Source organism: Dipteris shenzhenensis, chromosome 14 (assembly GCF_047967505.1).
Source record: "Dipteris shenzhenensis isolate YYH24624 ecotype China chromosome 14, Dip_SZ_1.0, whole genome shotgun sequence".
Taxonomy (NCBI): domain Eukaryota; kingdom Viridiplantae; phylum Streptophyta; class Polypodiopsida; order Gleicheniales; family Dipteridaceae; genus Dipteris; species Dipteris shenzhenensis.
The window spans coordinates 25,421,752-25,493,840 of NC_141609.1; the positions used below are offsets into that span (position 1 = coordinate 25,421,752).

Sequence of the window (72,089 nt, forward strand, 5' to 3'; positions counted from 1 at the left end):
GGCAAGGTCTTGAGCTTGCAGTTAGGCCCCACCTGCTAGACATTATCCACGACACACAAACAGGTTTTGTCTAGGAGTGCAATATCCTAGACAACCTTTTCACCTTTTGGGAGGTAGTGGATTAGGCCAGGGAGGAGGTGCAGCCCCTGGCTGTCCTTCTCTTGGACTTTGAGAAGGCATATGACAGAGGGAAGTAATCTTTCTTGCAAGGCACCATGTGGAGATTGGGTTTCTTGGAGCAAGGATCAAAGGGGTCTTAACCCTTTATGCAGAGAGTTCCAGTTAGGTGATCATTGGGGGGCACACAGGTGAGCCCTTCTCTCTTTTGCATTTGGTTTGAGAGGGTTGGTTTCCCTCTCACCGCTTTCCTCTTCCTCTTCATAGTGGAAGCACTGGGTTATTTTCTATGTGCTCAAGTGATCGGCCTCACTGGGATGAGACTACTCGATAGGAGGAGGAGCTTCTAGGATTAGAGTTTGCAGATGACACAACTTTGTATGTGGAGGGATCATCCACGAGCCTAGAGGTTGTTAGGGGGGACCTAGCTATTTATTTCGAGGCCTCTAAGACACAAATCAAGTGGACTAAATCTATTGGCTTCTTCATGAGCATAGGGGAGGTTTGTGACTAGGGGGCTACCTTCGGTTTTCAATGAATTCCACGTGGGCAGATAGCGAGATACCTTGGCTGCCAAGTCGGTATTAATATCTCAGCAGAGTAGCATATATTTTCCCAATTTTAGAGAGTGTGTGGCACAGGCTTTTGCACTGGAGATCTAGCAAACTCTCCCTACCTAGTAGGCCATTGGTAGTGAATCAAGTACTTCTTGACATGGTTTGGTACATCGCCTCTTATGGGTTCTTCCATTCGGGGTGCATGGGACAATTGAGACACATGGTGCATAACTTCCTTTGGGTTGGATAATATGGCACATGAAATACCATAGTCCAAGTGGCTTGGCAGATAGTGATTGTGCTTATATTATTACCTTGAATAAGAAAAGCTAGCTAAGTATATCCATGAAATGCAAGTTCAGCCCACCTTGAATGCAATGATTTTCATTGTGCACATTTTTCCATTTGTTATTTATTTCTACTTTTAGCTATAGGAATTATATTTCTTTTTCCCATTATACTATTTTGAATTATACAAATAAAACTCAATCAATTAATCTAACATATAGATGGTGTTATACCACATTGTTAGCTTAGTTCTTAAATTGGTATAAACCTAAGTTCATCATCAAGATTTTCGAAGTTATTGGCATGGCAATGAAAATAACACAATGTTAATAAGCTTCAAAGAAGTGTGCTAATTCTAATGCTTTTATCTAATGTCTTGGTTGTTTGTTTACTTACATACATTCATATTTTTCATGTCATTCAAAGTTTTTACTCGAAGAAATGAGCAGATGCTTGCACAAAGGAGTCAATAAAATGGAAAACTAGGATGACACCAAGGATATTTTCAAGACATTTGAATCCAAGCAAGTCACAGATCTGGCCACCAAATCTTTCAATACCAATTGGACTACAATTCAAGTTCAATGGACACATATGTACTCAGTACAAGACTCTAGTTCTAAGTGCAGGAAGAAGATTGCTTATCCAGTTAGAAGAAGTGCAATAGGGTGTGGTTTTGTTTCCATACCAAGGAACATGAATTGACATCTACATGGAAAGCTTTAGTGCAATGAAATCCATGAATGAAGAAGTACTGACTTTGTGAGGATCACTAAGTACAACTAGATATTGTAGGAAAATTTGAAATTTCTAATGTGTCTGGTAATATTAATAGCTCCAAAAGTTGTATTGAAGAGACAAAATGCACATTGTAACAACTACAACAAGAGATGTAGCTTTGAGAGAGTTCATTGAATATGATTTCTTGACATGTTTATGTCACTTCTATACTAATACGTCATTGCTTTGGGAGAGGATCTATTCATTGAATATGAATTCCACGTAAGTTTATGCCAATTCTATATCGTACATTATTGTTGTGTTCATTTACTTTGTTTTCTACTTTTTATTTCCATCGGATTTTTCTAGACTGCCTTGTCGACAATAAAAAAAGGAAAAAAGGACTCTATATGCATGTAGAATGAGCATGCTTACCCCCATTTTAACAATCATATGTTCTTTCATTTTTCCACCCCACTTTTTGGGGATGTTCTTGCTATCATTAGTTGCCTCTTGATCCCACTTCACTTGCAACATTTGTCTATGTCAATTTGCCTCCTCTGTCCATGTGAAGTATCTCAACTTCTTCCTGGTCTCATGTTCTACCTTTGCCATCCATTCCCTTAGTTTTTCAAAGGCTTGATATTTCTCAGACAGAGTATAGATGCACATCATCTAACTAAATTTGTCAACATGAGGAACTACACTGCTTTGATGTCTTGAAGTGGAACAGTTTTGATTACCGTGATAGGGAAACTTTGATTGTCTCCCAAAAATGCACAAGATATATAATTATACACTACTTGTATTATGAACATGATGATGCATATACCCACCATTGCCTCTTAGGGCTAGGGTTAGGTGGTGTTCCTATAACCTTATATTTCTCTTTGGAATAGTGCAATATACACTATTCTTAACACATCCCAACCAACCACCAAATTCTTTGTAACCTTATCGTACAACTTGTAGGGTTCTTCACTAGAGCTAATGAAGATGCACTTTTGGCGGCTCCTTGAAGTTCGTGTGTTGCAGGTCCAAGCATCAAAAACCAAATACTTAAAGATGCTTGATGATGGGCTTCTTCTCATTGTATGCATCTAGAGGTGTCTTTACATCGTTTGCCTTCATTGTAGTTTTACTCAAAATATGAATAGATGCATGGATTGCCTCTGCCTAGAACCAACACTAAAATCTGTTCCCACAGCATGCTTAGCCCCATCTCAACAATCATCTATTCTTTTGTTTTTCAAACCCCTTTTTTCGGGATGTTCTTGCCATCATTAGTTGTTTCTTGATCCCAATTCACTTTCAGCACTTGTCGTATTCGGCCGATATGTCAATATGCCTTTGTTCCCCCACATCACAACAATAACAAATCCTATCTATCCTCTTCTGCTCCAACCATGGTCCTATGGGTAGACCTCCATGGGCTACCACCCAGATGAGATATCAGATCTTCCTCAGGCGGAGGCTAGTTCAGAGGCAGGATCAAAACAGGTGAGTACCTCATGTGGCACCTGTTGCTTCAGCCTCTGCTGCTCTTGTGAGGGGCTCCAAACGGACACATCCAACTGAAGTCTACTACAAATGCAGAAGCTATAGAAGAAGAAAAGCACCTTTGCTACCTGCTTTGAGTGCTCCACCTGGATTGCCAATACCAATCACCTAGATCCCACTGCACCTCACTTAAGGGTCTGCCTCCCATAACCAAAGATGCCATCGAGAGTGATCCCGCCTATACCGGAGGTACTAAGGATCAATGGTTCAGCTCCATCCCAAACAGCCAACCACTCTTATCCTTTGTCACTCCACTCAGTCCAAGACCCTGTCATCCCCCGAGTACCTATCCCCTCACTCTGCCTCCAATTGGAGTAACACACTCAAACTTATGTTGAAGAAAACCCAGTAGGACATGTGGTGATGCTGCTGCAGGATAAAAACTCTCAGAGGAACCCCTCTTGGAGCACTAACAAAATTAGCGTGGAGCATCTGGGATCCTGCCAAGTCCCTCCCATCATACCTTTGCAATGGCCTTCTTAATCTCCTGAATTGTGCTACTAGCTCCTCTCAGGTCAGTGGGTGGTCGCTGCTGGGGGAGCTGACTCCAGGACCCCAAGGATCTCATCGAACTACTGTCCCACTCTGCTCAACCAATGTGAGTGCGCCGTCCCAGCATACAAGCCTCTTGGTTGCAGATATTCGGGTGCCACCAGTGGTGATGGGGCACCACTGGCAAATGTCAGCCTTCCCGCCCCCCTCCCCCCTTTCAAGATTAAGCAAATTCAGCCTCGGTATGTGTGGCCCCGAGTCGAAGATGGCCCAAAAACAGCTGCAACAGGCCCTATAAAGGGCTTTGCCAGGCCCAAAAACGGGCTGGAAGAGGCATTGGGAGGGAGGAGGAGAGGAGGGATCGTGGCCAGGGAGAATGCCACCATACTACTAATACACAGTAAACGGCCCATTCATTGGGTGACGTTTGTTTGATCATAGTCTTATTCCAGAAAAAATAATAATGATGGCTCACTGTCTCTATAATGGCCTGGCTTGAACACGACTCTTATCACCTATGTCCTAGTGAAAGGACAAGGAAGAAGAATTCACTACATCTGATCATCCACGAACATAATATGAGCTAGCTCACTGGATTCTCCCAAATACTACTCGTGATCAAAGTACCATCCAGATTTGTCTTAGCAGCTGTCCCATCCCAACATTGTCCCTGTAACTGTGAATAAGTTTTGCATCTCTGCAAATAGTATTTAATAATTCTCACTTTAATATAAGAGCCACAGCCCCTAAGATCTTTACATTGTACATGGGTGTCCCCAGGGGTGTAAGTTTCTTGCTGTGGCCACAATGCTGTTTCCCTTTCATCATCACAAAATATCTGTAAAACACAGTCCAAAAAGGCACAAACCCTCCCCCCGATTCAAACAAATGGGACAGATTCAAGCTTCCCATATAGTATTGGGAGTGTCTCCTATGCCCCCCACAAATGTATGCACCATGTACGTTAAGGCAGTCCAACTGCTGTGTCCTGAATGCTTCCAATCTTTCTCATTACCTGAACCTTATCATAGTCCTCCTGCATGTGAGTGTCTGCATATATGTTTGCCATCAAGACATAGGCTGAAGAAAGCTTTTCGTGTAATCTCAACACATTTTCAAAGGCATGCCGTCCAATCTCCACATTCTTCCACTTCTTACAAGCACTCAACACAGTCAACCATATATCGGTATTAGGTTCAAAAGGCATCTTGTCCACCATGACCACTGCTTCATCCACACGGCCTACACGACCAAGAAGATCAACCATGCAAGCATAGTGCTCAGCAGTTGGAATAATACCATACTGGTGGCTCATAGCCTGAAAATACTCCTGGGCCTTCTCCACTAAACCCACATGACTGCATGCAGTGAGAACACTAAGAAAGGTGACCCTGTTTGGCTGTATGCCTTCCCATCTCATCCGCTCAAACAAATCAAGCACTCGTTCACTTTGTCCGTGGCGGGCTTGTCCTGCAATCAATGCATTCCATGCTACCACATCCCTTATAAGCAACGCATCAAACAAGCGTTGAGCATCAATTATGCTCCCACATTTAGCATACATATTAATAAGACTGGTTGCCACAATAGCTGTAGTCTCAAAACCGACCCTTCTAATTTGAGAATGCAGTTCCTTTCCAGTTTCCAGGGTTGCAGTTTTGCCACACGCTTTCAGGGTGGCAACAAAGGTGACACTATTTGGATCCAGGCCTTCCTCTTGCATTTGTGCATAAAGCCTAAAACTCTCCTCACTTTCTCCTTGCTCACCATAGCCCAGGATCATTGTAGTCCATGTAACCACATTACGATGAGGCAATTCGTCAAAGACATGCCATGCATCTACCATGCTCCCACATTTGGCGTACATGTTCACCAAGGTGTTTCCCACAAATGCGTTTGACTCAAAGCCACTCTTCAGCAGTTGAGAGTGGATGGTTCTACCTTTTATAAGGGACCCTAGTTTTGTGGTTTTCCCTTCAACTCGCTTGCCCGCCTCCAGTACTGCAAGGCTACTGCAAGCCTCCAATGCACCAGTAAAGGTTCGATCATTGGGTTGGACACCTTCTTGGTGCATCTGTGCATACAGATTCAAAGCTACTGCACTATCTCCTTGCTCAACATATCCAAGGATCAAAGTGCTCCACGCGACCACATCCCGTCGAGGCAGTCCGTCACAGACATGCTGCGCATCCTCCATGTTCCCACATTTCACATACATATTCACCAGGTTGTTTCCCACAAATACATCTGCCTCAAAACCAGTCTTTACTGCTTGGGAATGGACGACTCTGCCTTTTGCCAAGCACCCAATTTCCACAAAGTTTTCTTCCACTTGCTTGCCATCTTCCAGAGCCGGTAAGCCACTGCAAGCCTTCAATACAGCATTAAACGTTCGATGATCAGGTTGGACACCTTCCTTGTGCATCCGTGCATATAACCCCAAAGCCATCGCACTATCTTCTTGCTCAGCATACCCAAGAATCAGGGTAGTCCATGTAACCACGTTACGATGGGGCAACTTTTCAAAAACACTACATGCATCCTGCATGCTCCCGCATTTTGCATACATATTCACCAAGGTGTTTCCCACAAATGTATCTAACTCAAAGCCACTCTTTAGTACTTGGGAATGGATGGATCTACCTTGTGCCAGGCATCCTATTTTCACGAATTCTCCTTCGACTTGGGTGCCCTCTTCCAGCGTTGCTAGACTGCTGCAAGCTTTCAATGCCGCAACAAACGTTCGATCATTTGGTCGGACACCTTCCTGGTGCATCCGTGAATACAATTCCAAAGCAAGTACATTCTCGCCCTGTTCAGTATAACCCAGGATCGTGGTAGTCCATGTGACCACATTACGTTGTGGCAACTCGTCAAAGACATGCCTTGCATCCTCCATGCTCCCACATTTTGCGTACATGTTTACCAAGGCGGCTCCCACAAATGCATCCAATTTAAAGACATATTTTACTACTTGGGAATGGATGGCTTTACCTATTGCCAGGCAGCCTATTTTCACGAGTTTCCCCTCTTCTTGCACTGCCAGGCTGCTGCAGGCCTTCAATGCTGCAAGAAAAGTCCGAACATTAGGTTGGACACCTGCCTGGTGCATTCGACCATATAACTCAAAACCCCAAGCACCTTGTGCCTGCTGGGCATATCCAAGGATCATAATATTCCATGATACGACGTCGTGTTTGGGCATGCTGTCAAACACATGGCGAGCATCTACCATGTTGCCAAGCTTTACATACATATGCATTAAATTGTTAGCCTTAAGCACTGGAAGCTCATGGAAATGTGCTTCGGTACGCATGCGGCTTTCCATAACCGTATGCAGCTGAGGCAGCCTCTTGGGGACAGGATCACCATCTCGACCTGCATAGAAGGAATGGCTGCAGAGGGACAGCCTAAGCTGTGAGGCCATAAGAAGTAAGCGGCATCGTCCATTGACGTCGAACAACAATTCCCTTTCACATGATGGTTCTAAACTATAGAAACTGGAACCTGCACCAAGAACTAGGTACAATCATGTTGTACAATTCAAAACATATTGTACAATCATCTTGTACAATTCAAAACTGGCCCGAGCAGCCGGGGCGGCAGGCGGGGGTGGGAGCTTGTTGGAAGGTGTACTCGAACGTGCAATGCACATGAGTTTGTTTAGCACTGCCTTCCAGTAGGCAGCGCTAAATTTTTAGCGCTGCCTGCAACGCCCTAGTTACATTTTTAGCACGTGTCCCACACCATTTTTCGCCACGTGGCCTCCTCTCTCTCTCACGGAGTTTGCAAAACATTCGATTTTTTCCCTATACACGGGCTTCCATCACAGGTGTTGCAAATTAATCATTCATTCATCTTGACAATTGTTTTCCTTTGACAGAACCAATTGAAGGGAGTGCTTTTGTTTTGAGAGCCGGCTTTGCTCTTTGCTGCGTTGGGCTTGCACCCACCTCATGGGAAACTCACGAGTACTTGTAGTCACTTGTTGTTAAAAAGTGTCCCACACACTTCGTTGCCAAGTGGCCCCCTTCTATTTTGGTTCTCTCTCTCTCTCTCTCTCACACACACACACACACACTCACTCACACTTTCGCTTTTAAGAACTCTCTCTCTCTCTCTCTCTCTCTCTCACACACACACACACACATTGCAAATCTCTTTGCATTTGCAAGCGATTGCATCGTCCATTCATCTTGATAATCATTTTCATCTGGCAGAACTTAAGGCAGTGCTCACGGGTACTTGTACTCACTTGTTGTTGTTGTTCAAGGTCTGTTGCTTCCAAGAACTAGGTACAATCATGTTGTAGAATTCAAAACTAGGCCGAAGCGGCACAGAGGAGTGGGAGCTTCTTGGACATGGTTTGTGGGGGACGCTCAAGAGCGTGCCACGTGGCAAGCCCTTTGTGCCACTTCTTGCATTGTTTCTCATTTTTTGGTAGAGAGAGAGCATCTAGTTCTAGAGAAAGAACAATGTCATTTATATACTGGCATTGTGTGCTTCAGAAACGTCCGGACATGTTTCAAATAAATAAATCAAACCTTTGGCCATTTTGGATTTTGATTGGCATGATTCTCAGTTCTAGCCCACCTTACTAGATGTCCAGACCTTGCGAGGCCTTTCTAGGCCCCTGAGGTTATTTCCCTACCAAGAACTAATTGCTCAATGAAAGACTAACATGTGGAGAAATGCCAATGTTTACGTAAACATCCGCCCATGTGTGAATCTTGCCTAAATCAGGTGAGAACAAAGAGAGGAAAATGAATGAAAAGGGAGGAGGAGAGAGATGAAATGGGGGAAAGAGCCAATAAATGTAGTGGGACCATGGAATGGAGCCTATTGTCATACAATAAAAAACCTTAACCGCTCTAAAAGCAACATTAAGTACTAAATGAATCTTAAGTAGAATTAAGGTAGTCTCAACTGCTTTTAATAGGGTCAGCTTGATCAAACACTCATGAAAAAGGGCCATCGGCCCTAATTTCCACAAAAGCCAACATGAATCCATAGTCCCTTACACGGAGGAAAAGTAGGATATCGAAATTTGACTCTCGAGCTTGAGATATGCAATATGATGTGTATTTTGAAGTCCCTATTGCCTCCTTGATCTTTTGCAAACTATATTTATTTCTGAAGAAGGGGCATTGATCACCTTGGAAAGAATAAAATTCTCGATTTATATAGGAACAAAAGGATATATTTTTCAAAAGATAAAGAAGTTTGTTTTAAATTGGAAAACCCGTCCATTAATCATAGGCCTAACGAGATGAAGGTATCATAGAGCATAAGCTCACAATAAAAGGGCATACATTAGCTCTAGTAATTTCCTAAAATGATAATTGCATTCACACAAGCATTTCAAATAGTACTCAAGGTGCTCTTGAAAATAAATTCTATCTACTAAAAAGAGAGGGATCGAGAGTGGATTGGTAGATTATCCAACTTTTGAATTCACTTTTTTGTTTTTAGTTAAAGGATTAGTATTGATTTCCCTATAGATGAACCACTCTTTGTTACAAGAGAGAGAGAGAGAGAGAGAGAGAGAGAGAGAGAGAGAGAGAGAGAGGAGTGAACACATGTTTAGGCTCAGTGCACACTAGTATTCAAATGAAGGAAAAAGCAATAGGTTAGCTTCCTTGAGCCATGTCGTCCACTTGGGACAATGCTCCATGATAGGACAATTTATCATATTCTAACACCCCCTTGTCAATTGCACTAGATAAGTAGAGGATGCTTTACAATATATTCTTAGATTTTTCAAAATAAAACAATTAATATTATGGCAATCAAGAAGATGAAGAAAAATCAAAATATGATGAGCATATATAATGGAAGAGTGGGACATGAATCACTTTTCTTAAATTACATAACGTCATCTTTCCTTTTAAGTTGTAGCTGATTTTAGCAAATGCCAAGTTGTTGTGAAAAAATATGTGAGTTTGTTAAGGAAAGTGGTTGGGCAAAGATCATTTGTTTTTATTGCTCTGGCATGAAGCATATTGTCTAAATAAAGTATTGTAGCATCTCTTGAAAGAATATCAATTTTTCTAAAGAATATTGATTGACATTTAGCATTTGGTAATCCTCTATAGTCTTCTTCTGTTGATTATACAACCATGATGGCTATTTCTTACTTTTTCTTGACAAGGCTTCTAAACTAAGGATGAATGAGTAACCAATGGTTCATCTTCAATCATCCACACTGCTTGCACAATTTGAATTATTGTAACCAACAAAGCTCAGGTTTGACATATTTCAAGCCATAACCCCATGTTCCTTTGAGATATATGAGAACCCTTCTAGGTACATTAAGATAATTCATTCTTGAGACTTTGCATAAATTACCAAAGGAAACTACTCGGATAAAAAGTGCTAGGCTTAATGGTTGTCAAGCACCAAGCTGACAATGAGCTATCTATTTTGTAGAAGATTTGTGTTAGGGGTTCCGACATAAGATGATAATTTGTTGTTGTTGGATTTTATGGGAGTTGGCAATGATTTGTAGTCACATGCTTCTGAAACTATTTCAAAGGCTTTTGGGTATTCTTTTCTTGTGTAATTAACATAACGCTACGTCGAGGTTCATTCCTTCATATTTTTATGCCAAGAAAATGGTGGAGATATGCCATGTCTTGCATATCAATCTTGGAAGTGAGCTATTCCTTGACTTACATAATAAGCTTGCCATTAGAATCCGTGGTAAACAAGATATTAACATAAATCACAATAAGAACAAAGGATTGTATAGAAAAAGTGGAAAATTTCACACATTTGAGTCTCTTCAAAGTTGTCCAATTATTGGGAAAATATGCATTGCATATTGTTCAATAAATCTTGCTTAAAAATTCAAAATCTTTTTAGCTTACCTTGACAACTTCATGCAAGTTTCTCAAGATTGTATGAAAAGACTTCAACATGATCAGAATAAGGACTTACTACTTCAAATCAATTAGTACTTTCCCAAAAATTTGTCACTAGTTTCCATACTACTTGCTGTTATGAAACCTTTAGCCATGCTTTTAAAGTGTCATATACAAAACGTTTATTGTGTCATGTGTTGAATACATTTGCAATACATTTGCCAAGAATTCTATGATACATCTTGTTGACCTACAATATGTACAAGGTGCATTGCGACAATTTGTATGTAGGAACTTATTTGCTATCTTGAAAGCAATTTGTCCAAGTTTAGTACACCGCATGAAATTTCATTGACATACTAAATTGCCATTTTCAAAATTTTTATTCAATAAATAAATGTTAAATAAACTACTTATTTGGAACCATTTAAAGTATCAATTAAATGTAATTTAACTTTGGAAAAAACAATTGGCTCTCATGCATCACATCAGAGAAAAGCCCCAAGTTAGTCACTCCAACCTCCATCAAATAAACAAAACTACCATAATTTTGATTGCAAAGCTTCAATGTAATTTAAAATTTTCAAATGAGATTAAATAAAACTTGGATGCAATGAAAATTATTGTCCTCCTTCTCAATGGGGCCTCTTAGAGAAACAAGTAAGCCTATCCTCGAATGTAAGCTACTCGGTTGGCTATTTTAGCAACTTCACGTCAATCCCATCCTCCACGCGTTGATTATTGGCTCCATTTGGATAGCCCTATGAAATGTTTATATACCAAGATGATTATCGTCTAACTCATTAGAATTGATTGCTTCATATAGATGCAAAAGAAATATATGACCATCTTATATCTTTGTTCCATATTCTGCGACCACAGAAATGTTGATTTGTATGGAAATGGACTTAACTCTTCTAGGTTAGAAGCACTTCAACTCTTCTATGATCTGTTCCATATTTTATGACCATGTCATATCTTTGTTCCATATTCTATGACCATAGAAATGTTGATTTATATGGAAAATGGACTCAACTCTTCTAGGTTGGAAGCACTTCAACCACTCATCACTTCTCAAGACCTTTTTAATAGCTAAATCTTATGAAACAATGATACCTTTGAGCTAGTTTGCTGCAAACTATCTCTTCATTTAACCATGAGCTACATGATGGACCATGCCTTCCCCTTCCAAATCCTTCACCATAGTGCTCGTTTGGGGGAAAAGGGAGTTTATTCTCTTCTTTGTTGCTCATTCTCATATATTGTGATATTCCCAATCTTCATCCAATAAACATGATTACATTATGACCCTCACTAAGAAAAAATTTAGCATTTCTAAATTCTAAAATTTAATCCCTTTATGTATGTATTCTCACATAGTAAACACTATGTATGCTTTCGCAATGAGTATCAATTCATTAGAAAACCACATGGCTAGTCCTAGCATCTTTGAATCTTATCAAATCACACTTTATCAAAGAGGTAAGATCATTCAAAAGGAACCATGCTACGTGATCAAACTATGGGATATATCATTCCAATCGGTTGCTTTCAGGCACAGGTGGTTGATGTATGGTCCGTAAAGCCTCCATGCCTCCTCCATATGTTTCTTATCCTTCTCTTTATTTTCTTCTTATAGGTTTTCAAACACAAAAACATCCCATGAGACATCAAGTGGCTCATATTGAATCCAAGCCTTTAGCTTGTATTCCTTGACTATCAAATATTCATTTTCCTTGCTAGTTTCTTGACCCTATTACTTTTGCATCGCTAGCCATGGTGGCCCACATTTTGATAGATATTGGTGCTAATGAGTACTCATCAAATTTCCATGCTTTATATATCATCAATGTCAAGATTATTTCTACTCCCTTCAATTGCGTGCAGCACTGCACAAATGTGAAGATGGGTTTCTTTGTAGATTGTGGATGTATTGAGCTTGGTGTACTTGAGGGCAAAGAGCTCTCCTTATGGAGGTCCTTGTGAAGCATTCATTGAGTATGTCCCTAATATACATGTAAGGAAGCCTAATCTCATTAAGTATGCCTTTGATGTACACATAAGAAAGCCTCGCGTATTCATTGAAATATAACCTTTATTTAGAAGGATAGTGCATTGTGTGACCCATAAGCACATATATGGTAGTTTGGAGAAATTTGTCAACATTATCCATTTGACAAACATCTATATTGTTGAAGCCAACTTTGATATTGATAATGCAGTAAACCTAATGCAGTTGAAGCAATCTTTCAATAAAACAAAATGAGGCCTTAAAGAAGGCAAATTTTATTATTTCTATTGTGTCTTGGAAGATTTGATTGAAGGTGAAAGAAAGAAAGAAATAAACTTTATTAGAGTCATCGAAAGATCGATGGTCTATGAGAGTGATGTTGTAGCAATGGTGAGGTTCCTCAAATGTTTACCAAGTGGGAGACAGAGAACTTGTAAATGATCTATTGAAGATGTGATCATCAAACCAATCTAACTCGAATAGGTAGAGTCCCGAGTGTCTCTATACTCCCTTTAACTTTGTTTGGCACAGTGCATAGCTGAAGGGAGTTTAGAGGCACTAGATGAACCCTAGTGTACTTGAGAGGAGAGAGCTCTCCCTACAAGACAATCTTTTGTTGTACTTGAGAGCAAAACACTATTGCAGATTGTGGGTGAATTAAGGCTAATACCTTGTGCTTTGTCTTGGGAGATCAAATTGCAAACTAGAGTACTAGAATTGTTGAAACTTCTAAAAGACTATGGAATACTCAAGTTCCATGAAAGATATCACAACAAAATCGATTTGCAATTTGAATTGATGCTATGACTAGAATTGACACAATTCGAGCTACAATGACTCAATGCCAAAAATTCTACTTCAAAATGATGTATACTAATGAACTCACACACAAGGCCTTTTCAAAGACAACTAATGTGTTAGTCTTGTATCAAATTTGTCTCGGATGGCACCATCTGACCGCTTTCGACTTTGGCAGTACCAAGGCCACAAATGAGTAACACCGCCTATTTACGTCCAAATTTTTACCATTGCCATAGATCAATCAATCTATCTTCTCACTTGATATTGCCATAGGATAGAAGACACAACTTAAGCATGCTCGACTATAAAGTAGTGGATCTCTAAATTTGTTTTTAAGGTCTAGCTTGAAAGCTAGCCTCGGATCATCTTGTCTATATTGTCTTGACAAGAAGACAAATCTCTATTTTTGCAACCTCCAAACAATGCCCTAAAATGTTTTACAACCAAACTCTTGTAGATATTCTTACCAAAGGTCAAATTCTTGCCATTGAAGCTCCCTCAAATATGCCTCACTCCCTTGAAACCAAAGAGAGCGAACAATATGCAATTTCTCTCTATGCAAATTGGGTAATTTCAAGTCAAGCTATTGATGCTCCAATTGATCTTCTATCTTGACACAAACTATTCTTACTTTGTAGGAATTGTTTGATTAAATGAAAAGGGAAGCTAAGAAAAACGGACGCTATTTGAGGCATGATACAACAAACAATAAAGCATGGAGAGGTAGAATCCTAAATGTTCTAGAAATTGGTGAGCTTCAATTCCATGATATGCATGCATTGTAGAGAGAAACCTTCCTATGTAGGTCAATATCAGGTAAAGCTATATTATAGCTAGCCAATAGATATTGGATTAACAAGTTTGGCCATGCATTTTGGATACCATGAAGAGCTGATTGGTGTAGTGGAGAGCAGACAAGAGTTGGCAAAGGAAAACACAAGAACTTGATTGTGAAGGAGTGGCAGAGAGATGGAGACAAAGGATGATGGAGACATCGATAGAGGCCATGAGGGGGATGTTAGATCCCTCCGCCCATACGCCTCCACTTCCATCAACCCTCTAAACGTCGCTTTTGACTTACCTCATCGACCCTTTGAGAGTGGCTTATTGTCGGATTTCTCAGACATAGACATTCTCTTACCTCAGTTACCAAAACGCTTCAATTTAGCTGATGATACCCACTTCCCTGTGCTTGTATTCAAGCAGACTTTGGAACGAGAGGTGCCACCTTTGAGACATGAAACTAGCTCGGCTGTCTGTGGTGGAAGAGGAGGAGCTGTGCGCCCCTCTTATACGCATGCGGCTCAGAAGCCACGAAGTGGCTTCTTTAGCCTCCCTCGGGAATGCACTCTTTTGTTGGCCCTTCTAGTGCAAACGGGCCCTTGGTGGCCAGAGGCTTACACAAGGAGCATCTCTTGTAGTCCCTCCAACGAAGAGAAGCTGACGATAAAGGTGAAGGAGGAGCTATGGGCACCGGTACCAGCTCTCCCTCCAAGCATACATGTGAAATTGGAAGTGTGAAACGATAAAATAGGAGATAACGGACCCTAATCAAAGGTAGCAGACAGAGCTCCCTCCCTTAGTGGAGACTCCTCAGGCCGGGACACAAGAGGAGATAGAGAAGATATTGGGAAGATTATGGGAGACAAGAGGCTACCTCAGCCTACAAGAAAGAAGTTGAAGACCACCCGTCATCGGGCATCTCAGAACCCCGACATTCTTCACAACCAGATGAGGGCAAAGCACAACATCCTGATGGAGAGGATACAATAGATGGAGAAGGTAAGTCTGTAAAAGCTTTCTTAGATGACAATCTTCTACAAGACTCCCTAGTCCAGCTTAGAACTCATCCATTAGTAGGCTTTCTTCCTAGAGTAAGACCCCCTCTCACTTTGATTGAATCCTAGATCAGAATGAACTAGATTAGGAAAGGTATAAATGTTTTAAATGTAAGATTCCTCAAGAAAGGCTTTTTTGTCTTTCTTTTTGAGAAAGCAGAAATGGCTTCTAGAGCCATGCAAAATAGCCTTTGGACTATTACAAATCAGCCCTTATATCTTGAGTGGTGGTCCAAAGATTTTTCTCCTGACTCTCCTAGATCTACTAAGATTCCTATATGGGTAGAGCTCCCAGACTTGCCTTTGTACTTATGCAATCAACTTCCCTCCCTATGTAGTGGGCTAGGTGAAGTTCTTGGAGTAGAGCAAGAAAACTTTATCAACCCCGGGGGGAATCCTCAGATTTGCATCAAAATGGACATAGCAAAAGAGATGCCAGGTACACTTACCATTCTTAATAGAAACGGTAGTATATTCAGGGAACAACCCCTTTCTTATAAAAATCTCCCTCATTCTTGCTTTTTGTGTGGTCTATCCACACATGTGGTCAAGCAGTGTCCTTTAAAGAGACCCAAAGCTAAGGAGCCAGAAGCCAATGCTACAAAATAGCATTCCCCTACTGAAAAGTGGGTCCCTAAAACCTCCCTTCTAAGGACCAGTCTACTGGACAAGTTTCTAACAAGAGTGAAAAGGACAACAAATAGACAGAAACATTCATCAAAACTTTCTTTGATCCACTCAAGGAGCAAGAAGAAAATGTGGATAAGGAAGCTACCATCAATCAAGAGGATAACCTGCTCATAGAAGCTGGTTGGTCAAAAGAATTTGAAGAGGATGTTAATAGGGAAGATGCCATGGAAGAGGCAGAAGCTAGTGATGAACAAGACTCAGAGGATGATCCTAGAAAGGCCACTCAAGATACTATACCTTCTTAGGAAGTCACTAGTCAAGACAAATCTTTCACATTAGTTCAACATAAGAGAAGACAATCTAAGGTAACCTCAGTGCTAGTGAACAGCCCCAACCCCAGGGCTAAAAAGGGGCAGAAGAATAATGTTAGATAAATCATTAACTTTCTTGACTCTCAATGTCGGAGGCTTAATGGATCCAAGTAGGAGTGAAGAATTAGCTTTTTGGCTAAGGGCTAATTCACTCTCACCTCTCTTTTCAGCATTGCAAGAAGTTAAGGCAAGTAGATCTACTCTTGAAGACAGACTTCAAGTCATAGATAGAAGAAGGACTTTGTTTTATTACTTCTCAATGAGGATGGCAAAGGAGGGACAGCTGTAGGTATTTTGTCTCACTATAAGTATTGTATTTCTCAAGTCACCACAGATGCCCACAACAGATGGTTAATGTTGCAGTGTTGTGTTAAAGAAATTGACATTTTTGTCATTTCTGTCTATGCTCCCAACTTAGCTCCAGAGAGGAGAGAGTTATGGGGAATCCTTGCAATACCCAGATGGCAGTTGTATAATAATGGGAGATTTTAATATGGTAGAGAGTAAAGTAGACAGATGGAAAGGAATGGGCACATGCATTAGAGGATCTGAATTACTTGCTTGGGAAGAATGTAAAGAGCACTGGCAGATGGTGGATGTCAGTAATAACACAGAGTTTACTTGGTGCAACAGTCAGATAGGGGATTGTAGAAGGGAGGCTAGACTTGATAGATTTTATATTTCTCAAAATCTCTTAAACAGACAGCTTTCTCTGAGAGTTATAACATACTCCTCTCTAAGCTTGTCTGACCACAAGCCTGTCTCACTGAGATGTGATTTTGGAACTGGGGAGAGGAGCCCATCCTGGTTCAAAGTTGACCCTAAACTCTTTCAACTTAAAAGTGTTCAGAAACTAATTAAGGTGGCTTGGCATAGAGCTTTCTCTCAGCACACATTATAACAGGTAGAGATTAGATCCTAAAATCTACCTATTAGTAGAAATATAGCATCTTCAAGAATGCATTCAGAACTTCCAAAAGAGAACATATCAACTCAAGATCAAGTGCAACATAGATAGTCGATCAAGGTAAACAACTACATATTTCTTGTATTGTAAATGCTTTTGTCACAATAGCATATATAGAATAGGCATAAAACTAGACAAAATAGAGTCTGATCAGCAACATCATATCCACATTCGGAACACTACATGACAGGTATATGAGTCGAACAACTAACTTCCTACATATGGTAGTTGCTTGCTAACTTGCAGACGCGCCTCATCAACGGTTGCATAACTAACTCCCATCAAGTATTCCATACATTTTATATCATTGTTAAAGATAAATAGTTCATAAATGTGTTTGAGCTACACTCGCCCACACACATCAGCATCTCAAGCTTGGGAATTGGTAGTCAAGGATTCTCAAATTATCTTAAGATCAGCTAGAAAAAAAAGGGCACAGATAAGGGCTCAAAGAATGGATTATATCCAAAATAACATCAGCATTTTAGAGCAGAAAGCCAGAGAGGGTGTTGTCTCTTTTTTACCCAAGTGCAGGTTTCGAGGGTGTTGGTCACCTACAGTTGTGTCGTTGCTCGTTGTAGCATAGGTCCTCGGGTCATGTTTCGGTGAGAGGTGTATGCTAAAGCGTGGAAAGTAGATTTCATGCGTGCATGAATGAGAAAGAGGGCTTGATTATAATGATTGATGGAGGCTCTCGCCTCCACGGGAGTTCAAGGGTTTAGAAGGGGATTTCAGGGTTAGAAGTGGGGATAGGGTTGAGCGAGTTAACTAGGAGTTCCAAGGTTTAGAGGGGGTTGCAAGGTTTAGAAGGAGTCCAAGGTTGAGGAGTGGAGAGCTAGTCTCCTTCGTAGATTCGAGGGGTAAGGGTTGAGGAGAAGGGAGGGAGGAGGAGGAGGGAGGAGGAGGAGGAAGGAGGAGGAGGAGGAGGAGGAGGAGGAGGAGATGGAGGAGAAGGGAGGAGGAGGAGAAGGGAGTTCAAGGGAGGGAGGAAGGAGGAGGAAGGAGAAGGAGATGGGAGGAGGAGGAGGAGGGAGGAGGAGGAGATGGAGGAGAAGGGGAGGAGGAGGGAGGAGAAGAGAGGGAGGAAGGAGGAGGAGGAGGGAGGAGGAGGAGATGGAGGAGAAGGGAGGAGGAGGAGGAGGGGGGAGAAGGGAGGGAGGAAGGAGGAGATGGAGGAGGAGGATGAGGGAGGAGGATGAGGAGGAGGAAGGAAGAGGGAGGAAGGAGGAGGAGGAGGGAGTTCAAGGGTAGAGAGTGCAAGGGTAAGGGCATGCTAGAACACGATAGTGTAAGAGCGCATGGACGCAATGGAAATCAATCGCATGAACACAATAGTGAGCTTGAACACTGAATCCCAAAGAGTGGGAGCTTCATTTCATTGAGAGATATTTATACATGTTGGTCTCTCCACTTTTGGGGGGTACCTTTTAGGTCTCTACACAAAGTGGGGGGACCTTTTGGGTCTCTATACAAAGTGGAGGGACCTCCGAAAGTGTAGGCTTTTAGTATTTCTCTCTCTAGATTTAGTCTTTCTCTCTCTAGATCCTGATTTTGCAAGTATGATTGGATCATTTCTAGAGAAGATTTTGGCTATCCTCATCCTTTAAGATTTATCATACTATCTTTCAGGCTCAAGATTTTACAAGTGGAGCTTTGCCGCGCTACTCTACATACACAATGCTCTCATAATTGTTGTCCTAGACGACACTTTTGGTCCTTGTTGCCACAGGGTTAACAACTGCCCTGGACCAATTTGATTACCCATCCTCGGGTTATGGTTGGGTCTGCAGACGATGTTGTGATGTGGTTGTCTTTATCCAATGAGTATGGTAAAGATGGCGGTAGTGATAGATCAAGCGAGCTTCTTGTCGATTTTTTCCTTGTAATCCACGAACACCGTAGATTGCTTGCTCAGTTTTTAAGAAGCAAGTGTCAACCATTTCTTCAAACAAACACACTTAACGCCCTTGAAGAGATATGGCCCTTTGAAAGAGGCGACTTGTTGTTTTAGCATTTATCTATTGATTTGGATTGAAGTTGAGGTTGAGCAAATGGTCGTCAATGGTGAAGGATACCTCCAGGGTGACTGCTACGGCTTCATTGTATCTTGCACTTTCCTTGAGTGTTTTGTCATAACTGCTTTGCATAATTGATGCATGGCTCTAATGAGTGTTTCTTGGCTTGTCCATTTGATTTTAGAGTTTCTATTGATTAATGGCCAATTGCGAGGAGCATCTGCATTATATGGATCATGATTATTGGCATCCCACCGGTAGCGACGAGGCACCGCATCAAATGTGGGATGCGTGCGAAAGGAAGATGGAGCCTGCATGTATTCAAGGAGATACTTTTCATTAAGCAGCTTTGGTTTACACCAAGCAAGCTGTGGCTCCAATTTCATGCTGATGTTTGGAGTGATTTGTGCTTGGTGGATACTCGTTGAAATTCCCAAGAGGTCCCATCCTCCTCTTGACTACATGTTTGGGTATTGCCTCCAAAAACCACCAATGGGATTACCAGGCATGGGAATCCTATCTGTATCTTGTTGCAACTCCCTTGTGGGTGTGCGAATTGGATTATCCAATTCTTGAAGCTCATTGATGGAATCATTAATGGTGTCTTCTATTGAAAACTCAAGGGAGATTAGAGGGACATTTGGTCTTGGGGGAGAGGAAGATGTTATAGGGGAAAAGCTTGAGGTTGAAGCAAGTAATGACTTTGAGAAGTTAGAAGTAGGGATGTTGGAGAAAGTGGAGGGAGAGGAGGACAAATTGATTTAGCAACTTGATAATCCTCAAGGGATGGATTGTCAAGTGTTGGAAAAAAGTTAGGTGTACTTGGATGATAGGATTAGATTCTTGGATTAGGCGATAGTGTTGAGAGGCATGGGCAAAGAGGCATGGCAAGGAATATGGATTAGCATGGTTTTCTAGAAAGGTATGGAGGATAGTACTTAGGTAGCGATGTGAGTAGATCAGAATTGAGAGTGGCAAGATAGGGGAGATTAGATTGAAGGTAGACCACATATTCCTCTGGCAGATCCCTGTCGCTTCTGGTAGGCATTGATGGCTTTAATTTTGGATTTTCCTGGGAGTTGTATCCCATGGAAGTTGCTAGTGATTGTTGCAGTAAAGTAGGAGTCCGGCTATTACCCGAAGAGGGGGGCTTCCCATCAAGCATTCATAACATAGTATTGCATCAGCCTTTACCCATATGAGATTTGCATGCACTGAGAGACAAAACACATTCCTCTCGTCTTCATCCATGTGCTGGCATAGACCTTGGAGATTCTTTGTGCTTACTGGCCTGGTCCAATCAAGACCAGATGCTGCATGTAACATTTTGATTTGCAAGTGTTTCCAGAGTATGCATATTCTTACTTCAATGTGATCCTCTTGCTGGAGGACTGCAACAGGCTCTTGGTATAATGTAGTGATGCCTTGTATCAAAAGATCTTGTGTTGACCCCTCTGCATCATCATCGGCTTAACCTAGTAGTTGAATTTCCAACTTGGAAATTATAGCTTTTTGATTTTGCCACTCCATACGCTTATTTTTATACTTACCCAATGTGGAGGTGTATGCAAGCTTTAGACTATTGAATTGTTGAGCTGCTTTTGGATGCCCTGGAAATTGATCATTAAGCACGTGGAGTTGGGGTATCTCTTGTTCTTGAGTGTCCAATTCTACTTTGGTGTGCACAAGTATCTCCCTTGACGCCATGCCTTCCTTCTCTAGTGCTTGAATTTAATGTTCACCCTCTTTGAGGCTGTATTGCAACTCATTGTTTGTGTCTAATTTGGCATGGAGCTGATCCTCTTGAAGTAGTAATCTTTCATTTAATTGCATCAATTCCTTCTTGATATCATCACAAGTGGCTTGCATATGGGAGAGGGATAACTCGATCTTTTCCTTTTGGTTCAAGGTTTCAGATAGTTGTAGGTGTATATCTTGGAGAGAAACCGTGGCTTGTAGGGCATCCTTTCTACTTTCTATTAGAGCATTGTGTGCAAGGAGTTGTTTCTGCATTTGTTCTGCCATGCTTTCCTTGAGCTTCATAATTTCAGTCTCAACACTTTGCAACTTGGATTGGAGTGATGGGAGTGTCTGTCTTTCCATTTCTCTTTCTTGCTCATCTGACACCATGGTAGTAAATAATTGAGACCATTGTTGTAACTATTGGCTATGACGTTGTATGATCTGGAATGTGCTATGGCCTTGCTTGTATTGGACATACAGTTGATTCCCATGTGCCCATGTGGAATTTTGATATATGTCTTGAATAGTAGTCTGTTGTATGGTGCCACTACAGACATTTGGGGGTTGTGACTCTAGAGTCGTGGAGTCGTCAACATTGGTGACTTGTGATTCTTGGAGAGGTATGCTATTTGGCTCTCTTGCAAAGTCATTATGTGGAATGGTATCCTCTTGGATTTCCATGCTTAAGTCCTTCTATTGCAGAAGCAAGACTGAACTGAGTTGCAGTATTCTTTGGCAGAGTTCCACATTGTCATTCTCTAGAGTCTGTTCGGATTGTTGCCCTTCCATGCTATCCTCATTGAGAGTAGGTGGAGGGTCTAATTCCCATTTTGGTGATAATATCAATGCTTCAAAGTCCTCTAGGTGTAGAGTCATCCTCTTGCTCTATTGCAAACCCAATTATTATGGCTAATAAATGGGCAATGTAGCTTTTGCCATTATGGGTAGTGGATACATAATTGGTTAGTAGTAAGGATATGTGTTGAGCCCAATCTTGTAGTTTTGCTTTACCAAGGAGTGTTAGAGTTTTTATTGACATATAGTTTTTTCTCACTCCTGAATGATTGAAAATGTCAGCCAAAAACTTAGCTGCCTCTTTGCATATGGGGTCCAGAATCATATCATTTCGTATTCCCCCACTTTGTGACTTTGTGTTAGGTGGGAATAAATCCTGAATTTCAGAGAATCTTGCATCCAAATGTTTCTTTGGATATTCTTCTTATGCATCTAGAAATGAGAAAGCCTCTTGCATAGTGGATCTACTAAGGTAGATCTATAAGGTCTTTTCTTTATATGCTAATGTTCCATACTTATCTTTCTCCAACTCTCTGCTTTTATATGATGTTATGAATTGACAAATGTATTCTATCATAGTAGGTGTTGAGAAGGATTTTAACTTCTCAAAAAGACTACCTAGTCCCTTTGACTACAAGAAGTTGTAAGCATTGGGTGACATGGCGAACGTTGAGACTTGTGGCCATACAAGTTGTACTGTTCCATTTGTTGCTAGATCTTTGTTGGTCTAGTCCTCAAGGTGTTCTGCACCTACATTCTGCATAGTCAATTGCTTTGGCTCAATTTCTCCTGCCGCTAGTATCCCTTGGTTCTATGGCATTTCTTCTTGGCATGTTGCAAATGCTCATTAGTATCATTGTCTAGAACCACTAGCCGTGGTCATTTTGGTGTTGACCTCTGGGTAGGTATTCTACACTGTGTCCTTCTTCAGGTTGGTGATTTGCGGAGGGTTGTTGAGGTTGATGATGCTTAGGCCATTTGGCATGGTGTCGCTTTGTCGATGGCATTGTAGACCTTTTTCCCATCTTATTGGACTGTCTTCACCTTGGCATTACACACATGAATCAAGTCCCACTTTGATAGTGCCAATATAGTGTCATGTGCCAAGAGTACATGTTTCTTTTGTGAGTGGCTAATGCATTTTACTCTTTTTGTGATGAGGGTGCTGTGTGTGTGGATTTGAAAAAAGTATCTCTTGGGGCTTTTATTTGTGCAATTTATTCGTGGTGCTCGAAACGTGTGGGTGCGCTATGCATGACTATGAGGTAGGCATTCCTCCTATATGCTTAATTTGCTAAGGGAATCATAGGGTAGCTAGGACTCAGTCATCACCTCTGAGCCCTAGGTTGAAATCGATTGAAACTACCTATATGTGCGAAGGTGTACATATGCTAGTGAGTGCTCGTGAAACAATCTAGTCCTAACTATGGAAGACTTGGGACCCCCAAATCTTCATTATTGTTGAGGATGGCTTGCATGTTGATGTAGTAGTGCTTCAGTCGACTCCCGTTTATTGTTGTTGTGAACTAGATTCCATCCAGTGTTTTTAGTAGCACAGCTCCGATGGGATTCATTTTTTTGACTCTATAGGGTCCTTGACCTAGAAATTTGAGCTTGCCCTTATGGACTTTGGTATTGTACAGTAGAACCAGTCACCTTCCTTGATGTCTTTGTCTTTGAGGTTTCTATCAAACCATGCCTTCCTTCTTCATTTTTCTATTGTCATGGCATGGTAGGCAACTAATCTGGTCTCTATATGCTTCTCCAATTGGTAGAGTCTTTCTTTCAGCGATTCATGATCTCCCATGTGTTCTTGTACTGCTATGCATAGATTAGGTATTACAAATTCCAGTGGGACCATAGCTTCAAGGCCGTACACCAATTGAAAAAGTGTATTTCCTGTATTGACCTTGAGTGTGGTTCTATATGCCCATAAGGCTGCATTTAGTTTCTCTGCCCAATCAGAATGCTTTGGTTCTACCACCTTGGTGAGGACAATACATAGAATTTTGTTGGTGGATTTGGCTTGTCCATTCCCTTGGGGGTAGTAAGGTGTGCTCTTTCTATGGATCACCATAAAGCCAGACAAGAGTTCTTGGATGAGCTCATTGACAAAATTTGTGCCTCTATCTGACACAATTTCAATGGAACATCCAAATCGGGTGATCACATTCTCGTACAAGAACCTTGCTATGCTTTTGGCATCTGCCTTTCTGACAGCTTTAGCTTCAGCCCACTTAGTAAAGTAATCTGTGGCCACAATGATGTAGCGTGTATGTGTTCCTTTTGCTGCTGGATGGATGGGACCCACAAAATCAATCCCCCATTTCTTAAAGGGTTTTTGTGCAACGACTATTGTTAGGGGATTGAAGTCTTTGTGTTGTGGTTTAGAAGTTCGTTGGCATACATCACAGCTTTTGACATATTCATAGGCATCTAACCAAAGTGTTGGCCACCAGTATCCTGCGAGAAGGACCTTTCTTGCTATTGCTTCCCCTTGGAAATGTCCACTTGCAATGCCTTCATGTGCTTCACTGAGGATTGGCATGATCTCATGTGGCATCACACATCTCCTTAAAACCTGGTCCTTGCCCATCTTGTATAGTTGTCCTGCAATGAGTATGAGTTGATAGGTGCAGCTTTTAGAATTAGTTTCCTAGCATCCATTGCCTTCATTTCAGGAGGTGGTCTTCCTGCCATTAAATACCCAATGATGTCTGCACACCAATCAGGCACAGCGTCTATTTGAAATAATGCGGCATCTAGTAGGTCATCTTTTGTTCCTTCCGGCTCTTCTCCTCTCCTCAATCGTGACATGTGATCGGCAATGAAATGTTGAGCTCCCTTTCTCACCACGATTTTGAAATTGAATTCTTATAGGCAGTAGAAGCCATCGAGTGATTCAACCTATGGTACATGGCCAATTCACAAGATATAATAAGGCTAGATGATCTATGTAGAAGATAAAGTCAGTAGCCAATAGATAGTGTCGAAATTTCTTCACACTGTAGATCATTGCCAAGGCTTCTCTTTCTATTGTGGTGTATTCACCTCCGCATCATTTAGCTGTCTGTTTGTTGCAAAGTATACCGGGTAGTCTTTGTTGTGTTTGCTTCGTTGACATAACACACTCCCTACTACATAATTGGAACCATCAGTATGTACATGAAAGTCTATGTCCCAATTTGGTGCCATTAGAACAGGGGCTGTGATCAATCTCCACTTGAGGGTTTCGAATGCTTGTTCGCATTCGTCTGTCCAAATGAATTTGACTACGAGCTTGTATAGGGGCCTTGCAATCATGGCGTACCTTAATATGAATCTTCTATCGTATCCAGCATGTCCCATGAAGACTTGAATTCCCTTGGCATTTAGCAGGGGGGAAGTTCCATGATGATCTTTATTTTGTCCATGTCAATTGTTGCAATCCCATGTCGAGAGACTATGTGTCCCAAGACTACTCCGTGTGTGACCAAGAATTGGCATTTTAGAGGATTCAAAGAGATTCCATACTCCCTGCATTTTTTAAGCACTTCTTCAAGGCATTTCAAGTGATCCTTTTTTCCTAAGTGTATGCACAAGTCGTCGAGGAAGACTTGTAGGAACTTGTTGAGAAATTCCTTGAAGGTGGTGTACATTACCCTTTGAAAAGTAGATGGGGCATTGCATAAGCCGAATGGCATGACTTTGTATGCAAAAATACCCCATTCTGTGGCAAATGCTGTCTTTGCTTGATCTTGAGGTGCAATGTGTACTTGGTTGTACCTGTTGAAGCTATCCAAGAAGCTATACACTTCAAATCCTGCTACCCTTTCTAAAACTGGTTCAGTTAATGGTAGGGGATAATGATCTCTGATTGTTGATGTATTGATGTTCTTGAGATTCACACATATTCTGAGCTTCTTGGAACAATCACATTTGGTGACACCCAATCGGTATGCTCGATCTCATAAATGAAACCAGCCTCCAGTAGTTTTTCTAGTCCTTCATAGACATGGGTGCCATACTTGGGATTTGTCCTGTATGGTCCACATTCCTTTGGTTTGGATCCTTCCCTTATTGGTATGGTATGTACTGCAACTTCTGGGGGAATCCCTTTCATTTCTTTGTAGGACCAAGCCATGCAATCTCTATATTCCATTAGCAATGCTTTCAATTCATTTTCTTCTTCTAGAGTGAGCTGTTCACCGATATACACAGGCCTTTCTTCTTCACCGTCCAAGGCAAGATTCAGTTTCCTTGCTTGGCTGGTCCTTCATAAACTGGGGTATCCTTAGTATTCTCTATTTCTTTAAGCTCTAATTCCATGACTGGCCTAGGCATCGCTATTGTTGCTTCTCCTCTAGTGTAGTTTTTGAAGTAATCGGGAACTTTCCTTAGGCCTTCATGGCACTTTGAGGTGCTTGCTTGGCTGCTAGCTCCACTGGAATATGTTTGGTCCAATTCACCTGTGTTCCCTTGTTCTTCTTTTTTTTACTATTCACCTTTTCACTCTTCATTCTCACATTGGGTTTGAACTTTTTAGCTTTTTGCTTTGTGAGACCAGTGATGGATTTTCAATAAGAGTTGCACTCCCAAGGAGTGGTTCTTCGGCCATACAAAGACCTTCAAGCCCTTCAGGATCCCATTTAAGTACAATTCTACCACTCTTGTTTGCATTCTTTCGAATTCATTGAAATGCTCTATCTTGGCCTTGTGGCATTGTACACCCTCCTTCTTTTTCCTAGACCGGTCGCTTTTGGATTGTGATGGAGGGTCGATCTTGGGGAATTCAATGGCCATGAGTGCCTGTAGGATTGCCAAGTCATTGTCAAATACTTGGCCTTCCAAGGATGCATTATCAGCTTCTATTTCCAGATCCCATTCTATGTCGGCACTATAGCTTTCTATTATGGACTCTTCAGGGTCACTGTCCCATTCGACACCTGTCATGAAGACTAGCATTTCCACTACTTCTGATTCATCGTCCCAGATTGGTGCTTCTAGTTGTATCATTTGGGCTTCCACATCTGGCAACATTAGATGTGTTGTTTTACAATTATCTATTGTAGCCAAAATCTGTATCCAATTGTTGATGTCACTTTGTGTATCCTTATCTTTACAATGGTTTCTCTATTTTGGATAGTGATCCTATCGGTGCCCTAATCATGGAGTACCGACGGTTCTCGAAGCCATGGTCTTCCCAACAATATCTAGTATGCTGTGGTGCCCTTGGGAAGATCCAAGTTAGTAAACTAGAGTGTGAATCTTACTCCAGCAATTTTTGTTGACACATTGTCAACGATACCTAATGGCTTCATTTTCATGTGGTCAGCTAGGCGGATGTTAAATGTGGCCTTCTGCATTGGAGGTAGACCCCATTCTTCATATAGCTCTCTTGCCAGAATGTTTACTTCGGCTCCACCGTCCACTATTGTTGGGTATTAACCAAAGGCTTTATGCTCTAGCGGGATGGTTACATTTTTTATGTCATCCTGAGCACCGAATTTTACCGAAATTGTATTTTCCTCTTCTTCAGGTGGGGGGAAGTATTGTGAAGATTCAATCCATCCCTTGAAACTTTCCCACATTGTAGGGCAATTTCTTAGTAAGGTCCCAATTGGCAATGTGACTGGGCAACTTATCAAGCTTGCTAGTGCGGTGCCATCCAATTGGGGATGTTTTGCATGTTGCTCTATTACCTCTTGGAAGTTATTGGGATCAATCATTGTGTCAATGCTAGGTGCTAATGGTGCTCTGACCTCTGCTACTGCCATCCTGTTTGCCTCAAATTTTCCTTGTTCTTGTTGAACCCATTGCTTCAAGGCTTGATAGCGCGTCTTTTCAGTTTCAGCATTGGGGTATGCTTCCTTGGCTCCTTGGCTGGCACTTTCCATGGTTGTGCTAGACATGGTCTCACTGTGCTGTGGGATTGGCATGGCTTGTTTTGCCAGAGGGCTCTTTGCTTTTTGAGCGAAAAGGAGTTTTTGTTGTGTCGCTTCTTTCTGTTGTCTTGTTATGATCAAGACCCGGCTGTGATGCCACACTTGGTGTTGCCACATTGTGATTTTCCACACTTATCATCCCTAGGGGTACTTCAGGTTTTACTTCCGTGGTTGGTTGAGGCTTTGTTCTTAGTGGGCAATCCATGCAAGCATGCCCAACTCTGCACTCCCTGCACACAAGTTGGAATGAAGTGGGGTTACCCTTGTGTAGGCATTCTGCTATGCGGTGGTTTTCTCCACAACCAAAATACTTGATGGGTGTTCGATATGTGGTGGGTCTTACTTGATTTGCATACACCGGGATGAGTCCTTCAGCACCATCCATGTAGTACATAGGGTATTCTGTTTCATACTCATAGTGAGGTTCTTGCTCTTCATCAGTTTGGAGTTGTTGCACCGGAACTACTGGAGCAAGATTGGGAGCCCATGGATATTGCGGGGGATTGGGATTCCTCATTAGTTGAGGCACTTGTGTTCTCACCGGGAGTGGGTTAAGACATGGCACTTGTGCATTAGGTGCTAGTCCCGGTTGTCTATACATTGGGATTTGTGGCGGCTATTGGTATTGTTGGGGCCAGGGTTGTGCTACCCTCATATTATAGAAGCAAGTATTTACATCATGCCCTGCAGCATTGCAAATGGGGCACCATAAGCATGGGGGCTGAGCCACTTTTGGTGGGTTGAGTCTGTTCCTCAAGATTGGGATTCATTGGCTGTATGGTTGGCCATACAATGTGGGCACCAAATATTTTCTCTCCGTGGGTACTCTGGTGGCTGAGAGACATGCAACTTTTGCTCGATGGCCTACATCATTTCTTCTTTTACTCTTAGGGCCATGGCTTCCACTCTATCTTTGGTGGTGCGATCTTTGTGGGAAGTGCTTCCCTTCTTTGAAGATTTCTTGTTGCGATGACTTGATTTATAGCCATCACTGTCGCTGTCAGAATCGGTCATGCCGTCCTCAATGTCAAGTGCAGCTTCATGAGCGTCATTGAAATGTGCATAGCTGTTGACTTTTTTCATATCCTTGTGAATGGATTTTTTCAGGCCAGAGATGAACCATGCTATGAGGTACTTGTCATCTAGACGGGGATCACATTTTGCTCTATTAATCTTTTCATTCTTCCCAAGTATATATTCTGACCTTTTCTTTCTTGTGCACATATCTATATTGCCGAGTTGTAATGTGGGGTCATCTTGCAGCCTTTTTGTTTGGAATCTTCTTTTGAACTGGCCATATAGCAGTGCCCATGAGGCTCTCTCCTCTACGAGAAGGTTGAGGTACCATTCCAAAGCCTCATCAATTAGGGCTATCGAGAACCAAGCGTCTTTAGTTTCATTTGACTGGTCACCTCTAGCACAACATGCTGTGTCGAAGAGTTGAAGGAACCAGGCGGGGTCCCCTCATCCATTGTACTTTGGCATTTCCAATTTACCAAAGTGTCGTCTGCCATTGTTGTTGTAATTGTGGTTGCATCGTTCTTTAAGGTGTTCTGAAGGACTTTGATCGTCACTCCTTATTGCTTCTTCAATTGTAATTTCCTCCATGCTACTTGTCGATGGTGAGAGGTTGAATTCTTAAAGAGCAACGAGGGTCGAAGAAAGCTCCCGGAAGTAGGCAGGTTCTAGTCTTTTTCTTGATCTCAGGTGCATAAACAAGTCCTATTGTGACTTTCAAGTGGGTGCATATGACTACGAAGTCTGATTATGATTTCGACCTTCGTGGACCCAAAAATGGTAAAAAATAAGCAAGTGGTGGGTCGAAATCAGTGCCTTGGGGATTAGAGAGAGTGGGGGAGGGGGGAGGGTTGGCGAGGGGGGGAGGGAAAAGAGAGAGAGAGAGAGAGAGAGAGGGGGGGGGGGGGAGAGAGGGGGGGGGGTGAAAGGGGGGGGGGGAGGTGGAGATGGGGGGGAAAGAGGGAAAGGGGGGGGGGAGGGGAGGGGGTAAAGGGGCGGTGGAGGTGGGGGGTGGTTGTGGATGGGGAGGGAAAGGGAATGGGGGGGGAAGAGGGAAAGGGGGTGTGGATGTGGAGGGAAAGGCAATGGGGGGGAAAGAGGGAAGGGGGGGTGGAGGTGGAGATGGAGATGGGGAGGAAAGAGGGAAAGGGGGGGGGGGTGGGGGTGGAGGTGGAGGTGGAGGGAAAGGGAATGGGGGGTGGAGGTGGAGATGGGGGGGAAAGAGGGAAGGGGGGGGGAAATGGGTGGTGGAGGTGGGGGGGAAGGGAGTGGGCGGTGGAGGTGGAGATGGGGAGGAAAGAGGGAAAGGGGGGGAAGGAGGTGGGGGTGGAGGGGTTGGGGGAGAAGGGGGGTGGAGGTAGAGGGCGATAGAGAGAGGTAGAGAGATAGTGGAGTGAAGGGAGTGGGGGATAGAGAGAGGTAGAGAGATGGTGGAGTGGAGATTGATGGAGATGGGGGGTGGAGGAGATGGAGGGTGGTGGAGGAGATGGGAGATGGAGGGGGAGGGGAAAAAGGGGAGGGGGTGTAGAGAGAGGTAGAGAGATGGTGGAGATTGGGGGGTGGTGGAGGAGATGGGAGATGGAGGGGGAGGGGGAAAAAAAGGGGAGATGGGGTGTAGAGAGAGGTAGAGAGATGGTGGAGATTGGGGGGTGGGAAGAGGGAAGGAAATGGGAGGTGGAGGAGAAAAAGGGAAGATGGGGTGTAGAGAGAGGTAGAGAGATGGTGGAGGGAAAAAGGATGGTAACCTTGAGTGGGGGAGATGGGGAATGGAAGGAAAAAGTGGAGGTGGTGGGGAGGAAGATGATGGGAGGTGGAGATGGAGATGGAAGGGGGGGGTGACGGAAAAAGTGGTGGTGGTGGACAGAAAATAGAGAAAGACGAAAATTATGGCGGCTTAATGGAATTTGGAGAAGGAAGTGGCTAGCAAAAGGGTGGGGAAAGAAATGAGGGGGGTTGGTGTTGCTTTTATAGGATGTGGGGGGATTAAGGGTTAATTATGGGTATTTAGTATTTAATGTGGTTTTGTAAGCCAACATTATCCTTTTGCATTATTTGGAAGCATTTTTTCACTCCTTTGCCTTGAGGGATGTATCTTGTATGGTTTTTTGTAGGGGGTTCTTTTTTCATACATGCAAGCATGTGCTCCAGAGTCCGCTTTCACTTCAGGCGCTAACCTCCTCGACAGCCATGCCAAATGTCGTCTCTTTTTTACCCAAGTGCAAGTTTTGAGGGTGTTGGCCACCTACAGTCGTGTCGTTGCTCATTGTAGCATAGGTGTTCACAAGTGTAGCACAGGTCCTCGGGTCGTGTTCCGGTGAGAGGTGTAGGCTAAAGTGTGGAAAGCAAATCTCATGTGTGCATGAATGAGAAAGAGGGCTTGAGATGGAGGAGGAGGATGAGGGAGGAGGATGAGGAGGAAGGAAGAGGGAGGAAGGAGGAGAAGGAGGGAGTTCAAGGGTAGAGAGTGCAAGGGTAAGGGCATGCTAGAACACGATAGTGTAAGAGAGCATGGACGCAATGGAAATCAATCACATGAACACAATAGTGAGCTTGAACACTGAATCCCAAAGAGTGGGAGCTTCATTCCATTGAGAAATATTTATACATGTTGGTCTCTCCACTTTTGGGGGGACCTTTTACACAAAGTGGGGGGACCTTTTGGGTCTCTACACAAAGTGGAGGGACCTCCGAAAGTGTAGGCTTTTAGTCTTTCTCTCTCTAAATTTAGTATTTCTCTCTCTAGATCTTGATTTTGCAAGTATGATTGAATCTTTTCTAGAGAGGATTTTGGCTATCCTCATCCTTTAAGATTTATCATACTATCTTTCAGGCTCAAGATTTTACAAGCGGAGCTTTGCCGCTACTTTACATACACAATGCTCTCATAGTTGTTGTCCCAGACTGCACTTCTGGCCCTTGTTGCCACAGGGTTAACAGAGGATAATGAAGAAGCTCATGAAGAATTGAATAAGGCTAAAAGAGAGCTCAGAAATTAGGCTTAATGAGTCTAAAGTGTACAACAGAGACTAGTGGGTAGGAAAGATTGATAGACCTACCAAGGAAACTTTTAGAATTATAAGAAGGAAAAGGTGTCAAGAGGAGATTCCCCTTCTTAAAGGACCAAATGGCTCTCATCTAAGCAATCCTGAGGAAAATATTGAGTATATTCATAATCACTTCAAGGATTTACTTTCTAACACTTCCCCTCCTAATGAGGACACTCAGAGGGCAAGACAACTCTGCCAAGTAATAAGGGATAAAGCTATTAAATCCTTTGACCTCCCCTATTTAAAAAGACCCTTCAATCTTGAAGAACTGAAAGAAGCTGTAAATGTTATGGCTAATGGGAAGACTCCTGGTCTTCCCATTGAGTTTTACAAATCCTTTTGGGAACTAATTGGGCCTTACCTTTTACTCCTCTGGCAGGAAAGTGTCAGGGAAGGTTGTCTTCCTCTTCATATAAATGGAGGAATTATAAAGTTGATCCCTAAGGAAGGCTCTAAGGATGAATTAAAAAATTGGAGACCCCTCACAATGTTAAATTGCAGCTACAAGATTTTTGCCAAAGCTTTAGCTCTAAGGATTCAAAGCAAAATGAAGGATTGGATACCACTAGATCAAAAAGGGTTCATTAAGGGATGTCACCTTTTGGAAACTATTATTAACATCTGGGAAGGGTGTGAGTATGCTAAAGAGACCAAATAGGATATATGTTTTCTTAAGGTGGACTTTGATAAAGCTTATGACAGGTTGGAATGGGATTTTATCACACAATCTTTGCAAGATATGGGTATGGGCCCCTCATTTGTTGTTTCTAGTGTTAAGCTGTTACTTACCAATGCTACTGCTAGGGTCAATGTTAATGGCATTATGAGTGACTCTTTTTTTCTCAAAAGGTCAATCAGACAAGGGTGTCGTGTAGCTCCCCTTTTATTTGCAATTGCTACAGACTCTCTAGGATGGCTCCTTAGAAGTTAGATACAGGAGGAAGCTCTTAAAGGGATTGAACTCAGTAATGGTAAACAATTGCTATGCTAGCCGTTTGTTGATGACACTACCTTGACTCCTAGAAACACTGATTAGGATGTCATTTGTGTAATGGATTGTTGCCTAGAGATGTTCTGTCAAGCCTCAAGCTCATCTATTTACCACTCCAAGACAAGGTATGCCACACTCAGTGTGGGGAAGATCAGGGGGTCCTTCAACAGCTAGGATGCAAAAAGTTACAAAAAGGTAGAGTATTTAGACTCTTGGGGATACCAATGGGATTTGATATCACGATGAAGCAGAGGTGGGACTGGGTGCTGGACAGATTCCATAAGAAACTAGATAAATGGAGAAGCTTCCAAGCAAATTTGGCAGGAAGGAAAATGGTTCTCAATCATTGTCTCTATCCTATTATCATTTTCTATCTATCTTGTTGGTCTCCATCCAAGACTGCCTTGGATAGATTTATCAGATTATGTAGATCTTTCTTATGGGGGGCGTCCACTAAGATTTCTAAGGTTAGATGGGATTATTGTATTAAACCCAAAGAGGAGGGGGGGTTAGGGGTGATTGACATCTCCTCTGCTACAAAAAATTTGTCTGCCACTTGGATCATCAAAGCCACAGCTTCTCTTGAGAAACATGAATTACATCAGACCCTACATAGCACCCAATTGGAAAAAGTATCCCTTTGTTTCTGCTCTGTTTAACCCTGAACCTTGTAAACCCAAGGGGAGTCCCCTGTGGAAGTCCATTTGGGGAGCCTTTGAAGAGATAAAAGCCTACATTCTCTTCACTAGCAAAGGTAACTTCATGCTGCTTGATTCTATCTGGGTGTCCTCCATTTTTAGATCTGCTACTTTGATAGATGAGCAATTTATAGTTGCAGTTAAGCTGTTCAAGAAAGGGCTTCAAACTTGGGGCCAGCTGTGGAGTAGAGAACATATCAGATGGAAAACCTGGCTTGAAATCAGAAGAGATTTTTCTTTATCTAACCAACAACAAGGATTGATTATGGCAAGATTGGCAAGGGGAGGTGTCTTGGAAGGGAGGCTCAGTCCTGTGCATATACAAGGAGTTCAACTGGGTGGGATGCTCCTCTTTATTACCCATCCCAATTCCTACTGCTATTATGGAGGATCTGTTTAGAACTCTCAACAGTAGATGGAAATTGAATGATGATAGGACCAAATGGTACTACAGATTTCATAGAATTTGGGCAAAAAATGTGCCTGAGAAAATGTCTTGTCTAGCATGGCTAATACTTCATAAATCTATATGGTCTAACTCAAGAGGTCTCAGCATTGGCAAAGGGGATGGCAAGTGTATGAGATGCATTAACCTTGTTGAAGATGTCTTCCACTTGTTTGTTGCCTGTCCTCATGCCAGGAAAGTATGGAAATTTATCCAAATGGAATGTGGTGAACTTGGTCATTGGAAAGCCATTCTATTAGGAGATGCTTGCAGGATAAGGCATGAGCCTTGGTTTATCATCAGGGCCCATGCACTCTGGTTCATATGGATATCTAGAAATAATTTCCAATTTAAGCATAAAGATCTTGCTACTGATGGTATGTTTGCTGCATGGTGGAACAAGAAAAAGGAGAATCGACTTCATCATTAGTGCATACAATCTTGAGCACCAAAGACTAAGTGTAGATATTGCCAGACACAAGCTTTCCTATTTTATTTCATATGAGCATGCAAAGATTCCTCCTTTTCTTCAAAGAAGATTTGCTTCAACTGGTGAACTCCTTCCCTCCTCCCCAGGTTCAACACCTCAAACTTCTACAAGCAAAGTTCCCTCTTCTTTTGGTACTGTTGGTTCTACTTTTGTTGCTGCTAGTTCTACATAGGTTACCTCTAACTTTGGGAGACTCTCCATCAATTCCCCTTCTAAATAGACCCAAGCTGCCTCTCCAGGTGACAAAATGCAGATCCATGGCTCTTGCTCTTCTGCACAGGACATTCCTATGTCTTCTAATGCTACTCCATCCATGTCTATTGACCCTATACAGGGCCTTGCAGTTGTTCATGGTCATTCCTCTGACACTATTGTTGCTCAGGGACACTCTTCAGACACCTCTGCTGCTGCTGCATTAGATGCTAAGGATACCTTTAGCTTTTCATTTCATCCTTGAGATGTTTGTTGTAGGAGTTTATACTTTTGATTATTCTCAGGATGTAAGGGCTATACTAGCCACAACACACATTTCTAGTTCTACCCTTTTTGGATGTGTGACATGATATAAATTAATAAAAATACACTACTTTTTCTGCCCAAAAAAAAAAAAAGCAAGGAAATTCGTAAATGAAAAAGTCTTGGAAATGCCTAACCTTGGGGCAAGAAAATTAGAGGAGAAGTTACTAGGGAGATAATCTCCAAGAATTTGTTATCTAATATAAGGATATAAGGATAATCCCAATCTGATGTCTATCGAAATGCGGGAGGAAATTTTGCATCAATTGCAAGCATCAACTAATGTTAGAAGGCATGTATGCATTGTATTGTGTGATTAGAATGTCATGTTATGCCTTAAGCATTGGAAAATACTTATTGACTAGCTAAGACAATATTGTTAGATTTAGGCAATGGATCCATAAGGCATTAGATTGCTTGCATCCAAGGAGGGATTGATTGGATGTCATTATTTACTTGAAAGAACATTTGCAATATGTTTTCTTCCAAGGATGTTTATTCCCTAGTCAAGCCCTTGATGACTCCCAACCATGTTATTCTATGAAAATGTCAACCAAGGTTAGAGCGTCGAGACTTGATCTTGTGAATAGAGTGCATCCAAGAAATGACTTGGAAAAGGCATGCACACAATTTGACCATGTTAGAAGGGTGAATGGATGGGCTATGATGGCAGTACATGTACATGACCCAAGGTATGAGGCTAGACTATTAAAGAGTGTTGCTACCTTGCTATGTTTGTGGATCAAAGAAATCAATGGTAGGGCATAAAAATGCATGGACTTATTTGAACATGATACAACTAAGTTTGATAATTTTGGGATGTTTTTAACCTTTGATAAGAAATAGACCTTTGATTATCTATCAAAAGCTTATAGTCCTCGAAACTGTTATGTTTATGGATTAAAGAAATTGATGAGAGCAAGGACATTGTTTGAACATTGCATTGCAACTATACTCAAGAGGGGGCCTTTGTAGTCTTGTCATTGTAAGAGATTATAGGGATTGTAAGTTTGATGCTATCATCGACAATGTTCGACTCTATAAGGTAAAAAACTCTCAAACTCGCTACAAAAAAACTCATCGACCCCCCTCGCTCCCCCTCCTCGAAATGTATTCATTCATGGATGGTTACACTAGCTACAATCAAATCAATGTAGCTCAAGAAGATCAATCTAAGACTGTATGTATTATAGAATAGGGTGCTTATGCAACCTGGTTAATGCCTTTTGGTTTGAGAAATGCACCATCAACATTTTAGAAGTCCATGGTGGAGACTTTTCGAGATTATCTATCTGAATTCATAGCCATTTACTTGGATGATTTTTGTGTCTATTCTTTAGATAGATCATCTCTGTGGAGATCCTAGATTCCTACGATGAGGATGATCACAGTGTTACAATCCAAGACATCCATGTGTGCTTGTCTATAGATCTATTGGGAGAAAATTTCCAATGGCAATTCCAATAGCACTAGCACTAGGGTCATTGGTAGAAGAGAAACGTTGTGACAAAAAATACTTCGACAATGATAGTTACTCTTCTTCCAAAGGCTATTTGATTATAACAAGGGCTAGACCTCGGGTGTTCTTTGTTAATCAAATAGGACCAGAAAACCCGAGATCAAATTCTAGAATTCGCACCAGAACTCAAATTCTGGAGATTAAACATATCAAACTTCGGGTGTGCATGAGATGACCAGAATTCGGGTGTGCATGAGATGTCGCTTGAGACGACCAGAAAACCGGGGAAGGGTTGCAAAAAGATGTAGAGGATGTAAGAGCAGAAAACATGTAGCTCCACCAGGCCATGGAAGAGGTAGATGGCCTCCGAGTAGAAAAGGAGCAGCTCACAGGGAAGTTGGTGTGCTATGCCCAACTCCAGTCTCTGATTCGCATTCTGAATGCACCTAATGACCACCCACCCAAGTAGCCCAAACACAAAGAGCCAGATGATGATGACGACTCGGTAGCATTCAGAGCGGTTCCAGAGACTCTACCTATATAGCTCTCGAAGCGCAGCAACAAGTTCGGGGAAATCCAAGGCAATGAAAATGACATAGCACAGGCGCTGCTACACCAAAACAAGTCACGATTGAGTCCCGAGCAAAAGTGGTTACTCAAACTCCCACTCCCATTTTTGTAGAGACAAGTATCCAGGAGATTCCAGGTGACACTTTTTGCCGAAATTTTTGAAGTGGCTACGCAAACTTCCTCGGAGAACATTTTTGAAGCTGAGCCAATTTTGAATGGACAGGATGATGTCCTTCCTGTGGGCTGTCTCGGTGCCCAATTCCTTATGACAAGGACCCAGGCACTTGGAAGAAATAAGGAAAACGTTATACTTTTGTGCTTTAAGCTAAATCAGATTGCTTGAATCAGAGTATGACTCTTGTCTCGTAGATATCATGGAACATGTTCGATTGGTACAGTCTCCGTGAATTCAATGCTGAGCTGACTCTTGCACTGAGTTCTCTCGCATCATGCTTGTCCTTGGCTAAGTTGGCTTGCTTTCGGGCTTTTTTTCAGTAATGGGCTCACCTCTTAGAGTGCCTCCGTGCAGTCCTTCCTTTGTTGATCAAGATGCTATCCGCAAGAGATTACCTCGACTGAAGGAGGGTCGCGATATGCTCACCCTCACTGGTGAGCTTTCCACTGAGCTTCCAGTATTAGAGACAAACAATTTGTTGCATATGTATATGAAACGTGGCAGTATGCTGGATGCTCGCCGTATCTTTGACAGCATGTCAAAGCGCAATGTGGTCTCATGGAACATTATGATCCTTGGGTATGCCAGGCAGCAAGCGGGTGCATCTGCTTTGGAGTTGTATGTACAGATGCATCAGGAACGTGTCCAACCGAATGATCGGACCTTCGTGGGTGCATTGAAGGCTTGCGCAGTGCTGGAAGCGGGGAAGCAAGCTGAGGGGAAAGGTAGAGCCATCCACTCCCACATAGTAAAGAGTGGCTTTGAGTCGGATGCATTCGTGGGAACCACCCTGGTGAGCATTTATGCTAAATGTGGGAGCATGGAGGATACGCGACATATCTTTGAGGGATTGCCTCATCGTGATGTGGTTACATGGTCGACGTTGATTTTGGGGTATGCTGAGCAAGAAGACAGTGCACAAGCTTTAGAATTGTATGTACGGATGCAGCAGGAAGGTGTCTCGCCCAATGACAGAACCTTCGTTGGTGCATTAAAGGCTTGCAGTAGCCTGGCAGCACTAGAAGTGGGCAAGCTGGTTGAAGGCAAATTTATCAAAGTATGGCCTCTGCGCCAAGGCAAAGTCATCCACTCCCAAATTGTGGAAAGTGCATTTGAGTCGATTGTGTTTGTGGGAACTGCCTTGATGAATTTGTATGCAAAATGTGGGAGCATTGAGGATGCACGACACGTCTTTGACAATTTGCCGCATCATGATGTGGTTACGTGGACTACCATGATCCTAGTGTACGCTGAGCAAAAAGAAAGTGATGAGGCTATTAGACTTTACGCACAAATGCAAGAGCAAGGGCCCTCGCCAAATAGCTTTACGTTTGTTGCTCTTCTCAAAGCATGTGGCGACACAGCAGCTCTGGAAACCGGAAAGAATCTACATTCACAAATCAGCAGGGACGGTCTTGAAACTATGGCAATTGTGGCAACCAGTCTTGCTGACATGTATGCTAAATGTGGGAGCATGGTTGATGCTCAACAGTTGTTTGATGCAATGCCTGTAAGAGATGTTGTAGCATGGAATGTATTGATAGCAGGATATGCCCGCCAGGGAGAATGTGAATTCGTGTTTCATTTCTTTGAAAGAATGAGACGTGAAGGCATCGAGCCAGATGGGTTCACATTTCATAGTGTTCTGACAATATGCAGTCATGTTGGTCTAGTGAACAAGGGCCAGGAGCATTTTCAGGCTATGGGCAGCATCTATGGCATTATCCCAACCATTGACCACTATTCTTCCATAATTGATCTCTTCACTCGTGCAGGCCGAGTGGATGAGTCGATGGTGTTGGTGGAAAATATGCCTTTCCAACCTAATGTTGTGATATGGTTGACTCTGTTGGGTGCTTGCCAAAAGTGGAAAAATGTAGAGGTTGGAAAGCATTCTTTTGAAAATCTGGTGAGATTAGATGACAAATTTTCTCCAGCATATGTCTTGATGGCAAACATATGTGCTGATGCTCTACATGTGGGAGGCCCGTGAGGAATGGGAAAGACTGCTTAAGAATGAAGACGGCTGGTGAACTGACCCTTACTAGCATGATTCATAGATGAGAACATCCAGTGATACGGGGAGAAATGGGGTAAAGCTTGCAGCCCCCTTCAATACACCCAAGAGGGTCCAAATACAACCCTTTGCTTTTGCAAGTCACATCTAAATAGGAGGATGGGAACTCATCTTGCAAGGAGGCAACATATGCATTTGGAAGTCACATCTAAATACGAGGACGGGAAGTCATCTTCCTGCCACTATTGGTGACTTATACGCGACAGCAGCATCCCTCTCCTTTGGCTTTGTCCAGCAATGGAGTCCACTCATGACCTTGAGGTGATAGGAGCAAGCGTTTTTCTGTGACATGTCTATGATCCTTCCACAATGTCAGAATCCGTCATTGCAGGGGATGGCAGTCTTGAAAGAGTCAAGTTTATGGAAGAAACACTTTGAAACAGAGAGCTGAGTACTGGCATCAAGCTACGATCCACTCGGGTTCACAGCTTACTGTTCACTAGGTTAAAGTACAACTACTCCTGAAAATTAATAGTGGTCTTTGATGGGGGTGGTGCTGGGTTAAATGCCCCATCCTCCTCTCTCTAACCCTCTGGGCAAACGTTTTGTTTTGGGTGGAAGATACAAATTTTTTGTGGGGAGAAGAACTTCCCAAAAATCAGGTTTAAAGAGCTTTTTAGAGCAGATGAGAGGACAGCCCATATTCAAAGACAGACAAGACTGTAAACACAAAAGAAATACAGTAAAATTGAGAGGTGGGAAGTGTCTCATAAAAAGCTGAAACTTCTTTAAGTACATGAGGAGGGGTTGGACCCAAGCGCTGGATAATCTGTAAAGAAGAGAATTGTATGCTTTCCAAATGTCAAAAGGTACACCACCTGCACCCAGACCATCTGCCAGATGAGCTACATTAGAGGGGAAAACCCTTGTGCCTAGCGATGCATGCAACCAAGTAATCCTTTGCTGTTCATCAGCATGTCCTGTAAGGTCTCCATTGCAGGTGCTTTACAAAATGGACATGAGAGTCAATCTTTATTGGTCTCCAAACCCTGGCTCTCACTGGACACCCTCAGTGCATGCATCTGAGAATGGAATAATAGCTTTCCTGCCCAAAAACTAAGCTCCCCACAAACCAGTCATTGTTCCCTACATCGTTCAGCCTAACAAAGAGAGCCCTGCTGTTAGGGACTGTGTTTGTCAGTAACAGGCTGTTGCTCCAAACCAATTTGACTGATCCCCCCTCTCAAACGTACTTTATAGGACTCAAAGGAGGCTGTAACAGGAGAGAACAAAAGCAGAGCAATTGGGGTGTAAATGGGTGCTTAATGTTTCATAATTCAGTGCATGCTCTTTCAAAGACCCGTAACAGTAGGAGACGGATTAGGACGTGAAGGGTAAAATTGCACAGCCAAAGCAAAAAGGACATCATTATTAAAAAACATTTCTAGAAACTCATTTGTGCTGAGCTCTAATGTCTTGACTGAAAGTTCCCCGTAACCTTGTATGCATCACCCAACAAAATGGTAGCCGATTTGAGGGGTTTTCTTAGGAATGCTGCACAGTTTTCCACACCTTCCTTTCAAGAGGAAAGACTACAAAGAGGTGAAATACATCTTCAGACATTCCACTGAGGTCCTGCAGCTCATTCACATTGCATCTGCTTTTCTATCCTCAGAGCTTCCAGCATTTGTCCAAATAGCTTTATATATGGTCAGCCACATAAGAACTAATACTTTCTTTGGAATCCTTTTGTCCCCAATGAATTGGACCTCCTCTGCCAAATATTGAGAGAGTCAGGTTTTAGGTGAGTGTGGATTTGGATTAGGTATAGGCAAGAACGAATTGTTGTTGACCCGATTGAACTTTTTCATATATAAGGTGTATGTCCTCCTTTTCCCGATTTCTCTTCTTACTCTTCAAGCTTTATATTATTATGCTAATATAATCAAATTTTTCTACAAAGAAATCCAGAAGCCATGTCTTGTTCAGAAATATATTGTCAATCAGGCATACTTCTGTTTGGGGCCACATAAAACCTTTTGTCAAACCCCATGGAAAAAATATGTGCAACGTTGGGCATGTAGCAGAGTCAAAATTTTCATAGGATTTGGCCAAGGAGGGTGTCATAGGGCAGCTAAGGGGACCAAACTTGATAAGGTTGGGTTCCATCACCTCCATGCCACCACCCAATCTGGCCACATCTAGGCCCTATAATCCTCAATAAATATGCAATTAGAATATGTAAACAAGTAGAATGGTATAACCTTTGGGATTATCATAGTATAGGCATAAGACAAACAATTATACCAAGACCATATGAAGCTAGCCTATTTCCACCCTAATGATTGGATTGAAAAGAACAATAGGAGTGTACAAATTGATGCACGGTTGCTGTACAAGCTAATATGAATGCAATATCTACAAATGAAAACTTAAAGAGATGGATTACTATCTCTCCCTCTTGAAAAGTGAGGGCACTCTCTTCTTCATCCTCTACTGTGCCATGCATTGCTATTCACTTCTTCATTTAATGAAAGAAGAAAAGGGGCACTCTCTTCTTCATCCTCTACTGTGCCATGCATTGCTATCATAGTAATGAAAGGATAGAGGAACTCCTCAAAGTTATAGATGATGGGACAAATTGATGTACTGGGGTCAATACCAAGGATTACAAGGTTTGTGGTTATGAGTGTGATCACATGAGTGAGTGAGTGAGTCATTTGATGAAACAAGAAAAGGGCACTCTCTTCTTCATCCTCTACTGTGCCATGCATTGCTATCATTGTAATGAAAGGATAGAGGAACTCCTCAAAGTTATAGATGATGGGACAAATTGATGTACTGGGGTTAATACCAAGGATTACAAGGTTTGTGGTTGTGAGTGTGATCACATGAGTGAGTGAGTGAGCACGTGTATGTGATTGAGAGATTCATGGAAATGATTGTGGATCTAGATACTCACTATTGAGCTCACATATGATGTAATCGATGGATGGACCCAGTAGTATAGTTGGAGAGTCGTTTCTCTCTCTCTCTTTTTTTCTGCATTTTGGCGGGAAATTTGAATCAATATCTCCATAATTTTTTATGGATGTACCCAGTGTCTATATAATGACACTCTCTCAATGAATAAACAAGCTTCATTGTTCATCTTGTTTCCTCTACCTTGTCCCCATGCATTTCCAACATGTGGTATTAGAGCCATACTTCCCTCCTTGAGCCTCCTTGAGCCACGTCATCATCTTCCCCTTCACCCTCCACCTTCATCTTCCAGTCTTCCCTCTTCTGCATGTTTTTGCTTAAGCTCGTTCTCCCTCTTTGCTGCACCATTTCAAGAGCCCTTTTAGCTGGAGATTTCCCTTGATAGGGTGCACTTTGTGTTCAGAGGAATTAGGGAAATACGATCTACACAGCTTGTGCCGACACGGTTGTTGTCCGATGAACTTTTGTTGCATACGACCTGCAAAAGTGAAATTTCGACCAGCCCTCCTAGGAATAGTTGGGCGACCTTATGAGCTATTTGTTGTTCAAAGTTGAGCTCATTTGGTCCATTGAGCAAGGAGAAAACGTGAAAAAATCAGTCGAATTTGCAGCAGCTCCAACCGGCGATATGATGTAGCATTGCACGATTTCTTGCTGGAGGATCTTCTCTGCTATTCAGGGCTTCTTTTGCCACTAAAAGCCCCTTCATAGCCTCTATAATCAGGGAAAATTCAACCCTCCAGTCGATTTCTGTCTCTGCAAGTAGATTTCTTTATATTTTGGTCAAAGACAGTTGACCAAGCAATCAAAATTTGGGGCTTTTATACTTGACTAAAAGTTTTGAATATGTTTATTGTGTTCATCATTATACTCTTGCTTTTCAATGTGGATGATATGATGCTTGTGCTCTCAAAGAATATGTTCTCAAGTTCCACTTGCTTGAGTCTATTTGTCAAACCTTGTAAGGCATTAGACACTGCCCATGTAGTAAGACCTTGCCTAGAATTGGATACTTTGCTTCACATTGACAAAAGTATTATGCTTTGGTATACCAAGAAGATACACAAAGAAGGAAAGCTTTGCTTCATTGACGACAAGTACAATGCAATGGACAAGCAAGTTTATGAGTCTGATACAATGGTGGCTTGGAAACGATGCCATAAAAAGATAGCCATCAAGGGGGGAAATTTCCTGACATCTTCAACTTAGAATTTTTGTGTGTGGTCAATAAGGGTTCTCTATCCTCGGATGTCTCCCTCAAACGATTGTTAGTCTTATGTGAGTTTTACCTTGTTAGACCCATGGGAATTTCCCATGCATAGTCATTGTCCATTCTTCCAATTGTAAACCAAGAGACCAAAGTCAGAGCGAGATCATGTTGGGGTTGAGATGCCCAAATGAGTCTATTGCTGATGCAACTAGAGTGAGTTCCAAGTTGGGATCATGAGTGTTGTCACTAGAGATGGGCAAGCCATGAAGTTTTCCATGGACTACTCCTAGGGTTGAGGTCATCAATTTGTGGGGGGGTATGATGGGACAAATTGATGTACTAGGGTCAATACCAAGGATTACAAGGCCTGTGGTTGTGAGTGTCAGTGAGTGTGTGAACATGTGTGTGTGTAGGTGTGCTTGAGTTAGGTGTGACTGATGATATGTCAGTTAGTAGGTGTGAATGAGTGAATCTAGAAGTGTGGTGTGTGATTGAGAGATTCATGGAGTTGATTATGCTCATTATTATGATGTAATCTATGGATGTAGCCAGTGTCTATATAATGACACTCTCTCAATGAATAAACAAGCTTCATTGTTCATCTTGTTGCCTCTACCTTGTCCCCATGCATTTCCAACAATAGATGCAGGAGGAGGAATACATGCCTTCTACTAAAAAAAGTGACACGGACTACCCATCTTCGTTTTCAAATCCATTTGAGTCCTTATGATTAAAGTGACAACACCTATTCATTGTAGGCTTGTCCGTGCATAAATGATAATAAATAGTTTCCACATAGTGCCCTATGAGATGAAAAATGGGAGAGTCCTATTAATAAGTTGTGGAGAAAGAAAGAGGGGTGAAAAGGAAGAGTGCAAAGCCTATGGTTGTTGTTGCGAAAAATCTCTCTTTTGTATGGTCGCCTCGAGACTGTTCTTCATCGACTTCAGGTGACTATAAATAGGTCCAAAGACCAGTCTGTGAGGCGCCCTCTGATCTACGGGGTGAGAGAGAGTAATGGCTGCGCCTGCACAAGCTTCATGCCATTCACCTCTTCGCCATTCTAGAAATGATGCGCCACTATCAAGAAGAAAGGTCATGCAGTTCTGCTGCTTCTTCTCGCAAGAGCTACACCAACGCTCAAATGGTCAGAGAACGGAATGGAATCGTGCTCGATGGGTGGCAGGGTGTGCTAATCCAAATTGCGATATGGCTGTCGGACACGGTCAGAGCAGGTTATAGCTTGGCAGGTTGATAGGGCAGGTTATAGCTTAATCGAGTAAGCAGGTGAAGATAGGGAGAAAGAGGAGTGATAGAAGTGCACAGCAAGAAGCAAGAACAAGATGAAGGAGATGAATACGTATTCTTACCGTGAATAGGCAGCAAATCAAATGTTGTCTGATTTTTATGTGGAAAAATAGGGATCGAATGGGAGTTGTAGCAGGCAAATTGGAGATTCCGTGAGCGAGATATAGATTTTAGAAATGTAGCAGGCAAATAGGAGCAAAAATAGTTTTATCCTATAAACACTCTATGTCTCTATAGACATAGCCTTAGATTATGATGTGGGCTTTTTGTGTCTCGCACTAATAGTAATGCAAGAGAAGAGCCTTCTCATGTTCTCTCTAACATTTCTAGAAAGCATGAAGTATACTATAGGGCTTTTGGAACATTATTGAAGTAATGGATAGGTCTATGAGGAACCTCCATGATATTTTGGCATGTGGAAACCTATTTAATAGAGGTCCTTGACTCTAGGAGAAACCTCTATGTAATAGAGGTCCTTGACTCTAGGAGAAGTTTCGTTTAAAAACAAAACCACAAATCACCTTACTAGTGGTTCACAATTAGAATCCTCCTTTGAGAGTCCTTTTTAAAGCAATGAGCACTAATATGTCAAAGCCAATGTCAAGCTATACCTACTTTTAGAGTGGCAAAGGATTATCCTGCACAGGGATGATTTGTTGATCATCGGTGATCACGTGAACAAGATTTGGCAGATGATCTATTCCAAAATGAGTGTGAGATTCATTGTTTCCTTGGCATGGAAGTATCCAATAAGTTTTACAGTGTCTTAATTGCAACGAATACTATTTAAAGAGAAGACGGGCGCTCCAAATGACCTTTGTGAGAAGGCTGGTTCACCCAGTTCACCAAAGGATACACTCCACCGGTCGATTCAAGAATGTGCATTTGATCAGTAATTTCAGCTATCTTTTTTATCACTTGTGTATCTTTTATGAAGGGAGAGTCATTGAAAGGCATACAACTCAGAGGCTCAAGTGACTGCAGGATCACTTATGAAGCTCTTTGTTTAATGAGAGAACTGGTGATGCATAATATATTGTTTCTTGCAGGGGCAATATGAAGACGATTTATATACTCATGTGGATGATTTGTTCAACACTGGTGACCTCATGAAAAAGTTAGGATCTACTCCAAAGAGGGGTGAGACAACTGTACTTCCTTGACATGGAAGTCTGGAAGAAGTTTGATGGTGTGCTCATTTCTCAAGAGATTATACTAATGAGAGCTTCCAGACAACAATGTGTAAGGATCCAATAGAGATGGGTGCCAAGTCTACCAGAGTCTATATTCCTCCACCAGTAAATTCGATGAATTCTAAGATGTTGATTAATGCTCTTATCTACATTCCCACAATCTGTCAGGGACTCAAAAAGTGTTGATTCTGATATATTCTCAGACAAGGGGGAGTCACTGAAAAGACATATTAGGTATCTTTAGAGGCTCTCCTAACTCCCCCCGCAAAAAGTAAGCCTAGCATCGCTTAGGTCATTCCACCAGCTCTGTCCTGGCTCCTTCCATGCTCCAGCAATATTCCTCATTGCCTCAATCTTATCACGGTCCTTGTGCATGTCAGCATCAGCATATATGTCTGCCATCAAGATATATGCTGGAGCAAGCTTTTTATCTATCAACACCACATTTTCAAATGCATGCCTAGCAGCCTGTAGATTCTTCCACTTTCTACAAGCACCCAGCACTGTCAACCATATTACAACATTAGGTTGAACAGGCATCTTTTTCACCATTGCAATTGCCTCATCCAGTTGTCCTGCACGACTAAGAAGATCAACCATACAAGTGTAGTGCTGAATAGTTGGGATAACGTCACACTGGTTAATCATAGCGTGGAAGTATGCTTGGCCCTTGTCCATAAGCCCACCATGGCTGCATACAGTAAGAATGATAAGAAATGTGACTGCATTTGGCTGTACACCTTCCAACTTCATCCTCCCAAACAAATTAAACACAAGTTCACTTTCGCCCTGACGGGCATATCCTGTCATCAATGCATTCCATGCTGCAACCTCCTTTGTGGGCAATGCATCAAACAACTGTCGAGCATCAACCATGCTCCCACATTTAGAGTACATGTCAACAAGACTGGTTGCCACAATTGCAACAGTTTCAAAACCAGCCCTGCTAATTTGAGAATGCAGTTCCTTTCCCATATCCAGAGCTGCTGTGTTGCCACAAGCTTTCAGGATGGCCACACAAGTAATTATATTTGGTGACAGACCTTGCTCTTGCATCTGGACATAGAGTCTAAATGCCTCCTTACTTTCTTTTCGCTCTACATACCCCAGGATCATGTTAGTCCACGTTACCACATCACGATGAGGCAATTCACCAAAGACACAACGTGCATCTTCCATGCTCCCACATTTCGCATACATATTCACCAAGGTATTTCCTACAAATACATCTGAATCAAAGCCACTCTTTAGTAATTGGGAGTGGAGTCCTCTACCTTTCGCAAGGCACCCTATTTTTATGGACTTCCCTTGAACTTGGTTGCTGCCTTCTAGCGCTGCCAGGCTACTGCAAGCCTTCAATGCACCAACGAAGGTCCGATCATTGGAGTGGACGCTTTCTAGGTGCATCTGTGCATATGTTTCCAAAGCCATTGCACTGTCTTCTTGCTCAGCATAACCCAGGATCATGGTATTCCAGGTAACCACATCACGGTAAGGCAATTCATCAAAGACCCGCCGTGCATCCTCCATGCTCCCACACTTTGCATACATTTTCACTAAGGCAGCACCTACAAATACAAATGACTCAGCAACAGCCTTTACTACTTGGGAGTGGATAGCTCTTCCTTTCACTAGGCCCTCCAACTTTGAGAGTTCCCCTTCAATTTGACTTCCCTCTTCTTGGGCTGCCAGGCTACTGCAAGCCTTCAATGCACCAACAAAAGTACGATCATTGGGTTGCACACCAGCCTGGTGCATCCATGCGTACAATTCTAAAGCCAGTGTACTATGTTCTTGTTCAGCACATCCCAAGATCATGGTAGTCCACCCAACAACATTAGGATGAGACAATTCGTTAAAGACACACCATGCATCCTCCATGCTCCCACATTTCACGTACAAATTTGCCAAGCTGTTCCCAACGAATGCATCTAACTCGAAGCCACTTTTTACTACTTGGCAGTGCACGGCTCTACCTTTTACTAAGAGTCCTGTTTTTGTAAAATTCCCTTCAGATTGCTTGCCCTCCTCCAGCACCGCCAAGCTACTGCAAGCCGTCAAGGTGCCAACAAAAGTACGATCATTAGGTTGGACACCTTCTTGCTGCATTTGTGAATACAACTCCAGAGCCCGTGCACCGTCTTCTTGTTTGGCATACCCAAGAATCATAGTGTTCCATGACACCACAGTGCGCATTGGCATACTATCAAACACATGACGAGCATCAAGCACTCTGCCACGCTTCACATACGTATGCATCAAATTGTTTATCTTATACACTGGAAGTTGGTTTAAACTTTCGTCGGTAATGCTGGGAATCTCCTTCAGCTCAGGCAGTCTCTTGTGAACAGTGTCCCCATCTCTGCTTGAATGACTGCAGAGGGGCAGCCAAAGCTGTAAGGCCATATTTAAACGAAGATAGAGACCTTACACAAGATTAACATTCTGCAACAAGGGAGGCAGAACCACAGTGATAGCGCTCCTCAGACCAGAGTAGCCCAAAATATCCCTGATGGTCTACTGAGAATAGATTCGAGACAACAAGTCGAAACCCATCTTTGCAGCTAAACAGTTAATGATGCTTTGGCTGCTGGATTCCAAAGCGCCCATGCTGCGGTAGCCTCCCAGAGATTCATAATTGGTGGTAGATCATAATTGTTAGTAAGGCAGGCGGATACACACACTTATATCTTTTATAGTTATCAACAAGTACCAAAAGGAAACGAGATAAAAAAATCATGAAGTTTTCCAAGATGTGTAATTTTGTGATGCCCTTGGAATCGGGCACAGTGGGTGTCTAACTAAACCAAGTGGCCTCAAACTACTGGGTCTTCAATTTTCAAGGATTTGACAATCAATTGCGCTCTTTTGAGACAATGTGGTCACCTTCATGCAGTTTTGGTAACTAGGCCGCTGTAGGTAGTCTAAGGGGAACAACGGAATGAATTACGAAATTTATATTAAGTTGATTAAAACTAACAATGTTTTAAATTGGAATGAAAAAAGTAAGCTGAGAATATCAAAATTTTATGCTTTTCGCTTTTTGGTGATATGATTTTACCTACGAGTTTTTATGCTATTTGAATAAAAGCTCATGATTGACATTAATTAAAATCAATCAAAGGGCTCATCATTGTAAGGGCTAAAATCAATCTAGGGGCTCATATTCATTACAGGTGACTCAAGGAGATGGAAGAAAACTGAAGCATGTGATTTCTGTAAATTTTGAAAGTCAAGAAAGGGTAATAACTTACTATAAACTAAGCAGGCAATAGTAGGTCTGAGCAAATGTCGGGTGTGTTTAAGCGTTCCCTTCTTGTGAGAACCTCAACACAGAAATAGATAAGAATTTAGAATATGCAAAAGCAAAAGTTAACAAACAAGGTGAAATTCAAAACATATATATATATATATATATATATATATATATATAAAATATACTTTATATAACCACACATAGTGTTGAACATGGTGGAAAGAGGGAGAGAGAGAGTGTAGGCTAGGGAGAGAGGAAGCGATACTCAAAAGGAGACATAATGAAATGGAAATGAAATGACTAGAGCAATGAACAAAAATGAGAGTACTCACATGTAGACCAAAGAGCTTGTAGCTTGATACTTGATTGATTTAACACTGCACACACACATATGAACACCTATGCATATGGGATAACTCCCAATATAACATGTGGCATCCATAGGACACACTAGACTAGAACTCACACTAGAACACACTAGAACACACATTTTTGACTCACTTTGGCTTCATATTCCAACACCCCCCCATGAAGGCAAGGTGAGAGACTACTCGAATGGAACCAAGAACAAAACATGACAATGATGGTCATCAAAACTGTGCATGCCGGTCTAGAACTAGACATGGCTCCCACACAATCTCAGAGGCAGGTGAGCATGGCTCAGAGGCTAGTGAGCATAATATAGAAAGCTCATCTAGCATGGCTCAGAGGCTCATCATGCATGGATGCATGATCAACTCAGAGGTCTAGGAGACCAATGCACCAACATCTTGGAACTCATATGCTAGGCCTCATAACTAGACCCTATCAATGCCAATACATGGCTCCCATAGTACATCCCCCTCTTGACTCTAGGGACTAACTAGAAACATGGAGTCACACACCATATAAGAAATACATCATTTTAGGAGGACAATCCAAGGTAGAGGACCTTAAACTCAAACATATATTAAAAAATATAAAAGATTTCATTCATTTTATGCATAGCAAGGGCAGAGAACCCATGAGCCTGAAGTAGCTACCGCCCAAGAGTGTGCACATCCTGATGCAAAGAGGTATGTCGGTGAAGAACCAGGCGAGGATGCCCTCGAATGATGTGTCAATGAAGGCCATAGGAGCAGCTACCAAGGGAGATCACGTCATGACTGTCAATGTGCTAGTCGGAGAGTCACCTGCGCAGAAGAGGCAATGAGTAGCAGAGATGGCGCACCAATCGAAGCAGTCATCGAAGTGTACCGAGATCAAAGAAATGATATTTGATTGTTCGGGACAGTCAAACACCGCAATATCCCAATGTTGGAGATGACGAGGTGTGAAAAGAGTATTCCCCGTTGTTGGAAGCCTCAAGTCGATGTACCGAAGTGTCGGTACAGTCGAAATGACTTGTGGGTCAGCTTGGGAAGCTCAAATCACTAGTGGAGGTCACGGGAGTCCAAATCTGAGAAAAAAATGCCAAAAAGTAGCCTAAAACTGCTCAGAATCGCCTTCTGACAAGTTGTACGGATTCTTGGCACTGTCGTGCATCCACTGCAAAGGTCCGTACAGCTGTACAAACAAAAAATCAAAAAATTTTCCCTCGAAATGGTGCGAGATAGGGTCATTTATGTTTGGGCAGTGCCAAAATGTCAAAAAACATCAAAATCGAACCTCAAAAGGTCAAAAAACAGCTGCTAGACTGCTCCAAAACAAGTTTTTGGCAACCAAATGATGAGGAATGTCCACCAATGCTAAGGGAGAACCACAAATTGATGCAAGAGTGAGCTGAACTCACAAACGAGGACTAGGAGCAATCACTAGGACACCAGAGTCCTTGATGGCGAGGAACCATGGCGAGGCTAAGGGAAGGGAGGCTCTACCTTAGAGGAGAGGGGAGCTTCCATTTGCGGGCTTCTCTCATCCTCTAGATAGAGCAAGAAAAAGGGGAAGGTAGGAAGGAAGGCTCTGATACCACATGAAGGAACATAGTGGAAAGAGGGAGAGAGAGAGTGTAGGCTAGGAAGAGAAGAAGTGATACTCAAAAGGAGACATAATGAAATGGAAATGAAATGACTAGAGCAATGAAAAAAAATGAGAGCAATCACATATAGACCAAAGAGCTTGTAGCTTGATACTTGATTGATTTGACACTAGACAAGTACAACTCTTATATAAGAGCGCACACACACATATGAACACCTATGCATATAGGATAACTCCCAATATGACATGTGGCATCCATAGGACATAGTAGACTAGAAGTCACACTAGAACACACTAGAACACACATTTTTGACTCACTTTGGCTTCATATTCCAACAAGTGTGGGCGGGGAGGCGGTGCGCTTCTTTCTCCAAAGAGTTATAATCTAAGGGAACAGGACCTTCCCCGTGCGTCGAGATTGGAATCATCGAGAATATTAGCGCCGAGATTGAGTATGGTGAATATGTAAGAGACTGACACATTACCTAAATCTCAATGGATGTGTTTGTATTCCAAGTTGAATATCCAAATTCAGGTACGCACCAAGTATGTATGTCTGCTTCACTTTCTGAAAAGATACAAAAAACATGTCGAAAATGGAAACAGTATTCAAATTGAAGAACAAATGATTAGTCTAGCTTTTATCAAAATTTTAGCTACATGTAGTGTTGGAATTCGAGGCAAGGTCATAAACATATGTGTCTCTCAATCAAAATCCCCAATTTTGATATGAACTAATCTGTCTCGAGTCTCCACTATGTTCCTTGATAGAGTGTCTTCCTCGATCACTACGTCTCTATTGGACTTCTCTACCTTACCTCCTTAATCTACAACCACTTGTCGCCAACCTTTTTTCCTTCCGTCTCTCTTTCTTCCATAAAATTGATGGCATACTCATCAATGGCTAGTTCTCTTTTTCTTCCTGCCCAATTTCAAAGCTTTTGGAGTGACGCTACTTCTTGACACAAAGCAAGCATCAAAGTCGACCATGCCACCTTCTTCCACCATGTCTTGGTGAGAGATGACGTCTATAGTACCCTATTGCTACTTGTTTTTGACTCTTGGGGTCATTCGCAATCGTATAGGGCTATTTGTGTGACCTCTAGCTGTTGTCGCTCCACCAACTGGCTCCATGGTATGTCTGGGAATTAAACTTCATCTCATTGCTGTGGATAACTTTATTTTCTTGTTTGTTATGTCAATTTCGAGGATGTTAGATGCGCAAGGAATTCGATCTCTGCAATGTTCTTGGATATCTTCATCCCCCCGAAGCTACGGTCGATGATTGTGATGCACTAAATTCTAAAACCGCAAAGCAGCTCGTGCATCTCCAATCGATCCTAAGTGTAGAGGCTTACGCCTTGTAGCATCTCGGATGATAGATTTGTACCTTGGTAGAACGCAATGCTTTTGAGCACTGTGACCACGTTTCACGAAGAACCACAAGAGCTTCAAAACAAAGCAATTCGCATCTTTCCAATTTGAGTCTCATGCAGAGAGATGACAAAGTAGATGCTCCAGGTATGGTATTCAACCACAGCAAAAAACGAACTAGCATAGCGCTATAAGGAGATAGAGCAAGCTGTAGAATGCTAGGTGCTTGGTAACATAGCTCTCGTAATCATTGGAAATTCTATGTTAATGATCACCTGCCGTGATGAGTTCAGGTACTTTTGTATTGCCTGGGCAAGAGGTAGAGCGGATTTGGTGGATGGACAATGATGCGATGTTTACTAACATGGTGTTTGAGTTACCTCTATAAAAGTACAAGGATTACAATTTCATCCTTCATGGGTGGGAGGAAGAGGTGTACAACAAAAAGTCATGGGCAGCACTAAACTATATACCACACTCTCTTCTGGCGATCTTCATCGTCGTCATCTTCTTCATTGCCCTTGGATTTCTTCAAAGTTGGTGGCCAAAAAAAGAATACAACAGATAAAAGTAATGTAGCACATTCTACGTCGTCTTCTTCATTACTCAGCTCTAGCAACAATATCCACTGCATTGCACTACTCCTTTGTTGTGGTTCGTCTTTTTTATCGTCAACATCGGGCATGCCTTCTCTTGCGATTGAGCCTCTAACCTTTAAGAGGTCACAACCACACAGGGGACTATGCTGCATACCTCCCCAACCTGCTCCCTCCCACCAATGCCACACTCTCCCCCTCTCTCACCTTCAAATTCATCCCCCTCAACTCCACCACCTCCGGCCTCTTTGGATATGCAAACTCCACTTCCTCTAGCTCTATCTCCCCTATCATTCACTTCTTCATCCCTTTTGCATTTGGATCGTCTGGTTGTACTGCGTTTTGCGACACAATATGCTCAACATTGACCTTAGCGCCTCCCTTGCCTTCACCACATTCGGCGTCAAGCTCATTGCTTCCGCACCTTCTTCGCTGAAAACATCGATAGGAGAGCCACGCTCAACACTGCCCCCATTCTGCTTGTGTCCTCCTTCACTAGCTTCGTTCCATACCATAGCATCAGGCTATAGCTCGAGTATATGCACAGCTGCACTATGCCATAGCTCAAGCCACTCAAATTTCCTTTCCTCCATGTCCTCCTCTCCACCCCTTCCAGATCTCCTGCATACTGCTCCACCACCTTCCCTTTGGCGTTGAACATTGCTACGGTTCGCACATTGCTCACCGCCTCCCCCGCGATCATGCTGGCCCTCACGAAAGCATAGAAATACGGACTCAAAGGAAGGCGATGCTAACTGTGGGTGCGTTCTGTGGGACTGTGGCTGAGCGATTGAGTAAGATTCACGCTCTCGCCTAAATGATTCAATGCTTGATGAGCTTGGACATTGGAAGGCTACACCAAGGGAGAAAATGAAGAGTAGAGGGGGGGAAGCAACTGGAGGAAGCTATGGCAATGGCGATGGAGGAGGAGAAAGTGTCCTGGCCTAGTCCAAAAAAGAAAACCATGCCCCAAAATAAAGCACAAATCATTAGATATCAAGGGCGGATTAAATCTAAAGCTTTTCCTTTCTCATGAGAAAAGCATCACAAATTTGGAAGAGTGCTTGTGGCTATTGACATTATCCAAAATCAAGGGCTTAGAATTGAACAAGTGGTTCAAGGAGAGATCAAAAATTGAAAACTTCCCTCTACGCTGCCTACTATAATGAAGATTTGTCCCAAGGCAAGAGTTTGTTTGATGAAATCATTTGAGAGCTCGAGTGGCCTGGTTTCAAGTGTTAACGACATCAAATCGAATGACAAGTTGCTCGGTGGGGAACTTCTTCTATGAATTGGAGATGATAGGAGATCAACATAGGTCGTGTGTGCCATTCAATCTCAGGTCTTGCAAAAGATCACTCGTGATTCTAGGTGGCTGATCTCACTATTTTTAGCCACACGATCCCACTACTAAGGGCCTTAGCGCATGGGATGGGAATCTTTTTGTCATCATTACTCCCATCCTATACCATAGCCACTTTAGAATGGGAGTAGCCACTTTTTCTCCCATCTTGGACCATAGCCTCTTGACCCTGGCAACCAGAATGGGTTCCCCTTATTTAGGGATTCCAAAACATGGGAGGATGACATGTGCCCTTGTCCCCACGTGGTCCCCACCTCTTAGACACATGAAATGATGCCATGTGTCCTCTTCCACCTAAACCCATCCCTAGTTCTTTTTTTGTTAGCACATGGTGGGATGGGAAATAAGATAGAAATATGCATGGGACCACCTTTTCCCATCCCATCCTATTTCTTCCCATGTGCTAAGCCCCTAAGTCTTTGCAAAGTAAATTCTCTCTTGGGTTGTGTGTTTTGATCATTGTTAGAGCACTTCCCCGCACTGCCGTTGGCGCTGAGTGAGTAGTTCACATGGCGGGGGGGATAGCATCCCCACGTGTTAGACAATCCCTAGCGGTCCCGGTTGCAAACCCTTTGAACCATTTGCAGACTAGTTCCAAGCTGGAGAGGCTAGAGAAATATGCTTGAAGGCTCTCTGTCCAGTCCGTTACATCAGCTCATCCAATCCAGCAGTGGAATGTTGGGTTGAAATTTTGAAAATCAAGGAAGCTAGACCAACAATCCAATGGCAGAGAAAGCTATGATTGTGAGTGTAGGGCTGCAATTCCTCCCTGCCAGTGGTGCTGGACCACCCCCACTAGCTGATGGGGGAAAGTCCTCTTATGTTGCCATTGTATTGAATGAGCACACACTATGCCTCTAAGAAGATTATAGAGTGCTCTTTGCACACATGCTTTAGCTGCAAAAGATATTGTGGCACTTTATATTTTCAAAATTGTGTAGTGGCAAGTTAACATGGAATCCTCTCTACAATTAGTGCATTGCTATGTTCTGGTGCATTTTGAACTTGTGTGGAGATTTTCTCCGTGTTTATTTCGTGGGACATCATGGTTGTCTTCGATTGTTAGCACTGTCTTCAAGGCAATGATAACAAAAACATTTGGGTGATGTTTAAGTTTATAAATTTGTTGCAATCCAAGTGTTGATCTGAAATTTTATGCTATTATAGTGTGTAATGTGTGTTGGCAAGTAGCATGCTACAAATTGTATAGTAATGGGTCAAATCTATTTCATACTTACTAGGTAGGATGTTCAATAAAGTGCATTCATCCTTATTTTTTGTGGGTTGGTGAGATGTTGCCTGCATGTGTTTGTGCATGAATGATTGATTTCAATGTTTTGTGCTTGTATCTATTATTAAGGTGTCTACATTTAGGTCTCCTACTATAGAACATTCTCAAACAAATTATATTGCCAATGAGAGCACCTTTATACTTCATTCAAGTAAAGAGTTAAGCTGCTATAATATTAGCAGCATTTCTTTTGGTTGCATTCACAATTCTTGCTATGCATTCATATAGTTATTAGTTTCAAGTTGCATTTTTTATATCTACTATTTTCTTGTAAATTATGGTTATACTAGGAAATTCATTCATTAGGGTTATTCCAAAAAGTTTTGATCTATGGGTAAAGTTCATTTGTTCTTTAAAGTTTCATGTAAGTAGAGTATGTTTGTGACTTTCATGTTAGGGGTGTTGCAAATGTTATTGTGGTGAGTTGGTAATCTGTTGGTAACAATATTGTGTTTGGGCTTTAGGTGTATCGGCTGATGTGGATGTGGCATCGATGTCGTCAACGTCCATTTAGTAATTGTGGCTACATATTTGCCAGCTTTGAAATGGGCTTGGGTTAATGATTTTAAATATATGATTGTGTTTTTGTTTTGATATGGGAGATGTGTATTTTAGTCCCTAAAGGATCTAATGCAACTTTTGCTAACATGAATCCTTGTGAGCGATGTGTTGTATGTACAATGACTACTTGTATTGGAAATTGAATTTGTGTTATCAGATGCTTTCTATTTTGTCTGGTTTGGATTTCATTTGTTATTTGGAATAATTATTTGTCAACATTACCTTCATGAAGATAGTGTCTTTACTATTGTGTTGATGTGCTTGCACTGTTGTTGATATTGTTTTTCTAGTATCATGTTACTATTTACTATAATGTATTGACATATAGCATTCATGTCTTTAGTGGGACAAATTTTTGTTTCATGGTTAATAGCTTTGCTAGCATCTACTATTGAATCATAAAAAGTTATAAATGAAGTCTTGCACTTTGAAATGTTTCTACAACCAACTCATAATAAGTTATAAATGATTCCCCAACTAATGAAGTCTTGCACTTTGAAATGTTTCTACCCTATGTTGTGCACATTCATAGTGAGTCAATTTGCATGTAGTTTGAATTGGTTCCAATAAGTAACTTTCAGTAGGTTTAATTGTCATTATATGGGTGAACAATGCTCATATTATTTGAATTTTTTTCTTGTTGATTTTGTGGATAGGCTGCCACATCATGTTTGTGTCTTTAAAACTTTGTTTATAAACTTTGGAAGGATACATAGAACATTGTTATTCTTTGCCATATTTTGAGGGTCAAAAAATTTATTGTACATATTAAATTGCGTTTTATAGGTATCCAAGCAGAAAAGCATGAGCGGAGAAGTCCAAGCGAGCCTTTTTGCAACATTTTTTAATGTATATTCATTCAAGGAATCATATTGGAACACTATTACGGTGGCATATGTTAAATACCAACTATATTTATTCAATTCTAACAGTACAAACTTTCCATGTATAGTATTTAAAGAAAATGTTAAAATAGGTCAAGGTCATTTGCAACCCCCCTGGATTGATACATTATCTTTCGGAACATTCATATTCTTAAATTCATTATTTTTTTCTCTATTCTCCTCACACCCAAAGTAGACCGTTTCTCTAAGTTGGCCACTTATGTATGTGATTCCATCCATGAACAAGTTTTGAGCATATTGCATAAAACTTTTACTTGATGTGGAAGTTTTGTCCAATATATTCCTAACCGAAAAAACATTAAATCCAGATCATGAATCCAGGATTCCACACTAAAAATTGTAACCCACAAGCATAATTTAAATTCTGAATTTCAATGAACCAATCCAACCAATAAATGTACGTGTGCACTTCAACTTGCTCATCTATATGTAAGCCGCCAAGTGATATTTTACAAACCACATGCAACAAGTTTACCAGATGCAGGTAATATAACAAGTAAGAGTGACAATGTATGAAGGAAAAGGAATGCATATCATAGAATCTTACATTAAATAAAAATGCCAACCAACAAAATAGAAGCTCAAGATTGTTTCCAAAAGCCAAAACAATATGTACCTCCAATGTATATTTTACTTATGCATTAATAAACTAGAGTGCACCCAAAAAAAGTTTTCCAAACTATTGTCTCATATGCATAATGTCACAAAATTTCAGAATCAAAATGATAGCCAAAAATAAATATCGTGTATGTGAGATAGCACCAATGTCTAGTAGCCCATAAAGTATAACCATAAACTAATTCTCATTGGCGGAGTCATCCACAAATAAAGTCCGTCGTCTCCTCTTCTCCCTCAACTCATAGTTATTTGATTTGTCGTTCCTTTCCATGTGCATGGCCATACTCTCTGCGTAAGTTGGCAATTCACTTCAAAATGAAACTCTAGAACTCCCTTACATGTGTAAATGAAATGTATTCATTCAAAATAAAGAACAACATTTTTTACTCACTAGTCCAATGGCATAGCAACATTGATTTCTTCCTCCTCGGCATCGACGTCCATGAGCATATGCTATTGTGTAGACGATCCCACATCTGCATAAATAGCATCCACCATTCCTAGAAGTAGTCTAGTACATATCTCTAGGTCATTGTCTATTGCCAAGCAAGGGCGACCAGAGTGGAGTGCAGCCCTCAATCCTGGTCCTGTCCCTGCCCCCATCTCAAGAATGGAACCATTTGGAGGACACAACATCTCCAAGAACATAAGTATGAATGCAGGACTCTTCTCAAGAGATCCACGCCATGCACCTCCCTTGCCAACTCTTTTGGAACGATGGACTAAAGACAAGTGATGTGGAAGCAAGTTGCCATCTAAACTCATCCTCATCATGGAGGCCACACCCTTTGTTGATTGCATGTTAAATGTGGGTCTTTGTCCTATCCTCCTCATAGCCATAGCATGGAAAACATAAGACTATTCAAAAAAGCATGAGTCAATTTCTATGTGATTTATGATACAGAAGTAGAAGCAAACATACATCTGAAGACTCACCTTCACACCAATCCCAAGTGTGTCTGAAATGCCTTGAGGTTCCATGCTTTGTACTATCCATCTGCTTGAAACAAAACAATATGTACCAGAATCAGACCCTAGCCAGAGACCCTAGCCTATAACCCGCAAGACTTCATGAAGTGTTCAACACAAATAAATTTACCTGCAAGCCACCTCCATTTTTAATCTTATTACATAGCGCTCCACAAAAGGCAGAGTAGATGGAGAACAGAAAACCCAAGTCCACCCATTGTCATCCATCACAGGTGCAGCAACGGCCAAGGAAGAGGAGATATGATCTTCTGTGATAACATTCCAAGGTGGAACCTCTCCTTTACCACCTGTAGCATACCCTGTGGGAAGATCCACAATGCAACAGTCCACACTCCATGTGCATTGTTTAGAGTTTCGTTTCTTCCCTTGTTGGTGTAGAAGTGCAAAATCGCGTAATTCTTGATATCCATTTGCCAGCTGTGATTGCACTATCTCTTTGCCCAATTTGATAGAGTCAAACTCCCATACCTTTACCCAACTCCTAGGTATGAGGGGATGTTTCCAATGTGGTAAAAAAGACAGTGGAACCCAAATAAATTCAATGGAGAAAGGCTTTCTCACTATCCCAGAGTCATCAACTTCCGAAGTATTTGCAAACATAATGCATATCAAATGACAATACTAGACTAAAAGGAATCGAAAAACTTCAACAAAGATTTTGCAGCTTACCATCTCCATCCAAGTCGGTATTCTTCCTTCTCCCTGGTTTTGCAGGATCAAGATTCCCTATATTTTCCTTTTGCTTCTCCACCAACATCTTTTGTTGCTCCTCTAGATTTTCACGCTGCTCCTTCGTCATGTCTCCAGAGGATCTAGAATCAAATTTACATCGACCTTTCGAATGCCTTATTAAGAAACCCATGGAGCAAGTCAATCACAAAAAACTAGTTAAGAACAAGAGGCACATAAATAACCAACATGAAAAATATACCTCTCTAGCATTAATGCCTCCTCCTCCACACACTTTCCACTACTCATCTCTATCCACCATGGACAATGCTTTCTCTCCCACTTTGAAAGCCTTATAGTTTCTTTTGCAGTCATGTCCTCACGAAAAACTTTATGTGTGTACATGCAATATGTAGGAGGATTGAGCACTGTCCATGCCTTGCAAATAGATGGAATGGTCTGTATCTTTTTTGTTTCTAGCAAATGAAGACTAAACCTATTCAAAACCTAGGTAGTTGAAAGCATAAGAACACTATGAAATAGAAATTCAAGAATGAGGCAATGAAAGATGAATGCTTACCTATAAACAACTCTTCTACTTGCATTCACAAGGTCAACCTATTTTGCAGGCACGGTAGCCACAGACATGAAGGATGCAAAAGGCTCATACAAATCACTCCGATGTCTTGCCACAATATCCTTAAAATATTCGCATAGTGTAGGATGCTCTGGCAACTCTAAAGGAGAAACACCAACAAAGGAAGCCTGAACTTGTGACAACAACCTATGATGCTCTTCAAGAACTTGGTCCATAAAAACTTCCTTTGCAAGCCACCCAATGAAGGCATGGTCACTTGATGGCATTCCATAACTATTCTTCAAATTCAAATTAGACCCAAGTAAAGATAATAATGAAAGCTGCCTAGCCTTGCTGCAAGAAGCAATGGCCACTTGATACAACTTGTCTAGTGTAATTTTAGCGGTTGTGTCTTCATATGGCAAGGACCATAATTTGTGAAACCAATCTTTGCCATGTGCAGAATTTATTATTGACAAAATCTGTGAAAACCACACAAAAGAAATTCAGCGTGACATTTGAAAGCAATGCATAGTAATACTAGACAAAGGGAAATGCACACTCACCCTATGCACCTTCCTTCTGTATGTTTGAGTGATTGTTCTTTTAATACCAGCTATTTTAACAACTCTTTCATCTTTATCCATTCCAGGAGGCAGCTTCTTACAAGTTGCTTCAAAATCAGATTTCCACTTGCCCTACAAAAGCAAGTATGTAGCAAAGCTATAATTCAAACTATATAGAGGAAGTGATGAAGCAAAAGCAGAAGGAAAGAAAGCATGAGGTAGAAAGTATAAGAACTCACAGCATAAACCATGCAACCAAGAATAGCCTATGTGAGGGGATACCCAACCATTCTTCCTTGACCAATCTCCTTTTGCCGTACAACCTCAATATTTTTCTTTTCTTCTTCAGTGAAATTCTCTAGAAATACTTGTGCATCACGATTAACAAGTGTACTTGTATAAGACAAGTAATCTTTAAGATTTGTTGTGACAATTGCCTCCTCATTCAATCTGGACAATGGATCTATTTTAGCATTAAAGTTGAAAATAGAAATATGTTCTTGAAACAACTAGTGGAAGAAAGAAAGATGATACTCACAAGTTAAACCTTTGTAAAGCTGCAATCAACCTCAACTCATTGCAGGCTCTGGAGCTATAATATGTGCATGAATCCTGATATGCCTTGCCTTGTTATTAACAAAGACCTCCCCAATGCTCTCCATCCATGAGGCAGTTCGATGGTTTCCCTCCCACACATATAACATCTTGTAGGACAAGAATTCCCATGCAGGAGTCTATTGAAGCTCATGCTCAAACTCATCATTCACAGCATGCCAATGCTTATCCCATGAAGCTCTTATCATCCACCTCTTTGGTTGTCCCATCAAACATCCCAACTGAAATAATAAGGGACCCCTTTGTAGGGACATATCCCTCCATCTCAAATGCTCTCTTGAGAATGGAGAGGTCATTCCTAAGTTGTCTCACCTTAGGGTTAATAAGTAATCTGCACAAAGGGATACAGGGAGGTACCATTCCTCTATTGACAGTTATGGTTCAAGAAAATCACTTCCAACATTACTATCCATTAATTCAGGGACAAATTCATCACCTTTCAATATCAACCTTAGCCTTTCCACTATCCTTCTTGCTAGCAGACTCTTTCTCCACCGACATTTCTTCAACCTCCTCTGCATTTGGAGATTTGGCTTGTGTGTCAGTAGATGTGGGGGATGGTGTTGTTGGTGCTTGCTCTTTCTTTTTGGCAGTCTTTTTCTTCTTACCACCAACCTATCCACCTATTGGAGATTTTCTCTTTCCTGACCTAGTCATGAATTCTAGCATACATAAAAGAAAATTGGATATTAGATCTCAGGCACCATTCATTTTTTATTGTACTTTGAAGAAAGGCAAGCCATTGAATGAACAATGAATCGAAGAATGCAACTGACCAAAAGAGAAATACCTGGTGATCTTGGAGCTTGGGATGATACGACAAACAATTCAGTTTCCAATATTCCAACCAACACTTTGGAAAGAGAGATTCAAGAAAGTCATGAATATGTATTGACATAGGAGCGTAAGAACATCAAAGAGCAACCATAGTGTGAGAAAAAACTAATGCACAATCCCCCTATTCCACCCAAATTGAAATTACAAAAGGAGAAATTCCTAAGGAGCTAGGACCTCTGTCCCATTCCCCCCAAAAATTCAAATCTCCAATATCCAAAATGACAACTTGTATATAGTGATTGAAGTAAAGTTAGGAATAACTATTCACATAGCAACGAGAGAATTATGAAAGTAAAGATTTTGAAGTTGGAGCATTTGAAGCAATGGGAAGTTACAATAGTCTAGATCTAGTTGTAGATGTCTACAAAAGAATATACTTGCACATATCCATGTGGTTGATACACCAAGAATGACCATCCAAGTGATCTTCAACATGCTTGGATGTTAGAGATATAAGGTCTCTCCCATATCATAATGAAGTCTTTCCCCTATTCCGCCAGCAGAATAGGGTGGGGAGGGCATCAAGGATGCATAATGTTTGCATAGTAGAGAGGGCACATTCATTACAAAGTGCTGTGTAAGAAAGCAAGAACACTAAAATGGTGTTGCCTCTCCCCTCTTCTGCTGGCGGAATAGGGAATAACTTGAAGCCCGGTTGGACATTATCAGATGCACTAGCCAGATGTGATGTAGCCTCCAAGTGATATAGTGTTACATCTCCCCCTATTCCGCCAGCGAAATAGGGTAGGGAGGCCATAAACTTGAAGCTTCCATGTGATCTTCAATAATCTTAGATGATTAAGACACAATGAGATTGAAGTATTCTTCAATATTCTTGGATGATTGAGATGCAAATGATCTTCAATATTCTTCAAAATCATGGCAATCCCCTAATACATCAACTTGAAGCTTTGACATAGCTTCCAAGTGATCTTCTAGATGCTTGGATACTTGAGATCCAAGGATACTAATGGCAAAAAGGGACCTAACAATATCCATTCTCTTAAATTCATTTCATCAAAAGATGTATTCCTTTCATTAAAAAGACATTCTAATTTATCAAATAAATTCAATAAACTATACGATTCATATCAAGTGCATTCCAAAAACTATACAGTCCCCTATTCCGCTGGCAGAATAGGGGGAGAGTGACATCAGGAGGTTTCTTAATATGGGGGATAGAGCTCTAAAAAATGGGATACGCTTTTTCAACCCAAAATGGAAGACTCTATATCTCCTCTTCTAGTGTTGCATACCTTCAATGGAAGACTCTCTATGTCCTCTCCAGTGTTGCATACCTTCAAGGCCAGAGACCCTATCAAAAGCATACAAGAGCTCCCAACTCTTCAAATGCGCAGTCCGCCATCTTCAAGAGAGGCGCATCCATACAAGCCTCTAGTGGCTTCAACAAACCAAGGCCAGGACAACCTCCAAGGCTCCAACTCTTTGAAAAAATCAAATCCAATGCCCGTAGCTCACTCTCCACGGCCAGATTCCTTTCACCAACCGACCTTCAATGTCCTTGAAGGAGGCAAGTGGCACTATTCAAATCCCCTATTCCGCTGGCAGAATAGAGGGAGAGAGAGACTTACAATGTGGGAAGAAGCAATCACTAAGCTAAGGAGCAACAAGCTGTAACGACAACATAAACTATTAAGAGAGAAAATGAACATTCCTTATAATGTCTCTCTCCCCATATTCTGCCAGCAGAATAGGGGAGATAGAAGCTTGAATTGATCAGTGGACTAAGCTTGCACACATCAAACGACTGCAAAAAGAGATGGATGACCAAACTCCCATCAATACCCTCAAAATAGTCGAGAGTAGAGGATCATAATGCAGTACTCTCAGAGTCTGGGAAAATGGAAAAATTGAACCGCGATTTTCAAAAATGAACAAACAAAACACAGGCTGAAGCTAAGAGAAAAGGGGGGGAAAACGTGAATTTTCATACTTGTTGATTTGCGCAATGGCACCATCAAAAAAGATAACAGAGGTATCATATTGCCCTTCCAAAGTGTACTCGCGAGCCAACTTGAGGTGCTCCTGAAGCCAACCATCCTCCTGCTGTGGCTGAGCCAGAAAGTCGCAATGCCCTATTGGATGCACTGAGGCAAAAGAGTTTGACATGCACTCTTAGAGCGATTTGCAGGAAAGAGAGAGAGAGAGAGAGAGAGAGAGAGAGAGAGAGAGAGAGAGGCACTCCCAGGCCATGGTCGGAGCAGCTCTTCATGGCGCTTGGGAGTGGTACAAAGCTCAGCTTGCATCCAAGCCCCTCCGTGCCCAAATCCTCACCTCCAGCATCTTGTGGGCTTCAGGAGATGTCATGGCTCAAGGTCTCAACTTCTGGTCGCAGCAACAGTAGTAGCAACACCACCGAACATCCCTCACTCTCGCTAACAAGCATCACCCTCCGGTACACACCACACATTCCTCTCCTCCAACGCGTCCCGCAAAGGTCTTTGTCCAAGGAGTTTGACATGCATCTCCCCCTATTCAACCGGCGGAATAGGGCCATCTTGAATGAATTGGCGAATGCTGTGACTCCTCAAAGGAGTTTGACATGCATCTCCCCCTATTCTGTTGACGAAATAGGGCCATCTTGCGTTCAAGCTCTTCAAAACCAGCTGCTCTAGCCACAAGCACCATTAGCCCCCGCCACCCTCCTAAACATCAAAAGGAAGTCCTCGTTTACATAATCCAATTCTACTTCGTCAGATTAATAGAGCTACGGACTATTGGAGGCCACAACGCAAATGCGTGTTTACCTTCCTGGCAATAGATTTCAACACGGCCTTCTTCCAAGTTGCAGAGTAGCACAGCCGAAATGCAGGCTTGAATATGCCGAGAGATCTTGAAAGAAACACCCCCAAGCTTTGCGATACCACAAAAGTAGTCAGCCCAGTTGAATGTGCACTCGAAAATAACCCTGATTCCTATCTAGCCAATCTTCAACACAGAGAAACAATGCCGAGATGACTTACATGATGACAAGAAAGGAGAGATGCAGAGAGCCTTGCATTCAAGCTCTTCGTCCCTCCCCTCGTAGTTAGAGCTTTTCGTAGCAACCTCTCTTTGTAAGCGCTTCCCACCTCCCCTTTCAGTTATGAGCTTTTCATAGGAGTCTCTCTATGAATCATCATGCCTTCGATGTAGCTCTCATCGTCATCCACAGTCCACCTTGGCAGCAACGACTTAAGCAAGAACAGGGAACGCTTGCTTACGACCAAGATAGAAAGTAAGGTTTCAAAAAATTTTAATTAAGACGTGAAGCTCATATGGTCACGGACCGAAGAGAGGGCTATGAGACACCTACATGCTTACTTTAGATGACCTTGAGTAGAGGAGAAGGAGTAGCTCAAATTACCAACAAGGAGAAGAGCTATAGTTGGTGTGCGTTTTCACCACAACCTTCAGAAGAGAGCAATATGGATCTAGTGAAGAAGTTCATTGTACCCCGAGAACCACATGAGAAGAAGCTCTATTAGGAAAGGTATGGAACGAAGTTAGCAACAAGGATTAATCGTGAACTTCTTGCTGAGAATTGTCAGCTATTTGTCCATAATTTGTTTGGCAGCCACGACTTAAGCAAGAACAGGGAGCTTTTGAAAGCAAGAACAGTTTGTGGTTGAAAGCAAGAATTTCCATATCTCTTTCTCGATTTTGTGGATTACGATGGCCTTCGCAACCTACGTGCCTTGTAACTTCTGACTGTCTTCAAGCACTTGGTTATGATGCCGTGTTAAATGCCTGGCTTGCGACCTACCTTCCTTTTGACCCCCCGGCAGCAGCAAGACCAGGAGCAACAACAGAGCAAGGAGGCGATCTAGAAGCTCCAACCTCCTCAACTCTACTTGGCACTCTTTCATGAAGCAAAGCGGATGTGAGCTTACAAGATCTGAAGCACGGGCCAAAAGTAGAAGCAGTTGACGAACCAAAGCCAAGGAAGTAGCAAGAAGCTAGCATAGAAAAAGTTACGAGCCTGCGAGAGGACCATCAACGGTAGGCCAGAGAGGGCAAGCAGAGGCTCCTCCTCCAATGCCTCTTACACACAACGCTATTTTTTGGACAGTGCAAAGAGCTTGGACACGGCTAATTTCGCTCATAAAATGGATGGCTAGAGTTTGATGAGAGTGCTCGAAAACCTTGACCCAAACCTATAGTAGAGCTACGCTTAGAGACCGTTTGCTGTAGTAGAAGACCTTGTCGTAGCTTTGGCATGAAGATATCGAATGGTAGAGGTCAGGTAAATGCATGTCCACTCCATCAAAAATGGGCGTTTCTCGAGGTTGATGGTTTCAAATCCAGTGCTCGAGCATGGACATTGTAGTCACATGCATGATTGGAATGTTATCTTTCTCACTGTGAAAAATGATTTATACCAAATTTTACAATTGGCTTGGATTAATTATCAATGCAAATGAATTTCATATTTTTTTTTCATAATTTGAAATAAAACATTTATGATATCAAAATATAATATTTAAACAAAAACAATGCAAGGCATACACTAAGTTTTGAGTCAATTTTATTTAAATGCAAAGTTGATAGATTTAAAAAATAACATTTTCTACATCATTAGATAAATATTCCTTAGTAGTTATGCAGCTGTATGTGATCAATCTTTCACATTGTCATCTATCTTTTGCAAGGCATGCATTATAATGTGATTTTCAATAACCCCCTTAAAATTTAGAAGAATACATGCATTTAAAAGTATACCCCATCCTTTCATTGGTGGCACACACTTTTCAAGATCACGTTACTATATCACTACTCCACCACCTTTCATGGCATTTATAACTATACCAACACCTTTCATGAGTGCCATGCAATTTAAGAATTGTCATCATAGTGAATCACTACTCTAGCACTTGCCTCCAAGTTTCATAGCTCTGTTCGCACTTGCCTCCATGTTAAACTTCAACCATCATTTTTTCTTGGGTAGCTCCACATAGCATTTGAGGTGCATAATTCACATTCAATACTACCTCGACCACTTACTTTTGTGAGCTGTGGCCATTCTTGTTCTTTTGCTTTGGCACCATTGAACTTCCCTAGCATGTGAGGTATCTCCACCTTCAAAAACTTTCCCTTCCTTTTTTGGCATTATTTATGGGGCATCGGACGGTAGATACTTCCTAACTTCTATAGTCTACTACAATTGCTTTCACAGATTTTGAAGCTTCTTCTGTAAAAGGAAAAGCATTTATCCTTGTTCGAAAGCTTTCTGATGGAAATGGAGAGTAGTGCTATGCTTCATGATGAGAATGGTGTTTTGTTGCTATAAAAGGTTGCTCAAAATGGTGTGTGCATGCTTGAGGAGAATGAAATAGTTTCGGTCTTCAATTTGATTTCTTCTACCATCAGGATTCACCAGTGTATGGATGTGTCATAGTAAGAGGTTGTGTTTGAAGTGCCATTTGCAATGGGAGGAGATGGGAGGGAATATACCTTGGACATTCAATTCGGGAATAAGTTCATTGTGACTAGGGATAGATTGCCTTCAATAGAAAGAGACAAAGATAAGCCATTCCACAGTGTCGTTGACTTGTTACGTAAATTGCCACCTTCTAATTCTCTTTTTATTTCTTTCCAAATGTTCTCTTCAATTAAATTTGTCAAGGAGCTACCTAAGTCATATGATGGAAATATTCTGTTCGAGTTGCCTCCAACATTCTAGGAGCAAAAGGCAGTAGGATTGGAAAACAAGTTTGATGGTCATGTCGGGAGTGAGGATGTTACAACAAATATTGCTAGCTTTAATGGGATAGTTAGATTCAGGAAATGTGCAGGAATGTGATAGTAAGATGTGTCCTTTCTTTCTGAGATCAGGTGTTAGAAATGAGAGTCATTGGAAGGGATGATTAATAAAGATTCTAGAGATCCACCAAGTCACAAGTGGTACTCTCAAATGCTATCATTGCAAGACTAGTCCACTTTGCATTGCCAGCTGTCCTTGAAAATTGTACATTTTGCAGATAGTGGCATCTGTTGCAGTTGAGCTGACATGGCATGCTTATCTGGTACTGTAGCTAGCATTATGTATAAGCGTCCTTCCTTGACACCTTTTGCTACTAGCTGACATCTTTTGGATTTGTCTCTGATAGTGCATCCATCGCCATCAAAGATGACTTTGTAATTGCAGCCATGGAAGAAGTATAGTACAATAGTCAGGGAGTTTGAGCCCCAAATACCCCAAGGTCAACGATTGTAGGCAACACCCCATGCTAACTCTAGTGCCTTACTAGCACTATGTACATAGGGTTTTCTAACTCTAGTGCCTTACTAGCACTATGTACATAGGGTTTTCTAATAGGGATGTGGTTAAGTCCCTTACTAAGTTCCCTCTTCAGAGGTTCATAGTTAACTATATCAATATTGTATGTTAAAACATGATTCCATTTACTATTGATGAGCTTTTAGTATTTGTAACAAAAAATTATAGTATCCTTAGGAGAGTACACCATCTCACCCAAGTTTTTATGGAGTTTGTGACTGATCCAGATTAATATTACATGTAATACATGCTTGGTAGAATAAGTCTTTCAAATTCAATCCCTCAAGTACAGGATTATAAAAAAGAACATGTATATAGTGTGAATAGTTATTCTCAATCATGCCATTCAACACTTTTCTACCATGTTCTAAGAGAGTGACATATCTATGAACTTGTTAATCATTTAAACAAAACTTCCTTAGTAGGATAATCAACCTCAAGCAAATAAATTCTTGAGGATGTCCTATTGCCTTCATTTGTACTGAGTCATTCTCATTATGTCTTCCTGTGTCTACGATGGATGACGCAACTATGGGGAGAAATCAATGGTAGCTTGGCTCTTTTCAGAATTTGACTGTTGTACCCACTAGAATCACTTGATCGCTATCCTCTACCCTTGCCCAAGGGTGGTCTATACCCACCTCTTCTTGGGGAAGCACCCCATCATCCTCCATATGCAGGAGTATTATTAGCCCTTGTGTTTTTGGGATGTCTCTCAACCATGGTCCTTGCCCTTTTAGGGTTAAGTGATCCAATCAAGAAGTTGATCCCTTTTCCACTTCAACCCTGAAAAAGTTTTTCCCTGGGTTCATTTACCAAAGTCTTTGTTGACCAAGTCTCAATAACCAAAAAAAAAACATAGCTTGTTTTACTGAAAACAATAGGAAGGAGGAACACCATCTAATGAAAAAATACATATTTACTACCTGTGTGCTTCCATGCATAAAATGGTTGAGAATACCACATGATTGAACCACATGAACTTATTTGATCACTTTATCCCAGTGTTACTACAATTACATTTCAAATAAAGCCTCATTTAGTTCCATACATCAAGAAATTTTTTGGTGGTTAAAAGAGTATAGCTATAGAATATGCCATTTTTTGAGTTACAAACAGAATCTTCAAGATCATTTGGTGAAAATATTTCTAGTAACACAATATTATCCGTATGTGCTCGCTTACCATCCATAGCCATTTTCTTGAATTCATATCAAATTGTTTCCATGTTAAAAACCATTCCACCAAGTAAAACCCACATTTCAAAAGTAATTACTCCTTTTGAGACAATGAAACAAAGGGAATGAGAGAGTGCATTTTAGAAGGAAAAGATGTGATCGTGATATTACATTTCCTTCCTCCACTATTATCCAATGAATATTCTGCATTGTGGGAAGGATAGCAACCTTCATGATGCTATTTGACTTCTTTTTACAGTCATCATATTGTGACTCATCATTGGTCATGATTGTACCACAATGATATTGGACAGTTTCTGTACCATGGTAGAAAGAACATTCTCAGGTGACTTAGCAGATTATTCTCAAATTTGGCACAATTAGAAATGCTTAACTAAACTAGTAGCTATTGTTGACTCTTAGGATCCGTCGAAAGAAGTTTACCATCATATTGTTGAATGAATCTGTGTATATCCTTAGATGCAATGATAGATAAGAAAGCTTGGATCCTGATTAATGGTGCTATAAGGGGATCAACATAACCCATTTTGGTTTAATCCTTGTGCCAAATATAGTCCTATACATTGGACATAGAAAATGACCATAGATATATGTCACAGATTGCAATCGATGAGGTTTTAGTAATCCTTCCTTTTCCATCACCCAAAGCGTGTGTGTTCTATTCATATCTTTACTGGAGATAGAAAATAAAATATGAGAAGGCATAAGACAAGAAGGTCAATAAATGTTACAAGAAAAAAATGTAAAAATACCATATGATATTGAAGGAGCTCTCCTCACCTGCATCCATCCATCACAAAAGACATATTATAACAAGAACCTTTTGCTATGGGACCACAAGCCTGATACCACATCTCCACTTGTTATTGATGTCACAATATCATAAGCTATTAAAAGCAAATCTTAGTAACCTTATTTGGCAGTGCATCGCGTAGAGTCTTGGGATTTGATTGATAGGTATCCAAATGCTCCATGTATGAAAAATATCTTTTTGGTAAGAACTAAGAAACATCATCCCAAGAATGGGCTCAACCTTAGTCTTGATTGATAAGGAGAAGGTTTTATCTCCATCAATGTTATAAACAAGGCCCCCCCTTGTTTAGAAAATGATCAAGTCTCTATCACTAGTCATATAAATAGACCTATAGTATGTGTTGTTCCACGTGTGTAGGAATATGTCAATACAACAGCTTATGTAAGAACTCAAGAACAAATCAACCTCATAAAATAGGAATGACAATGCCTACTTTACTGGTTAGAAGTGAAATGACCTTTGACACCACTTTGAGAATGCTAGAGTCTGTGTGTGTGTGTGTGTGTGTGTGTGTGTGCAACTAATGGAGAGAACTTGTACTTGCTTCCACTTGAAGTGTATGAGGTAGTCTAAAATAGTATGCCTTATGATCTTTAATATATTTATTTCTGATCAGTGCTTTGTGACTGTTATGAAAGTGCTTGGTACTGTACTGTGAGTGTTATGAGACTTCTTGGAAGTGCTTTGTGATAGTTATATGAGTGCTACTACTTGGTAGAGCTTTGTGGCAATTATGTGAGTGCTTTGTGAAAACCAAGTAGTCTCATAATAGTGAAAGCTATGTGTGTGCCTTGTGACTGCGCTTGCTCAATGCTTTGTGACTATTATGACACTGCTTGGCAGTGCTTTGTGAACTTTATGAGACTTCTTGGAAGTGCTTTGTGATGGTTATGTGAGTGTTTTGTGACTTTTACATGACTGCTTGGTAGAGCTTTGTGACAGTTATGTTAGTGCTTTGCGACTGCTTGGTAGTGCTTTGTGAATACCAAGCAATCTCATAACATTGAAATCTATGTGAGTGCTTTGTGCCTACTCTGAGTGCTTGATTAATGATTTATGATTGCTATGACCATGCTTGGTTGTGCTTTCTAACTATTAGGAGACTTCTTAGAAGTGCTTTGTGACTACTTGGACTTCATGTCAAACATAGTCATATTGGATAGCAAGATGTCCTATTCTATTGTGTTGAACATGATCTTTGTTAAGGATGACAACACTTTGATTATGAGATCTGAGTAGTGCTTGATTATGAGATCTTGATAGCACTCTTTTCAAGAACATCTCATGCACACTACAATCATTAATCGATGAAGGTCCAAGGTCGATGATAATATTACTCGATGTGGTTACAATACATTTTGCAGGCCTTCCAAAAACTAAAATGAACCTGGCTCAATTTACAAAGTACATAGATAATATAATTTAGTTACAATTCATACATGACAATACATTTAGTGCTAGATACTATTTCATGCAATTCAAGGGTGGTATGGAAATATTGCCACTATGAGGATGAATCCATTGGATCTTGGCTTCATAAACCTTGTGCGCTCTCCTTTGTTGATTTGGAGAAGAACCACAGGCTTGTGCAGCACTCATCTTGTGCCAGAGCTTGAAAGGACCTTTTACATATGTGATTAGTGAAAATTGATTGTCACCTAAACAAACCATGAAATGATTATATTCTTTTTCATAAAGCAACCTCTTTGTCTCTTGCTCTCCCATAAAACATTCATAGATACAAGCCTGTGTTTCACCTAAAAGATCCTTTGATGATACAACATTTTAAACAGACACAAGCCTATGAAG

At 41.5% G+C, this 72,089-nt stretch overlaps 2 protein-coding genes across 2 annotated transcripts; both read right to left on the reverse strand.

Annotated features, from left to right (window-relative positions):
* Window positions 1–4,063: 4,063 nt before the first annotated feature.
* LOC147894380 (pentatricopeptide repeat-containing protein At3g09040, mitochondrial-like) lies at window positions 4,064–48,542 on the reverse strand. Its single transcript, XM_087385296.1, has 2 exons — window positions 46,068–48,542; window positions 4,064–7,253 (listed from the first exon to the last, which is right to left on the reverse strand). The coding sequence occupies exons 1-2, from the start codon at window positions 48,214–48,216 to the stop codon at window positions 4,699–4,701; spliced, it is 4,704 nt and encodes a 1,567-aa protein (XP_087241422.1). The 5' UTR covers window positions 48,217–48,542; the 3' UTR covers window positions 4,064–4,698.
* Window positions 48,543–57,899: 9,357 nt separating this feature from the next.
* LOC147894381 (uncharacterized) lies at window positions 57,900–59,522 on the reverse strand. Its single transcript, XM_087385297.1, has 4 exons — window positions 59,393–59,522; window positions 58,833–59,157; window positions 58,670–58,730; window positions 57,900–58,591 (listed from the first exon to the last, which is right to left on the reverse strand). The coding sequence occupies exons 1-4, from the start codon at window positions 59,520–59,522 to the stop codon at window positions 58,187–58,189; spliced, it is 921 nt and encodes a 306-aa protein (XP_087241423.1). The 3' UTR covers window positions 57,900–58,186.
* Window positions 59,523–72,089: the final 12,567 nt, after the last annotated feature.

Coding starts and splice junctions, on each gene's coding strand:
- LOC147894381 (XM_087385297.1), bottom strand. CDS start 59,522: ATGACGAAGGAGCAGCGTGAAAATCTAGAGGAGCAACAAAAGATGTTG. Junction 59,158..59,392: donor TACCGACTTGGATGGAGATG/GTAAGCTGCAAA, acceptor AATTGGGCAAAG/AGATAGTGCAATCACAGCTG. Junction 58,592..58,669: donor CACTTGGGATTGGTGTGAAG/GTGAGTCTTCAG, acceptor TTTTTTGAATAG/TCTTATGTTTTCCATGCTAT.
- LOC147894380 (XM_087385296.1), bottom strand. CDS start 48,216: ATGGCCTTACAGCTTTGGCTGCCCCTCTGCAGTCATTCAAGCAGAGAT. Junction 7,254..46,067: donor GCTTACTTTTTGCGGGGGGA/GTTAGGAGAGCC, acceptor GATTGTACCTAG/TTCTTGGTGCAGGTTCCAGT.